This window comes from Bidens hawaiensis, unplaced genomic scaffold (assembly GCF_021521415.1).
Source record: "Bidens hawaiensis isolate Kalapana, Puna unplaced genomic scaffold, B.hawaiensis_p1.1 tig00032852_1, whole genome shotgun sequence".
Taxonomy (NCBI): Eukaryota; Viridiplantae; Streptophyta; class Magnoliopsida; order Asterales; family Asteraceae; genus Bidens; species Bidens hawaiensis.
Window position 1 is genome coordinate 1 of NW_027495629.1, and position 72,089 is coordinate 72,089.

Here is a 72,089-nt window from a genome sequence, read left to right on the forward strand (position 1 = left end):
CTGTTGCAATTTCTCTTTTGGCATAAGAGAAACGTCAGTTAAAGGCCCTTGATTTTCATAATCTTCTTTGTTTAACAATATTGATGAAAATTTACTTTCTAAGGGCTTACACAACCCAAAATCAGATAACTTTAGATGCCCATTTCGGTCTAGTATCAGGTTATCTGGTTTAATATCCCTACAAGTGAAAACAAGTTAAGCACATGCTTCAGTAGTTCAATGTACATAATGTTTTATCAGGAAATATAATATGATATAACACCTGTGTATGTAGTTATGCTGGTGAATAGAATGAATGGCTAGGATACTTTCAGCCATATAAAACCGAGCAACGTCCTCGGAAAGAATATCTTCTCTCATTAGCAAAGTCATGATGTCACCACCAGGTAAATATTCCATTATAAGATACAAATAATCAGCATCTTGAAATGAATAATATAGTTTTACAATGCATCTGCTATCAACCTCCACAAGCAAATTCCTCTCAGATCTAACATGTTCAACCTAAGTACACAAAACATTAAGCCATTTGCAGTACTATCTTGATCTAATATCAAATCAAATACCTTTAAACAAAATCACATAGATCAAGTATGAATTCACATGATTCCAACAATAATACCTGCCCGCGACTAAGCATATCAGATTTCTTCAACTTTTTCATTGCAAAAACTTCTCCAGTAGTTTTAGCACGACATAATCTGACCTGCATAATACAATAAAAACAGGTAAGAAATCAATTCTACCAAAACAACTCAAATCATTGCCGTTTTAATGAAAATTTAGCCTTAAATTTTGCAAACTGAAAAGTAGCGATTACATCGAAATTAATGATTGTAAATTCTAATGATACAATGTTAGATATTTTAGTGTAACTGGATTAACTTGTTGACCAACGTAAATCATAATATTCATCAAACAAGTCACCAGGTGAGGGGTGAGCTTATTTGAGTTAATTATGATCTTCAACATTAGTTACTCATTGATCATCCCGCGTGTTTTTCCAGTTCTCAAAATTCACACAACAAACATACTAAGTTCTCGTATAATTATTATTTCGATCCGAAAGTATTTCACGACTCTCATATTACGAATCCCCAACAAATTACGATCCTAGGGTTTGTAGTTTGTACCTCTCCAAAAGCGCCTTTACCGATCAAAGTCAAAAGCTCAAAATCATCAATCCCAATCTTATGCCTCTGCAACCTCATGTACTCCGTCTCCTTCTTCTCCAAATTCCTTAACATTTGCTCTTCCTCCTCACTCGACACCTTCGCCTCAGCCGCTCGCCTCTGTAAAGCTCGTCTCCTGGATACAAATCAACACCACAATCAAGACACGGCATCGATAAACACTTTGTTAACGCAATAGAAACCAACTTTAAACTACAATTCTGTATTGATCACACATCCAAAGCCTATTAAATAGATCTAACCCTAACTCGGTGACAAACATATTACCATACTTAGGTCCTTTCGTATTCACCGACCCGTGCATAATTCATGAATCAATCATGATGATAAATAAAGGGGAAGGTTATACAAATGAAATTAACGTCCTATTAACATAATTACTCTACTCATATATATAATTACTATACTTGATTCTCACGTTTAGCATGTTAATTTCATTTGTATTTGATCCAAATCCGATAAATAAACCCTAGAAACTAGAGAAACTGAAATTATAACTACCTTTCCTTGCGATCCTGTAATCCTTGGAGATAATTCTTGTAATGATTCTCAATTAACTGTTTCGCTGCGGCAGCTTTTTGTCTGGTGACCGGAGACGAAACGGCGACGTCCGGTGCGAGATTGAATCCGTGATCCGGCCGCGTGACGGATGCATCACCGCCGTCCATTTAGTTACTTCGATTGAATCGAATGGAAGTCGTCCAGATCTAGAATGATAATAATAATAAAGAAGTAGTATGAGTATGAGATTAAAAACCGAAGGTTCGGTGTGATTGGAATCTTATTATTATGAGTGATGAAATCGAGGTGAAACTGACTGACTGACAGTGAGCATATAATAATAATAATAATAATATGGAAGGAAGATGTAGGGTTTGGGTTTGAAGGATGAACTGTCTGTCAATGGTTACAGGGTGGACTCTGGAGTGCAGCTGACGCCAGTAGCATCGCCATCGTGTTATTTGGGATCTCAAACATTGTTAAGCTATACAATATCTATTAATATTAATTTTAATTTTAATTTTAATTTTAATTTTATATACCTGATTCAGGATTAACAGGGGAGCAAGTATGTCGTGATTTTGGATGAAATCTATGATCTTAACTGATTGTGTCCTCATTTTATTAAAGCTATATTGACGTATTGATGTTGTAATAAATAGATATTGAATATTAGGCAAAAACTCATTGGTGTGCGTGTGTTAAGGGTAAGTGTTACGGCAAAGGTTGTGTTCAGCTCAGAAGAGATGGTAAATGCAAGTGTCGTTAGATCCGGCGTGAAAGAGATGGCTGACATATACATAACACGATATGACATGTACACGACACGAAAACTTATCGTGTACACGCATCCCAAACTCGAACGCGAACCTGTAAATACCATGTATAGACGATAACAGATGTGGAGTGGAGAGGTAGACTACCGCTGCAACTATGAGGAGATCGTTCTGACGACACTTGTGGTTGGATTGGAATGATGTACGCCATGATCAATTGTTTGATATAAGTTTAGGGCTAACTATTTATGGTATATAACATATTATATTATTATATACTTTATTTTTTAAAAAATATAATCAGGTACTAACGGAACTTAATAGGTAAATGGGTATTTTACCTGTTTAGACACGAATATTAATAGGTCGATTATGTCTGCATGTTTAGTACATGAAACCTGTTAAGGTCATACCCGACACCTGTTAAAGTCGTGTAGGTTCGTGTCATGTATTCATGTATCGTGTTTAAATTGCCAGCCTTAAATATAGGTTTACCCAATATCGTGACCTTACGAAACACCACTTCACTACCTTTTCTATGTACATATTATAATCACATTTTATCTTTTAAATCCGGTATTTAAGTATCAACAAGCAAAACATGTCCATCCCAATACAAGTATGCAGGTGGATCACGTTAGCCCGAACCAACTTTTTTGTACTAATTCTAGGTAAACCAATATTATTTGAATTTAATCTCATGGCAAACTATTTTGTGTTAGGTCTTAAGTCGTATTCGGTGTCGTCTAAATCCGACCAACAACTATAATCAATATATAATCAAATTTACATTTGATTTCGTTAGGATTTCATATCCAATTATTTTTAATTGTGAGAAAAAAAGACAAAACCATATTTGCAACCCTCTTTATTTTGCTAGTTAACCAAAATGATGTGTTGTCGTTGTTGCTTTATGATACAAGTACAAAACCAACTAATTGGTGTATGATAATGTATATTTCACCGATGAGTGTGACACAAGAGAATTAGGTGGTGGTAATTGAGTTTCTCTCTCATATTTGAAAAAGAAAATGATAGAAATTAAATACTATACTATGTATTAACTTTATATCTTATGTATGCACAATCACAATAATACTGATCTAGGTTAGCAATGCCCTAAGACAAGGGTTAAAAAAATTCAATAGGAAAACTAAAAGACTAGTTACTTAGGTAACCCAATGTTTAAAGTTGACCTCACACGCTCTCAAACGCGGGCAGTGTTGGATAGCCCATGCCACCATCTCTTGTTCCGGGGAAAAGCCACAGCCCGAATGCCTACCGTGTGGTAAACCGTAAAACCCCGATTAAGATTGAATTCGAATTTGAAACCTTACAATCTCCGACTCAAGTCTTCATTTCCTTTCCAATGCCAGTTGAGCTAAAGCTAATTGGTTCTTCCACTTCATACTAGTTATGATGTTGTGATCTATTATTAGGATTCAAATAATAATAACAATAATAATAATAATAATAATAAGATAAATTGATTCCAAAATTGATGAAACCATGAAATCATCATAACATCGTAACCAACATTATTCCGGTTGTTGCCTTTCAACATGCTTAATAATGAATCCACATGGTTCTACTTTCTATTATTCTGAGATTTGAACTTGGTTATAATATGAACTATTTTCACTTAAAAATTATAGATGCTTCGAATAATCATAACTCGAGATCAGTTGTGATCAATTTAAAATTTTGATTAGACTTATAGTAAACCATCAATGGTTGGTTCGTAGGGTATAACTAAGTAGTTTCAGATAAAATTTATCCGTTAGAATTTACTATTTTAGATGAGATCTATTGTAATTTCGCTACATTGAAATTAGGAGTTATGTTTTGAAATTTGAATAGTTTATTAATGCTGTCTCTATGATGTATATTAAAAGTTTGTCTTGTTATTCTACATATAGGATTGATATTAAGGTTAGATGAACCAATTAGGCTCACACACACAAGGATTCAACATTGCACATTTGCACCCGTAACCTGGCCCTTTATGTATGTTTTTGAAACCGGGGTTGTCCAACTAGCTTATGACTTGCACCCCGTTCATAATTAGCTTGGTAACTGCTCGCTCATAAGTCATAACTTAGTTCGAGTTGATCCGGCCGAATCCGATATAATATGATGATAGCTCACTCTGGTTAGTTTCCTTTTTTACATTGTATATTGATTGTTTGTGCTTTGTTATAACCTGTTATTAGAGAGTGATAAAAAAGAAAAAAAACATTAAAGATCATCAAAATTCAAAATAACCTAAAATAACCAAATGAACTCATAGATCCGTTGGATACAAGCTTACTTTCCATCTAAAAATGAAGATTAAGTGCCGGGTTAACTCGATTGTATTTTAACGAGCTTTAGCTGATAATATAATTTGATCAGCTCGTTACACGATCCTATTTGAAGCAAACTTGTATTACTTGAAAATTTTGAAGGTTAACTTAATCGATCAATACCCTAGTACAAATCAAACATTCTTGTTGTTTGTAAACTCAAATGTTATTTTATTAAAAAATATAGTAAAACTTGAACATGGTCTCTTAAGACAAGTGGAAGTAACATATGAGGATATAAATATAAAATAGGTCACGTCATGCGTGTGTATTTACTAAGTGGCCAGATCACATTGTACTTGTAGCACGTCACGTGTGACAAGCTGACAAAAGTGAGGCTGGAATACCCTTAGCCTTTAATATCTAGGTGTATTATGTTATTTTCGTCTTAGATATCCATGTGTTATGATTTAACTAGTGATGATTAGTTAAACCGACTTGTCAGTGTCATATAGACAATGAGTCTTTAACTAGTCACTTATTAATTTAAGTGTTATGAGTTAACTTGGTTTAACTAAATTTAAAAAAAACAAAAACAACAGATGTGATTGGTTGTTAGTGAGATGGACCCACTTATTATTTGTGTTTCACACCGTTATGCACATGGTGCTGAGTCTTTTTTGGGACAGCGCGGTGTTCATGTTGTTGTCTTGCCTATGTGGCAAGGATGACGCATCTTTAACTAGCCACAACACATACTCTTGTGAACCCCAACCAAATACCAAGTTATACCATTGTTAAAATGATTGTACGAGCGATAAAAGTATCTTTACGTTTGAACAAATTTGTTAGTATATTTAGTAATTAGGTTAATAGTCTTAATTTTCTAAAACCAAAGGTTATAAGTATTAATTATAGATCATAAGGGCTTTTTATGCTTTTTACGTCTATTATATTATTCTAATATACATTATATTTGTTTTAGAAAAATTAAGATTGCATTCTTATGATATTTTACAGCTTAACTAGTTGTTACCTGAATCTGACAAACCCTACAAAAAATTCTTGTGACGTAAGTACGTAACCTATCTAATCTCTCTCGCTCTCTCTTCTTATAGACGTAGGTGTGTATGCATGCATGTAAAGATTCGAATGGGTTCGACTGCCATAGTGCCATAACAAATAGTATATGGAACATAAAGAAACTTTTAATCTAAAAGGACGCCTCTAACAATTAGAACATTTTTATGTGAAACCAATATGCAGTAAGCCAAAACCCGACTTGAAATATAAATGAAAGAGTGACTTGTAGCGGATAACAAAGTTATCTTGAGAGTGACCTTGATATTATATACTAGAGGAAAGAAAGTTATGGGTTTATGGCAAAGGTGTAAGGTGTTGGCTGTGTATCATAACTGGACGTTATAAGGCCTTTTCTTTTCAAATGTCTAAGAACACTTCTGCTGTTGCAAAAAATGTATAATTTAATAGCGGATTTAGATAGTGTATGAGTTGTTTAATGGAAAAAAAGTTCCAGAAATGTTAGCTATGGCCTACGGGCTTGCCGCTTGGGTCCAAAAAAATAATTCTATGACTAATCTTAATACCAGAAATGTTAGCCATGGGCCTAGGCTAGGGACAGTCTGATTTTGTTGGATCTGATTCTAAATATTCATATTTAATTTCTGAGCCCAAAAAGTCATTTGTTTTAGCACATATTATAAAGAAAGTTAGTTACACCTATCAACAATAACGCCATCGAATTCGAAACTAAAGTCCATGCTAGAATCAAGCTTGCCGTCTCATTTGGTCGTGTACTTTTTAACATCTTTTTATATTTTTCTTATACATCATGAGTGACCAGCTCCACCAACACACTTCTTTATCAGACGTTGATTCGACTAAGTATCAGACAATAACATCACATCTATTAAGGTTCTAAGAAACAACTTATACGATCACATATGATTATGAACAAGCCAATAAACTAAGACAAAGAACCCGCTTTTCCAATACATGGGATCATCAACATTCACATAAAACCCTTAGCATATATTTCATGCGCAATTTTCTTAAAGAATTGGAATTTGATTTGTAATTGAATTTGCTAGGATTTAAAATTTGAAAGTACTAGAATGATTATAATCTACCACGTAAATTTATATTTATAATAAATTCTAGTGACAAAACAATCAAAAATTTATTCTAATCCTACATCGCCACCCTGCTACTGCTGCAGGAGTCAAAACAGTGTAAGTTTAATTTGAAAATTGTAAACATTGTACTAAAAGTATAACACAACCGATGACGACGTTCAGTGGCAGATGTACTAAAAGTATATACACAACCAGTCAACTTCTCGTCGGTAGTGTAAAAAAAATACTTTAGGTCAGCTTTCGTGTTTTGTTACCCCTGGAAAAAATAATGTTACCCCTATGCGTTTTAAGCCCAACCAATTCAAAAATTTAACCCAACTAAATCCCAAACAAAGGTGTAAAACCGAAACCAATAAAACTCATTAACCATTAAAATAATATATGTTACATTTAAAATAATATATATACACTTGTTGGACGATATTTTAGGCCTCACAAATGTTATATAAAAACCTCTTAAAAAATCAAGACTTGTAAGAAGCGTCTAAACTGATAATCGGGACAAACCGAGCATTAAATAAGATAAAACAGGTTTGACAAGATCTTAGCTAGAGTGAAATCTTTTTGTGAAAATAAAACAAGATTAAGATGTTAGATATGACGGAAAGTTATGGCAATCAACGAAACTGAAACAATATCATTACTAATCGACATCATTTTGAGGTTGAAGTTTTTAATACCGTTTTGGATATGCCAATTCAAGAACTTGAAATTATATTTAGTAAGGTCTCAAGTAGTTTGATAGAAAATATGTCCGGTTTAACTCCTTGTGATTCATTTTCTAAGTTTGACATATAGAAGATATTGACATTTTCTAATATGTATCCGAAAGACTTTAGTAATGGCGAACTAGGGTGTATTTCGAGTGATCTTACGACATTTTATCACACTTTAAATTAAGATGATAAATTTGAAAAATTGGGGGAATGTGTGACCTTGCTCGTGTAATGGTGGAAACCGGAAAACACACCACTTTTCCTTTGGTTTATCGTATATTGAAGCTAGCGTTGATTTTACCAGTTGCAACCGCAACCGTTGAAAAATGTTTTTCTAAAATGAAGCTTATCAAGACGGATTTGCGCAACTGAATCGGTGATGAGTAATTGAACAATGTTTTAATTTATGCGGTTGAAAGAGGAACTCTTGATAAAGTAAAAGGATGTAATGGCTCGATTTCAAGTTTTTAAAAACCAAATGGAGAATATGCAACCCATGTGTTTAAATTTATTTATCATCGTGTTTCTACATTTGTTTAGTTTACATTGTATAAAATATGGTTAAATTTTCCCTTTTCTGTTGAACGTTACCTTTGACATTTGATTCTAGATCCGCCACTAACGACTTTCATAAGTTTTGGTTCAACCACCACCAACCCTTTCAACCCAAATGGTCCAAGTTATCCACACCCAACTACTAAACATGCCATGCGTATTCGGGCTTAACTGTACTTCCAATCGGTCCAGTTTGAAAACCAAAATCATTACCTCATACCCATATTCGATTTACAAAACCACCCGACCCGTATCCAGTACAATCTTACCCGCAATTATCCGGTTGCTGTACACACACTCTCATTCAGCAGCTAACGATCGTACAAACAGTTGCCAGCGCGCCTTTTCAATAACCGAAATTAACAACAACATCCCCAATTCCGTACAAAATAGTTAGGGTTTATGCACAACCAAAACCATGGAATCAATTTCATCACCATCACACATTCATATTCATCTCCACCACACAAACCTTATCTCACCTTCCACTAACCCTTCCCTCATTTCCTTTCCCTACCGGTGGTTTTTCAAACCATTGCTTCCGAACCGGTTTTGTGGCTTGAAAGCTAGTGGTGATGGTGGTGGTGGCAGTGACGGTGATTTGCTGAGGAAACCGGCGGTGGAGGTGAAAGAGGATGCGAGTGAGGAGGATGATGGAGAAAAGAGGAGAGAGGATGGGTGGATTGATTGGGAGGATCAGATATTGGAGGATACCGTGCCGTTGGTTGGTTTTGTTAGGATGATTCTTCATTCCGGCAAGTAAGGGATGTTGTATAGTTAATTATTCATTAATCATTTTGCTTATTTATCACTTAGTATTATCATTGAACCCTATCCATTTAGTATTTAGAGCTTCAGCTTATTATTAGTTAGAATTGTTTCAAGTATATGCTCTTTAGACCACGCGCAGTGGAGGGGAAAACGAGCTCAACATGAGGGGGATTGGTTATCCAATCACATGCTTAGTTACCACTACACCACTTAGTATTTAGCTTAGTAATAGGGCATTTTACCGCTATTTGCAAAACGAGCCATTGCTGACTGGGATGCCACGCTTTGAAACACGACTGGTTGTGCTTAGTTACCACTGCACGTGGTCTTAGAAGTGAATGTTAAAAGTGTGAACATTATAGGTTCATGATTGAGTTATTAAGTTATAGCATGTATGTGTTAACTTTGAACTTTAGGAATTTAAGTTATATGGTCGCAACTTTACCTACTTAGTATCATTATTATTATTATTATTATTATTTTATTTTTATAGTTACTTATCTATTTATTTCTGTGCTCTATTTTTTCCTTTCTTCTTTAATTTTGTTCGTTAGTACTAAATATTACACTTTTTCAAACTGTACTTTATAGTTGACTTGTTAGATTGTTATGTTGTTTGCTATGGAGCCGCCGGGTTGGGGGGGGGGGGGGGAGGGGGGTCGTTGGAAGCAACCTCTCTATCCCCTTGGATAGAGGTAAGGTTTGCTTACATTCCACCCTCCTTAGACCCTACCGAAAGCTTGGCTATTTGTGGGATTTACTGGTTATGGTTGTTGTTGAATTTGTTGTTGGTGCAGATATGCAAGTGGTGAGAGGTTAAGTCCCGAACATGAGAGCACTATTTTGGAGAGGTTGTTGCCATATCATCCCGAAAGTCAGAAGAAAATTGGATGTGGCATTAGTTACATCACGGTTAACTCTCTCTCTCTCTCTCTCTCTTAACACACACACACATGTTTTTAAATGATTTAATGCCCTTAATTGTCTTGTAAGCCTTAAAAGTTTTAAATATGCTGTCTTTCAAATTTATCTGGAAGAATAATGGTAGTCTTCCTTTCTGCTGCGTACTGAATAATGTTTTTTAGGTTTAACTAAATAATAGTTTTATTATGAATTGGATATTTATTGTAAAATTTAGAGTGCAACACCATTTTTAAGGTTCTTAATTAGAATGGTCTTAGTTCTAATTTAAGATTAATGACATAGTCCATGAAACATCAAGTTATTGATTATGACAATTGTGCATGAGATTAGTTACATGTAGTTTGTCATACATTTCTAGGTTTAATGCTATCCTTATTGACAAAAGTTCGATTGGGATCATTGTATTGGATGTTTGTACTTTAGCAATGCCAATCGTGTCGGGTTGTGGATTGATGGGTTAAATTGTTCAACTTGAACACAACCCATATTTCTATTCATGTCTAAAACATCATTGTCAACCCTAGCCCGTACACACTTAAAATCGTGTAACTCATTTATCTGAATAGGTTGACGAGTGATAACCAAGTTGTAAACCTGTTAATCGAGTTGATGGGTTGTAAAAACACGGCTTAAACGAGTTATAAATGGGTAAGTGGGTCGACCTGTTTAACTAAGCAGTTTGGCTGGTTAACCCGTTTAATTAAACAGATTAAACAGGTCAACCCGAACACGACCCATTTAATTAAACAGTCAACCCGAACATGACCTGTTTTTAAAATGGGTTAGATATGCCAATCCAAAACCTGATTATTTTCGGGACGTGTCGGGAATTGCCACTAGCAGTAATAACTCACAGAGTCACGAGGTTTTAATTTTGATATATTTTTAGTTTTTGAGTCTGGATTTTGATTTGAAAAAATCAATATGCATTAAACAAGAAAATAGAGGTTGATGAAGAGGGTGATCTGGTCATTTGACTCCCATCATGGGTGTGCTGTGCACATGATGTCTTTTGAACTTTATTGTGCAACCGAAACTTTAACTAAAGTTCCTCTATATAATAATGCGAAATTTAACTTGTAATAACGCCATACTTTTAATATTTTTCATCAACATTAAACCCAGTAACCCGTTATTAAATATGGATGATGTGGCATCATTTTTCAGTTTTTTGCCATTTCACTGCCACCTCATATTCTAAGTGTATTAAGAGGGTGACGAGGATTTTTTAAAATAAATTGCGCGTTAGAGGTGTGCTAACTAAGATGAATATCATGGAATCAATGAGGGGCATTTTGTGAGATTTGTTTTTTCTTATTACTAGAAAATAGAATGTATGTGATTAATAAAAAAATAGCTGTTTTTTAGTCTTAGTTAAAAGTTAGATGAGTTAAGTAAACACATTAAAACACTCACAAATGCCTACACGTCAGCAGCCAGATGGGCAAAACCATGACACCTCATCGCATGCTATTTACAGGTTGGTTACCATCCAGATTTTGAAAGCTCAAGATGTCTGTTTATAGTGAGGAAAGATGGAGAAATGGAAGATTTTTCATATTGGAAGTGCATAAAAGGTTTGATCAGGAAAAAGTATCCTTTATATGCTGACAATTTTATCCTCAGGCATTTCCGAAGGCGTAGGCATAATGATTAAAGATAAAAACCATTGTTTATGTTGTATTTATTGAGATGTTAGCTTGCATCAAGATTAGTGTCATATGATGCATACATATGATGCCATTTTGAGAAAATGTAAAGATGAACTCTTACCTTCTTTGCAGTTTAAATTTTCTCATTTGTTTCGGGTGTTTTTAAGGATTAAGCGGAACACATTTTAATGTTCAAATTTGTTAATCTTAGCATTTTATGATGTTTATGTAAATGGTTATTAATCTTGTTTCTTGATTTGATGATGATTAAGTAGAAGCAATGATGATTATTATCTTATGTGATGGTAAGTAATTTTACTTCGTAAGTATACCTGGTAATCATGCATTATTTGATGGTTTTATTTGGCTGAAAATAAGTTGTATATGGGTTCATTTGGGTTAACTAAAATTAGTCAACGTATCAACTTGGATCTACTCATATTAGTAACGGGCCAACTATTATAAAACTTACATATGAACTCATTTCAATCAGAATTCAGAATGTAGTTATTTGTGGCAACTGAGGGTTTGTATTAAATCTTGTATGAAAATTTGTAATGGGAAAAGTGTTCTCAAAATATGTTTTTTGAGTTTTGGGAATTGATATCTGAATATTGATTAACATTTGATATAAAAAATCTATTGCATCCAGAAAGCTAATATCCATCCCTCCCATTTCAATTGGTTTTATGAATCCATACAGTAAACAACCAGCATCGGCACCACTGCTGCGATCATGGCAACTGTCACCACCGCCTCCATATGATTGATGCTCTTTTGCTGGGGTTGTCAACCCATTTTGGTCCGAACCAAAATGATAGTCCTTTAAATCAACTCATTTTAACATAAACTCATTTTTACTCAAAGTCATCCCGACACACCTTGCTAGTCTATGTAAATAGTGGGTGAGCAGTGTCAACGTGAAGGAGAGAAAGACGTCCGTGAAGCTTCATTGGAGATACTCTTGATATGAAAGTTTTAAAAGCCGACAACATCGGCTATATTTTTGCCTTCACACGTATCCTTATATATTTTAATCTGATCTTACTTTTTACACTAGTATCTCATAACTAATTTATTTAAACTAAACTATATATATTTCAACTAGTTTTTATCCCTCGTATTACGGGGGTTGTTTTATATTGTTTGTTTTAATATTTATTTATTTTTTGAATTTATATTTTTTTATTGTATCAAAGTTAATAATATACTTATGGTTTGATGATAAATTGTTTCACAAATAAATGAGATGTTATAACACGTTTTAAAAGCTATATGGTTTTGATGAGACTCAAAACCCATCTATTTTTCCTACTATAAAATGGGTTTTTTTTAATTTAAATAATATATATATCTTTTTTAAAATAAGTAAGATATTAATTTTTAGTATGCCCTATTTTATAGGATTTTTACATCAATAATTTGGTGAAAATAATTTTTTATTTAATGAGATGTTATAACCCGTTTAAAGAATATCTGGGTTTGGTAAAATCCATGCCCATGAATTCGGGTCAAATGCATGAGAAGCCTCTATTTAAAAATCAAGCAAATCTGATGACTCCAAAAAAAGGGGGAGCGACCACATCGCGACACCTAGAATTTTTGTATCTTCGTTTATATATATTATTATTATAGATAGATATACCGTAATACAATATAATAAATTATTGGTATACTTTTAATATAATAAAAAAATTATATTTTTTTAAAGTAAGTATAATAAACTATTAACATAATATCATAATAATAACATTTTTAACACATTGATATAATCATTTGTAAGTTATAAATAATATATATATATCTGTAACATCCCGAAATTTCTAAGAATAAATAATTAATACATTATTTATTTAAGATAGAAAAGTTTACTTAAGTTAGTAGAGAAATAAAATAATAAAGATGGAAGAATAAGTAGGCTAATTAGATAGAATTAATTATGGACCAAAAAGGAAAGATGAGCCTAAGGTCCATGGGTTTAACGGAGTATAAATACCCCTTAAAACCCTAATCCTTTCCATTTTCATACATTTCCACACCATGGCCTACACCATCAAAACACACACTTAACCCAATTCTCGTTTTTGAGAAAAACACCCACAAAGACACAAAGATTCCCGGAGATCTAGCCGTCGGATCGGTCTCAAATTTTAAACCGAGTATTCCTGACATATAAATGAAGATTTCCACCGAAAAGATCTTCGATCAGATGTCGGGAAGTCCGGTTTTAATCAGTAAAACCACAGCAGCTCAAAAGTGAAGATTCCGGCGACTGTTCAGCTATTCCGGCGACTTTAGCGGCGTTTTCCGGCGAAGGTGAGCTGATGGGTTTGTAGATCGGGACAAGACGGTTCCGTGGCCGCTTGAATCACTCAAATCGGAGTTCGTTTGATATGGTTTTGAGCATCTCGAGTGATTTCATACAAATACCTCAAATGTACGTTTTTGTTAAAAAGACTTACTTTTCATGAACGGATTTACATGAAAATTGGTAGGATGAATGATCGGGTCTAGATAAATCATAAAGCTTCAAACTTGATGATTAATATGGACGTAAAGGGCTCATGATTAGATACGGCTCATGAATGAAACCCTAGAACTAGCTTAAAGAACGTTTTAGGATTAAAGGTTCAATCTTTATGACTAGAATGAGTTAGATCTTGAAGCCGTGAGGTTAACGGGAGGTAACAAATGAGAAACGGTTAAGGTGGTTGGGCTATAGATGATTTTAAGTTTAACCATGGACCGTTAGCCGTTATAGAATGGGTTTAAAGGTAGAAACCTGAGCTGAACGCATCAGACCAGGGGTCTCGGTGACCTGAGCCTACGTCTGGGGCTCTCGGTCGACACGAGAACTCGGTCAACATGGGTCATCGGCCAAATGGAGTTCTCGGTAAACAAGAATTCTCGGTGACGAGAGTTCTCGGTGATTCAGGGTTCTCGGCCATGGGGTTCTCGGTCAAGACCATAGTTGTCGGCCACGGGCTGGGTTCTTTGCCAAGAGTTCTCGGCTGACTAGTCCTCTGTTGGGTTTTGGGTTGAATCCAGTTGGGCTCAGATAGTGAACAGTTGGGCCTAAAACAACTAAGCCCACATCATGTAAAGCCCATAGTTAAAATCAGATCAGCCCATCAGCATGAACTAAAATAAACAAGCCCAACTTAGAATCATATTGGTTAACTTAAATACCAACTTAATCAAGTTGAAGGTTAATTAACAAAAATATATATTACAGTTAGCCGAGCTCAGTTAAAGAGAGGAATTACGATAAACGGCGAGCGCAACAGGATCCAGGTGAGTTTCTAGCCCCATTTCCTTGTTATGATTTCGGGGCTGTGTGCATACTCGATGTGATAGTTAATACACTTACCTTAAATGGTAAGTGTATGCCTTATATGGTTTATATGTTATGTATGTATATCTTAAATGTGAATGAAAGCTTGTCGGTATGTGAACGATCTTCGGATATTGCACGTGCTAACAAGGGAGGTATGTTTATGATCGATGAATGTGTATGATAGATATATGTACAATATATGAATATGTATGAATGATTAAAGAAAGTATGAATGTTATGGGTATGTGAAGACTGTATGTACGAAGATGAAGAAAGAGGGGCCAGACCCTAATAATATCTGAGATAGAGAAGAAACGGACCAGACCCTAATAATATCTGAGATAGAGAAGTAAAAATGGACCATACCTTAATAATATCTGAGATAGACAAGAAAGGGATCAGACCCTAAAATATATGAGATAGACAAAGGAAAGAGGGAGCAGACCCTAATAATATCTGAGATAAACAAGAAAGGGATCAGACCCTAATAATATCTGAGATAGACAAAGGAAAGAGGGACCATACCCTAATAATATCTGAGATAGAATGGACAGTAATTATATAGTATGAAAGTAATAAAGTATGAATGTATGTATGAAAGTAAGTTAGTAAAGTAATTATTGTGTATCTTCGGATGCATGATTGAAGGTAAGCGTATGTATTATATGATATGCGATTTATTAGAACTCACTTAGCGTAGCTGACTTTTAGTATGCACGCAGGTGAGTAGATGAGACAGCTGGCTTGAGTGGAGACACATGGCAGGAGAATAAGAGTCTGACATCTGAAGACTTATTATATTTTAATTTTAATACTTTAATGTTAAAAGACAAAGGATGTTTTGAGACAAGTTATGAATTATGAAATGTTTTATGAAAGTTTTATATTACGCGTAAAGTTTTAATTAAATCTGATATTTAGAACTGTGTTTATGAGTAAATCCAACATTCAAATGTGAGGTACCGGTAACAGGGCCTTATAATATCTTTTAGGTAAGGGGCTTTAGTGCTTTACTATCAAGATACTTGCTTCCATGATCCATCCTTTAGCAAATATGGGCCCTCATGTGTTTTGTCGATGAGCAATGCGCGTTTTAAACGTCAATACAAGTAATAAAAAAGTTAAAAGAAGGGGATGAGAAAAATCTACAAAGTAATAATAGTTTGATAAAATTGATGAATAGAACAAAAAGTTTTGATGGATGGATGGATGGGCATAATTGCAGTTGTTGGAAGCTTTGGAAGTTGACACCTATTCATTAAATCATTATAATCTTATCATCATACTTTGCTTGACACATCCTATGTCGATCCCATGGTGCGTGGTCCATTTCATGTCCCTTTAATCAAAAGAGTTTTAAGAGTAATCATATCATATTAAGTTAAATCATCATAATTAAATTACCTACCTAACTAAGTATTTTCACATGGTGTGGTGAACTGGGAGTCTTGAATCCGGATATGAACGTGTTATGACTTATGATATGTAAAGCTAACACCGTTGTTAGCCTTGTTACATGAAGAGGGGATTCCTGTAATAATTAACAACATTCGGTGTGAGAATCGTGTGGTAAGGGGTAAGTATAATTAAAGAGTGAGATCGGAAATCCTTTTACCGTGTGATGAAGTTTTCTATATAATAGCCGAAGGTATAGAATATTTATTGGGACACGTGTCGTGGGAGTATCCGGATTTTCTCTTTTACAATCGTCATAGTTGAGATCGTGGATGTCGTTTTACGTGGGGGCCATTACTTTGTACTTTTTCCTCCTTTGTGTGGTTGTCACGGTCTACTACACAGGTGGTGCTACCCTTGTTGTTGTTCACTCCTACATAGCAGGTGTACCTCTATTTAGGTGGCATTTTTGGACTATGCGATCCAGGAGTGCATTTGTGAGCATGCCTTTTTTTTAACAATTTCGCTTTTGATAGTTTGTTTATACCTTCTCACTATGTATGCTCTAAAGAAAATATTTTAATGTGCATATGTGGTTTGAAATTTTAGTAAGCTTTAATGGAACAAAACATAAAGTAGGAGCCTATAACTCACGTGTGTGTGGGGCGAGACATACTACTGGAAAAAAATGACCTTCTAGGAAGTTTCTATCCGGATAACCAGCAACGTAGTGTTGAGTTAGCGTACAAATCAAACAACATTAGTTAGTATGAAGGGTTTGATATTACACTTGTATAAGTAGTCTCGTTCAAAACCCAAAAAGTCCGAGACTTGTTAATGGTGGAAGTTTGGATTACCATCAATGGTCGATCATTTGATTTTTCTGGAATAATTAAGTTTATATTTGAAACAAATTCACCAATTACATTTGACGCATTGAGAGAGTTAGTAACTTAGTATAGTTAACAACCTGATTACCATGCTATTAAAATGTTAAGAACCTTAGTTGCAAGTTTGATTAGACCAAGGGTCTCTTAAGATAATTTATAATTATAGGTGTCTTTGTTATGTGATAGATGAAGCATGCGATATTTTGTAAGTGAAATGGGAAAAGTGGGCGTAGCACGGCTTTGACTTTGACTTTGACTTTGACTTTGACTTTGATGTATTTTGCTGTTTTTGGACGGCAACTTTTTCTTCACTCATAAAAATAAAAATAAAAATAATTAGGTGCATCATAATATCATATGTTGGTCTTCATCCGTTTATTTAGTGCCCACAACTACTTGTCCCCTTCCCATAATCCAATCAAGGATATCATCACTCTCATAATCTTTTTATATTCTTATAATAATTAATAGTAACCCAATGAATAAGTTACGATAATACATGAGATCTTACATGCAGGCTTTGATTAAAAAAAACTAATTATACGCAACATAAGCAAACAACACACACACATTTCACGCGGAAATGAAATAAATGAACACAATAGTATAACTTGGTTCGGCTTTAATGTAAACCCTACGTCCATGGATGCAATTAATGTTTCTCTTTATGTGGATGCTCAAAGATTACAATTACATGTTTGAGTATTTAGAAGTTATAAACTAGGGTTAATTACTTGCTTAACAAGAAACAAATAATGCACCATTTAATCAACACGCTTAAAAGCCCAAAGCCTTCACATATTTAAACTCAACACGCTTAGGACATGCGTAATGAGACATTATGGGGGCGGATAAAGCCCCTACACCACTCTCACGGGGCATTATATGGGCGTGAAAGTCATAAACATTTATACAATAAAGTCCACATGTATCTTGAAGTGGTACTGATTGAAGGAACATTATCCATGACATATGTTTTTGGCTAAAAAAAGTGATGATGTGGTCGAATATGACCTTTAAAGAGCATAACCATTACGTGCAACCTTAGCTTAAAGTTATATCGAAATCCCATTGATTGTTTCATAGCGTGACTGGTTAAGATCATGCCATATGGCACTTGATTACGGGTCATCGACATAGTCAATCATGTTGAGCCATGTGACACTCTCCTATAGATGCCACATGCCCACATGACATCGTTTTGCAAGTTATGTTTTATATACCATCAACAATTTTCTACCAAACAAACATAGAATACAAATAAGTTGACACGTGGAGAACATTATGCATGATACAATGAATGTCGGAACCTGGATCCATACTGCCGTCGTGAGACTAAGACATGTCCTTCAAATTCTTCTAGGGACAATTTTGTACTTCAATAACCTACTTACGGAAATTAAGAATTCGTGGGGGTCAGGATAATATGCATATTAATATGTTATCTTGCTAAATTGGTAATATTAGACAATGACATGATATTTGAAATGATTAATTATAATATCTTATCCATAAATATATCTTGTTAGTAAAAGTTAGTTTATTTGTAATTTTATAATTTTGTATCTAGAAAGTAAAGGTATGGCACTGGCTCCACTATTTCTTGATAAGGAAATTATTTATTTTAAATATTACGTAGTGTATGACTGTATGACAATATAATGATTATATAAATTAACTTATTTAGATGTTTAATTTTCTATTTAGTAATTAAGGAAATTCGTGAGAACACATGTAGTTAACTTGACATAGAGTTTAAAGATGCTATGTAATTTTTTTTGTATAATTATTGAGATTTAGATACTATTACATAATGTGAGATCCAAAACATATTGCTACGATGTGACCTGTGGATATCTCATTTGCAGTTTCTGACATGGTAATCTATGTCTTTATGTGTGAAGTTTGGATATTGTTGATGTGTTTATACAAATGTCTTTTAATTTGTTTTTAATGCTCTATTGTAATTTTCTTTTTCTTTTTTTAAGTCAATAAAAGATTAGTAGTGATGTGTTAAACTTCTCCGTCATGATACAATAATTTCGGTTAGATAGAGGGATTTCATAGTTGGCTATGATGATTGAAGATGCGCTAGTAAAATGTTGTTGCTGAAGCTTTATAAGGTACACAACCGAAAGAGAGAAAGAATTTGGAAATGATGTAGAAGAATATGGGTACAATCATTGCTTATGAGATCAAGCGACTATTTAAACAGGAACATTCTTTCAAGTTAAAGTTGTGAGCATTTACTGGACTTTGAAATGTCAACTGTGTTTTTAGATGGATTTTTGGTCGTTGCGAGTTGAAGACGGTAATCTTCAGAGCTATACTAGTTCTTTTAATCAGTTGGATATATGAAACTTGAGGAACACAAAGTTTGATACTTTGAATGATGCCATCGTTATCAAAATCATACAAGTCGTTACTCGTTTATGTACACTATGTTGACACTGAAGTCTACTAAGACACTTGATGATATGCTTAAAACATTATGAGATAAGAGAATAATAAAAGAAGTGCTACTTTCTTGAGTGATGATAACTTATTACCCCCGAATGCGCTAAAAATATTACAGATTAGAGAAAAACAAAAAGGAGTGCTAGCATCAAGTGAGGATAAATTACTAGTTGCACATTTGGCCGTACCACAAGATAGGAATTGAGGCCACGCCCCGGTAAATCAAATGTGGGATGAAATCAACAACCCATGTCAATAATCAGGATAGAAGACTTGTCCTCAAACAAACAAAGGCGTTGTGTGAGGCCTCGAAAGGTGACATTGTGACAAGCAAGTCATTACTCCTACAAGTTGGCATGTTATAGCCACACTTTTAAAGGTTATGAAATGTCAGCTAAGCAATGATGATAAGAGAAGAACAAACTTTTGAGCCCAATGCGTTGGTTGGTCCGGTGGGATGTAAGTAACCGAAGACCAGGAACGAAAGTGTCCAAGGACTTGCAACTAAGCGCATGATTTGTTTAAAGATGGAGTCGATTTCAACTTAGTTATGATGGGCATGTAAATAATGCTCGAAGACGGAGAATGTGTCTTGAGGATTCGCAAGGAAGCATAATAGAATAATGATTACTTGTTCCCAAGAGTGCCAAAGGTGATGAATCCATAAAAAATGTTCCCACTCATTCGTTCTAATTGCTAGACACAAATATGGAGGAGGACCGTTGAACATGTTATAAATGAAAATTGAGGCTATGAGTAACAAAAAGAGGAAGCCATGAACTTGAATGTTTGAATCGCACGTTGAAGCCTAAAATTTAATAATGGCTTTGTTTTTTGTTGCATTGGTAGAGACTTTCCGAAGATCACCCTATTACTACTTTCACTTGAGCATGCTTAAGTGTGGAGCTCTCCTCTAGTCCACTAGCATTAAGCACAAAACGCGTTGGTGATTTAAAAGGCAGGAAATTTACTTATAAACCATTAATCTCTCATGTCCACAATCGATGTGGGATTCACCTACAAATACCCCCTCTTTTGGACTCATCGCCCTCGATGAAGTTTGCCCCACCATCCAATCCAGAATGTGGGATTCGCCTAAGGTGTGACTAGCAACAACCCTGAGAACTCACCATCCTTGGTGAGGTTTGCACCACCATCCGAATGGATCAGAAGTAGATCTGATACAATTTGTAACATTGTCTGCTCTGCCCCTGATGGATGCCCATCCATAAACTCACAGAAATGTTTTTTGTTGTCCCGGTGGAGAGTTCCCAAGAGGTCATCCATCCTAGTACTACTTCCACCTGAGCACGCTTAACTATGAACCTCTCCTCTCGTCCACTAGCGTTAAGCCCAAAACGCGTGGTGATTTAGGATACATGACATTTACTAATGAACCAAGAATCTCTTCTGTCCATGGCCGATACAGGATTTACCTAAGGTGTTACAATCAATAACAGAGAGATAATAGACTTACCCAAGTGGATAGATTGTGGTGAAACAACCCAATGTGATGAACGGTCGCTACACATTAAGAATGTTTATTGCATCTCTTTAGTCGATAAGCCATATTTACGGGGGTGCTGTCAGAGATGTGCATAAAATGCACAAGGGCATGCATTTTTTGGTGGTGTGAGACTATAAGGTGAGAAGTATTTGATTTATCACTTTAAATCTTTATACTAAAACACTCTGGTTTACTGGCTACTCTTGCAATCCTTAGGAGTGGTCTCAACAGATGGAAAATGTATGTACGGTTGCACCCCACAATCGCTTGCACCTCTGGGTGTATAATATCATTGCTTGCATATACTTTTTTTGGTGATGTGAGACTATGACGTGATACATATTTGATCATCACTTTTAATCTTTATACTAAAACACTCGGGTTTATTGGCTACTCATGCAATCCTAAGGAATGGTCTCAACAAATGGAAAGTATATGTACGATTACACCCCCACAATTGCTTGCACCTCTAGGTGTATCATTGTTTGAGAGTTGGGGCTACTCCTATGATGAATCAGTGATAGAACGAATCCATTAACCCGTATTAACAAGAGGAACCGGACAACTTGTTCTCCAAGTAACCAAGGGTATCCTATGATAACATATAACTATATAAATCTATTTTTTTAAGTAGATTTTATAAAAATAAACATATTAACAAAGTGATGCTTTTATTTATGGGAAAATTCCCAAAATAGGTATTTATGATTAGGTTTTTCGGGTTTTTGTAAGGCCCCGAACCCGGTAGCCCTACTTTAGCGTCGGATTTACTCATAAACACAGTTCTTCAATCAGAGTTTATTAAAACTTTTCGCGGAATATAAAACATCAATCATTTGTTACAAAACGTTAAACTTTTCTTTGATACCATAACACAAAACTTTATATTTAAAACATCTTTACTTCTTTCTTCAGATGCCAGCCGTTCAATCCATGCCGTGTGTCGTCCTCATGCTAACTCTGATATCAGCTCACCTGCGTGCATACTAAAAGTCAGCTACGCTGAGTGAGTTCTAGTTAATCGAACGCCATACAATACATACACATACATACATATCCGTAGATACATATCCATACTTCACTAGTTACCCTCCTGTTCTACATACACACTTACTACCATACCTACACACATAATTATAACCACTAACCTCAGTCTACCGTGAGTACGTTCATAGTCCGCCGTCTATACCTGTACTCAAGGTCGTGAACGCGTAAAAGGTCCGCGGTCCTTACCTATGTTCACCCTTTATGGTACGTGCAAGGTCCGCAGTCCTTCCCTATACCATCCTACATCCACAACACGTACAAGGTCCACAGTCCTCCCCTATGTTGCAACCTAAACCATAGCACGTACGAGGTCCGCAGTCCTCCCCTATGCTACCACAATACAACTACAGCACGTATAAGGTCCACAGTCCTTTCCTATGCTGATGCCTATCTATAATACGTATAAGGTCCGCAGTCCTTAACTACGTTGTCGTCTATTATCTGTAACGCGTATAAGGCCCACCGTCCCTATCTACGTTTACGTCTATCATCTACTTTACGTATAAGGCCCGCAGTCCTTAACTACGTTTACATATATCATCTACTTTACGTATAAGGCCCGCAGTCCTTAACTACGTTTACATCTATCATCTACTTTACGTATAAGGCCCGCAGTCCTCAACTACGCCATCACCAGCCGAGTCTATGTCCGACAAAAGCTAGAGGGATTTGCCATCCTAACTTACTATGTCGATCATAGAACTCACATACCATTCGTGTACCTGCATACACCTACTTCACATATACAATAATTACATCATAGCATAAGAACACCCTAAGCGTTCTTTACATCATTCATTTAACAACCATACCTCTTGTCGATACGTGCAATATCCGAAGATCGTTCACGCCCCGACAAGTATTCATTTGTAATGTTCATAAATCTTCGATATATAATATCCGTACCTTTATTTTTGACCTGACAGTACGCGCAATATCCGAAGATCGTTCGCGTACCGACAGGCAATCATTCATATCCATCACATATATCACATATGGCATACACTTATCACTTAGGATGAATGTATTAACAACACATCGAGTATGCACACAGCCCCGAAAACATAACAAGGAATGGGGATAGAAACTCACCTGAATACTGTTACGCTCTCCGTTAATAGTTATTCTCCTCTTGAGCTGCGCACGGCTAACTGTATAATATTTACACGTATCAATTACTGCTACTACTATTACTACTACTCATTTTCGATAACCGCCTTAACACATTTTCCATTAGGTTTTTAATTTATTTCATAAACGAACTTCACTTCAAGCGAATCTTGGAAACAACTTGGTTCTGGCTTGATTCGATCGAATAGGAACACGTTCGATCGAATACAACACGTTCGATCGAATAGGAACACGTTCGATCAAACAGGAACACGTTCGATCGAATAGGAACACGTTCGATCAAACAGGAACACGTTCGATCGAATAGGAACACGTTCGATCGAATACAACACTCATTCGATCGAATACGAAACTTATTCGATCGAATGAGTTGGAGACCATTCGGTTGCTTCCCTATTCGGTCGACTGGACTTGTTCGATCTACGCATTCGATCGAATGGACTGATTCGATCGACTGGTTCGATCGAATGAGTCTGATTCGACTCCTTCAAGCTGGGCGACGGAGAAACCCACGGGTTTTCCAGATTTTCCAGATTTTTGACCCAAAATCGAAGTTTTTGACATGGAAATGCTCGGGATTGAAAGGGCTATCGATCCCTAGTACTTTTAAACACAAAAGCTTGTATTTTGACACCAAAACAAGGCGGTTTTTGACCCGAAAACTCAAGTTACGAAAATGGGAGTTTTTGCTCGATTTGAGGTCGAAAATGGTTATGAAAACGGATGATTTTCGAGGGGGACTTACCAAAAACGATTAGGAACAAGATTGTGGACTCGGATTTGTGATTTGAGAACTTTCTCTCTCTAGCTTCTCTCTCTAGAAATGAGAGTGTTTGGGTGGGTGTAAGTGAAGGAAGATGGTGAAAATGGTGGAAGTGTCAAGAACTTTCGTTTATATACAACGGGTTTGGTTAGGCTCGGGTTGGCTTCCTACGGGTCGAGACAGGCCGAGTTCATAAAATAACTAAGCCCAAGACCCGTTCCTTACTCGACATTAAATAACTAAAACGTGAAATTACTAAACATAACTTTCTTTATTCAACATTATAAATTTTAGGATGTTACAGTTTTAGGTGCCATTTTCAACATATTCCCAAAATAGGTGTTATAAACTAGTCGTGACGAATAGTTTATGATTATTCACGAGTAGTTTGTATAACCAGTTAAAACTTTCCACGTGTCTATAAACTAACCGTAACAACTTGTTTCCCTAATAATCTACTCGTAAAGATTAAATAAGTTTAAACCCTCGTAATCAGCACCACACGAGTAAATAATATATTCTTTAGTCGCGACGAGCATATTATAAAACCTTAAGAGTCGCGAGTATTTTATCAAACTAACCGCGACGATGAGTTTGATTACCAAATGCATCTAACTGGTTTGTTTTACAAAACACTAACCGGAATGGTTAGTTTGTTTGGTCAACTAGTCTTTACGAGTAGATACAGGTCGACGACTACTTTATATCTATTATACGAGTATTTTGTTGGTAACTAACACGTCTCGATAAGTTTATCTGGTAAACATTACGCTTACGAGTAGTTCATTTGTAGTTAACTCGTCGTGACTAGTTTACCTTTATTTATATTCACAATACGAGTAATTTATTGTTAATCAACTCATTCTGATAAGTTACCAGATTTACATTAACCATACGAGTAATTTATTGGTAATTAACTCGTCTTGTCTATATCTTGCTATAAACTAGTCGTGACTAGAGGTGCACAAATCGGGTTTTTTAAATACCCGGGTTCGGGTATGGAACCGGGTTCGGGTATTGAGAAAACCATAGTAACGAGTTTTTTCGGGTTTTTTCCGAGGTTTTTTCGGGCATAAATTGGATTTTTTAAAAGTTTGCACTTTTTAGGGGTATTTTTAAGGTATTTTTCGGGTATACATCGGGCATTTGAAATACTCGGTTTCGGGTTTTGGAAAAACCCGGTTCCGAGAATGGAACCGGTTCGGGTTTTCCGGTATTACCGGATACAAATCGGGTCCCGTTCGGGTTCGGGTTTTAGTGCCAAAATGCATTCCCTATCAGTACCCTACGGGTAGGGTCGGGTACGGGTTTAGGTATTAAAAACCCGAGTATTAAAAAAACCGGTTCCGGGAACCGGGTTCGGGTTAAACAAATATAGTAATGTAAACAAAGTAAAGTAGACAAGACGAGTTAACTACCAATAAATTACTCGTATGGTTAATGTAAATCTGGTAACTTATCAGAACGAGTTGATTAACAATAAAATACTCGTATTGGGAATATAAACAAGGTAAACTAGTCACGACGAGTTAACTACAAATGAACTACTCGTAAGCGTAATGTTTACCAGATAAACTTATCGAGACGTGTTAGTTACCAACAAAATACTCGTATAATGGATATAAAGTAGTCGTTGAGTTGTATCTACTCGTAAAGACTAGTTGACCAAACAAACTAACCATTCCGGTTAGTGTTTTGTAAAACAAACCAGTTCGATGCATTTGGTAATCAAACTCATCGTCGTGGTTAGTTTGATAAAATACTCGCGACTCTTAAGGTTTTATAATCTGCTCGTCGCGACTAAAGAATATCTTATTTACTCGTGTGACGCTGATTACGAGGGTTTAAACTTATTTAATCTTTACGAGTAGATTATTAGTGAAACAGGTCGCTACAGTTAGTTTATAAACACGTGGCAAGTTTTAATTGGTTATACAAACTACTCGTGAATAGTCATAAACTATTCGTCACGACTAGTTTATAATACATATTTTGTAAATATATTGAAAATGACACCTAAAACCTGAAAAACCTAATCATGAATGTCTATTTTGAGAATTTTCCCTTTATTTATTCACATAAAATAGGGAAAAAGTTGAATGAAACGTCTCATCTGTCTATTTTAAACTTTAGTTACTTTTAGTTATATTAAATAAATAGAATTGTCATTTTGTGACTAAAAGTATTACTAATCTTATACTTTGATTACAAATCTTTTATACACACATATTGTTTTATTCTAAAATATCTAAGTTGAGGTAAAATATATTGTAAACGAGCTAGTTGAGTTCGAGACTAGCTCATTTAACTTATACACTATGTTTTTGCTAATCTATTTGAAAATAGTGTAAAATTAAAATATAAATTAAAACAAAAATGAGAAGTGTAAGAAAGATTTGTGAATATATAAAAAACCCCTTAAAATTAAATTAAAAATAATAATAAAAAATCATAACTACAAATATATATAAAAAACGAAAAATTTAAAAAAAACTAAAATGTTTCCGCCATCATTTTCGTTCAAAAAAAATTATAAAAAAATAAAAAAAAATTGACGAAAAGACACAATGCCGAGATCAAAGACACAATGACGAAAATAAACAAAAGACATAATTATAACTAAAAAAGACACAATAGATCGCAAAATATAACACAATGCCAAACAAAATATAGCACACTGTTGAGTAATATAACACAATTAACACAATATAAAAAAATGACACAATGTCAAGAGAGAAAAAACACAATCAATGACGAAAACAAACCTAAAACACAATGATAAACAAAAAGACACAACAATTTTTTTTATTCACCATTGTGTTTTTTTAGAACGAGAAAGACGGTGGAAACATTTTTATGTTTATATTTTTTTTTATTAAATCTTGAGTTATGAATTTTTTATTAATTTTTTTTTTAAAAAAAATATGAGTTTTTTGTATAGCTAAAAATCATTCACATCTTTCTCATTTTTGTCCTCATTTATGTTCTCATTTGTAGAATAACTGGACTCTTGAAAATAATACATATTTGAAAATGAATTTTTTTTAAGTTTCTTAAATTAACATAGAGAAAATTTAATACTCGCATTTATTATTGTTATTATTTTTCTAATTATATTTTTAATTTTTACGTAATATTGGGGACCATGTTCATTAACATTTAAGGCTGAGGGGTGTGGGGGGCTCTAATGGGGGCTTTAGTGGGGGCTCCAGCCAATAATATTATGACGTGTGACAGAGAGAGAAACTGGATAAGGGGGTGTTGGAGCCCCCGTTGGAGCCCCTGACCCTGGTGTGGAGGGGCTCCAGCAGGGGCTCCAGCGAATTTTTTTTTATTTTTTTATAAATATATTCAAACAACGTATTATTAAAAAAACTCATAAATTATTAAAAAAACACACATTAATAAAAAAAACACATTAATATCTAAAAATAAAATAAAAATAAAAGTACTAAAAAAAACATTATTCTTATTCTTCGGCTTGGTCTTCTTCGATCAACCTCTTTCGGATACGTTCATTTTGCTTTTCCATTAGCATTTGATCGACCGGATTTAGGTTACTGAAGTCTCTAGTAAGGAAGTCCAAATCTCTCATTCGACTTTTTTCCTTTTTGTCATTAGAGACCACCTCCATGGTTTTGTTGAATTTATTGAGGGATTCAACAAGATTGGCGATGTTTACGGCTTCCCCTTCAGCCGGTTTTTTCCCCTTGGCGTCCCTTCCCAATGGCCGCCTCCTCGGCGGTGAAGACGTTTCCTCCTCCGCAATGTTTAGGTCGAATCCAACGCGGCAATCCGACCCGATTGAAGTGCTATACGCTCCTGACGAACTAGTTTTAGTCCGTTTCGGCCGTACTTCCGCATCAACGTCCGGCGCCACCAGCTCAACCCACTTGGAACACCTTTTCAACCTCTCCCACAACTTTAAATCGTCCCACGTCTTCACCGTCCCATACCTCCGCAAACACTCCTGCTTCCACTCTTCGACCGTGAAATTGTAAACCGCCAAATCATCACTGCCACTTGGTCTCATACGACCGCTGTTCCTGTTGAAAAGATTAGTAAACAAGCCGACAAATTTTCTGATTTCGGACCACCGACCCGAAATCATATCGGCGTTCCGCTCTGTACTCCCAACGAGCGTATAGAACGTCTCCCTAACCTTTGTCCAAAAAATCTTGCTCTTTTGGTAGTCGGCTGCAAAATGAATAAATAAATTAGATTTCCATTTAACTTTTTTATTTAACTTTTTTATTAAAAATCATTTTTAAAAACGTTAAAACAATTACCGCAACGCCGATCCTCAGAAATGACTATCCAAGCCCGACACAAGGCTTCCTTCTCATCCGATGACCACGGAGTGGTTTTCCGTTTCGTCCTCGGAGTCGAAGCCGGTCCCGACCCGTCCGTTGCAACTTGTTTTTTCCGGTGGACGCGTCTTCTTGGTCCCGTAGCTTCACCGTGTGATTCTTGTGTCTCCGGAACAACAAAGTTAGGAGACGGTTGTATGTTGGATGGTTGAAAGCCGGATGATTCTTGCGGCCCCGAATAAAACATCGATTGGTGCGGTGACGACCATAAATCGTCGTCAATATAATCTGAATCTAGGTTTGGGTACCAATTTCCAGCCATTTTTTTTTAAAAAAAGTTGGGAAGATGGGTTGATTTTGGGTTTTATTTTGAAGTTGTGGTGATTGATATGGGTGAAATGGGGTATTTTATAGATGAAAAAAAGTTTTTTTTTAATTAAATAAGAGCCAATGGCTCTTTTAAACACCACCAACGGGTCTTTGCACACTCCCCTATGCCACTTTATGCCCTCCTCTGCCGCTAACCCCATCACGCCTGCTTGGATTTTCGTGCTCACGCCCCGTTCACGCCCTGGATAGCGCCTGGTGGTGTTGTGGTCGCGCCTGGGGGCGCGAGCGGAGGGGCTCTAGCGCCCCCGTTGAAGCCCCACAACCCTCTTATTAAGTCATAAGAAAGTCCATTCCACTACTAGACAACCATCGTCAATCACAAACCACCAATTCATCCACCTACAGTGGACGGTCCAGATCAACCCACTTGACAAACTCTAGTAGCTTCCTCTCATCAGCCGTCCACGTCTCTCCAACTGCGGGACCCAGCCAACAATAAAAACCACTCTTGTCAAGATATTAACCAATCAAACCTCACACTTAAAAAATATGTCATTTCACTCCCTTATAAAAATACTACTACAGACTCCTACTTCTTGTCATGACTCACACACCACTTTATATCATTGTTCAAATAATTTAAATTTAAACATCTCATCACAACCTTAATTACACAACACCTGTTCTGTTTTTGTTCCTGTGAATGTTTTATTAGGTTCACACATTTAAGGAAGCTTTTTTGTTCAGTCAAGTGTCAACAGTTGATTCAGGTAACTTATGTCTTCATGTTCTAGCTTATTTTTGATTTATTAATTTTAAACAACACAATGATTGTTATAAATTATAATTTCACTTTTAGTTAAAATTTTAAGTATGTGTAAATAAATGTTTGTTTGTATTGATACTAGTAATTAATGTTTAACAGGATAGATAGTTATATACTTTACCAATATATTTACATAATGTTACTGAAGAAACACTAACTGACCCTGGCAGATTACGGATAATCTTAGGGTCAAGTAGATGTTTCCCACGAGGGTTAGGTCCGGCAAAGATGGTTATTCTTCTGATGACCTGCAAAACAGACACCGTGAGCTCGTCACTGAGAAGGGGTACCTCCTTGTGACCACCATCCGGCGTGAGAATCAGACTAGATTGCTCTGAATATAAATGTATATTAAGAGAAATAGCTAGAGCAGATAAGATATGTGATGGTATAAGATAAGATATGATAAGATGTGATATCCATACCGTTCCAAGGTGTTGGAGTATTTATAGCCGAAGGTAGGTTTCCAAGCAGGTACAGCCAGCTGTATAATATTCCTTTTCTACCAACTGTGGGCTACGCACGTGCCATGCTGGTGGTTGGTGGGTAGGCAGCAGCTGATAGTGACATGGCCGGCTGTGTACTATTCCTTTTCCACCAACTGCAGGCTATGTACGTGCCACGACAAGGGTTGGTGAGTAGGCAGCGGCTGATAGTGACATTAAGTACTAGAGCGTGCTGCTCGTCGTACTGTTGTCAGTGAGCTGTCACCCTGTGATTGGTTCATGGGCTGCTTTGGTCAGATCTTGTCTATACCTTGGCAGGTATAGTACAAAAGATCCTCCAGAAGCGTACGGACTGGCTCATTTGGGCGGGAGTATTCCCGCCTTGCTCATTCCTTCTTCAGGTGACATTACTGAATTATTGAGAGTTAGTGCCTTGTGCGTGTAGCCTTACTATTAGTGCGGGTAGCCTCCGCTGATGGCTTGTATCCGCAGCTGCGGGAACAGGCGAGGTACTTCACCATTGGGAGGCTTTTCCTGCGGGAACAGCTGGCCTATGCGCGTAAGGTCTTCATCTCTCTGAGCATGGTGGGTCCTGCGGAACCAGTTGGTCTTTGCGCAGACGTCCCTCTTCAAGGTGAGTCTTGCGGGTCCAACTGGGCTCTGCTGGGACCTACCTCTTCAGTTATCTATAATATTTATTAGATACATTGTGTCTAATATTCCCTTGCAAGCTAAGGCCGGGAAACGACGTGTAGCTTGTCGCCTAAAAACATAAAATCTATGTGTCGGTAGCGGTTTTGTAAAGATGTTTGCAATTTGATCTTCTGTAGATATGAATTGTACCGTATTAAGTTTAAGTCAAATTTGAATATTGGTTACGAAGTTTATATGATTTGGAAGTGTGTGATAACTGATATGAATTTAATTTTGTATGTGTATTAGGAAATTGAATTTGATAATAATAATCTATTATGAACTACAAGAATTTTGGAACCCAGCCACCGGGTAGTGGCCGGCCGCCGAACTTCCCGTTGACTCGACAAGGATCGATCTACTCGTTGACTTTCGACGAGCTGCAAAACACCATGGGCAGTATAGGCAAAGACTTCGGGTCGATGAACATGGACGAGTTGTTAAAGAACATATGGAATGCAGAGGAAATGCAAACAATGGGAAACAACACCGCCACCACGGCTGCAGGCGGTGTTCAAGGCGCCACCAGCAATTTACAAAGACAAGGGTCGTTAACGTTGCCTAGAACATTGAGGCAAAAGACGGTTGATGAAGTTTGGAAAGATTTATCGAAGGAGTATAATAGCGGTTTTGGTCAACCGGATTTGCCCCAAAGGCAGCAGACTTTAGGGGAAATGACACTTGAAGAGTTTCTGGTTAAAGCCGGTGTTGTTAGAGAAGACACACAGTTAGTTAATAAACTGAATGATAACGAGTTGTTCATGAATAACCATAATCATAACCATAACCGGCCCGGGTTTGGTGGTAATAATAATATTAATAATAATAATAATGGTCAGATATCATTCCAGTCAGCACAAAGTCAACCACCACCGTTGTATCCAAAGCAGACTAATATGCCTTATGGTGGTCCTCCAATGGCGATACCGACTAATACTCAATCTGTGATGAATAGTTTGGTTCCTGGTGGTGGTTTACCAGGTGGTATGGGGTTAATGGGTGGGTTGGGTGGGACCGGGGGGGTCTCGTCGGACGGGTTAGCCAAGAGTAATGGTGGTGACACGTTGTCTGTGTCGCCTGTTCCTTATGTTTTTAATGGGGTGTTTAGGGGGAGGAAAAATGGGTCGATTGAGAAAGTTGTTGAGAGGAGGCAGAGGCGGATGATTAAGAACCGAGAGTCGGCTGCTAGATCGCGTGCTAGGAAACAGGTTAATATTGTTAATTGGTTTTAATGATTTTTTTAGCAGTTTAAACTGTTGTATTCAACTATTCATGGTTAAAGTTAGTTGGTTATAATGTAGGCGTATAGTATGGAATTGGAAGCCGAAGTGTCGGAATTGAAACAGAAGAATCAAGAACTGAAAAGGAAGCAGGTGAAGTTATTGTTTTGTCACAATTTTTATAAATAAAGATTATGGATTGACATAAGTTTAATCTTGCAGGAAGAGATGTTGAAGATGCAGAAGAATCAGGTACAAAATATAGTAACTTATATGCAAAATTGTTTTGTTTTTTTAATAAATACTGATTATTATTTTGATTGAAGTTAACATGTTTTTTGGTGTTTTATGAATACCCTTTATTTTTTTGGTTGAAAGTTCAAAGCTTTATTTATTTATTTTTATTGAAATTTTGACCATTTTTTTATTAATGTCAGGTTATGGAGATGATGAATATGCAACCTGGAGCAAAACGAAACTGTCTGAAAAAGACGATTTCAGGTCCATGGTGAAGGTGGTATAGATGTAGTGTTTGTATGTGGATCGGATGCGATAGTCCATTAGCGTATGTAAATATGTATTAGGAATGATGGGTTCATGCATACATGTTTATGTAAGTTAAAGGTGAGGTTATTTATATACGTACTCCTTCGGGACCTGGAGATACATGACATAGAGAAAGTATAAGTTTAGGTACTATAGAAGCATGAGGGTGTGTTAAGTTATTTGTTCTTTAGGATGATAGATTTGCTCTGTAAATAAAATGTTTCTTGTTTTTGGATGCTAAAAATAGGTAGGAAGACTATAGATAATATGTGTTATGTTATTGTTAGTTAAACTTAATGATGCATTCTATCTAAATATACTCTTTTTTGTTTATTTAACAGCAAGATTTTATAAAAATTGCATCTAGCAAACAGCTAGAAAAGAAATCAAAATAGAAATAATATTACAATTTAAGATTAAACATGAGTGCATTATAAATCATCATCACTTATTTTTATTCGCACCAAACGGAAAGTGTTCATATTGATATCTTCCAATGCATGAAGTGCCTATCTTGACCATTTCGAAATAGTTTGTCATATCTTGCAACACTTTTTCATGGGACCAATTTTTTTGAATATGTTAAGGACCCTCTAGAGCCTGAACTAGCGAGTCGTATTCGTTATTAAAGGAATTTGGCAGTAGTCACATTGACCAAACTCTTTTCGCAAAGAAGCAGTATGTTCAGCATGAGATGGTTCGTGGACTCGATTAACTAACTTCATTAAGGGGCTTTAGATAGTGTATTTTGTCACCTTGCTTTTGAACTCAATCAATGATCTTGCAAGCTTTCTCATTTTCAAGACGTTACCTAATTTTCTTTTATAAAAACCTCATGTCCTCAAGTTTGAAATTCGTTTTTAAGTCATGAAATATTTTGGGTCGCGATTGATTATAATAACAAGGTGTTAAATGAATGTAAGTTATATGTTTAATGATGGATCGCTACTCAAAAACTGTTTGATTAATTTGCATCACCTATGTGTCAGCGATCAAAGACAAAATTAACTAGGGAGCACTATGCACGATCATGCGGTGTAGTATAAATGAGGTAGAGTCAACAAAACACACCGCTAAAACGATTATAAATTACATCCATAATATTTACACTCGGTCACTTGTTTAAACTCAATGTTTAATGCTAACTTTTGATGCGGTTTATATATTAGATCTGGATTGATTGATAGATTGACAACTTTAACTACAAATTATATACAATTCTTACACATTATTAGATATCTGGAATGACTCATAAATTTTCTTAAAAACTAGGTAGCTAAATAGCCAGCTTTGTCTAGAATATTCATTTCTTTTCACCTACTTTCAAAATTCAACACATTATAATAAGGAAAATTGGATTTTTTTGGTCCCAACTATTTTATTTTTGCCGGCGCTGGTCCCAACTATCATTTTGGCCGGCAGCGATCCAAACTTTCACATACGTTGATTCCACCGGTCAGCGACTACGTTAGGTAAAAGCTGACGTGTCGTCCTACCGCTTTAAAGAGGTTTTAGTTGCACACAACCTTTACCTAGGTAAAAGCTGACGGTCCGCGACTAACAAAGAATTAAAAAAACTTGTAAGCTGCAACGGTTAGAGCTGGCTAGGGTTTAAAGAGGTTTTAGTTGCATACAACCTGAACCTACCGCTTTCAATTCGGTGCCCTAGTTCACTTCATTTCATCCGGTTATGGAAGATGACGATGATAAAGTTGAACTTGAAAACTCTCCTGCAATCAAAGCACTTGGATCTCTTTTCAAGCTCACTCATGTCCACTTTTGGTATGATTTGTTGTTTACCTATAGAATTTGATGAACGTGAAAGTATAACTTGTGATGCCTAATTGTTGTTTTGGTTGTTACAGGGTCGATCTTTATACCGGAATGCCCTACGGTTCGTCTTCTCTGGAGTCGGCGGTAAGGTTTTCTCTACTTGTTCTTTTAGGTCAAATCAAATACAGTTGTTATTGAAATTGATTAGCATTGTTAGTCACAAATTACTAGGGATAAGTAGACAATAATGATAAAGTAGTTGATTACTCACATTATAACTAGTACGAATGATGGTTCTTTATTACTTCGGCGGACGTATTTGAACTTATTAGTTATTATTAATCAATCTATCACCATTTGATACCATTTAACACTATACCTTTTTGTCAACCTTTGCGATCGTGAGTGTGGAATGATCTAGTATCCGCAATGATATGATGCTCTTATGTATATTTAGGAACATAATCACAAACAAATTATTGTTTGGAATAGTGAAAGTGTTAAGCTCAAAGTGGATTGAATAGCAAATTACCTTCTTGATACTTTATGAATAGTATACAATGGTCATCAATCAAGTTTCAGACAAAAGTCTTGCACATATGAGAATTTCAATATTGTACACGCATGTGTTATGATGGTACCAAGAAAAGCCAGGCATGCTACTCAAACCTAAACATGCATTATTGATTTCTAATGGACTATGAAGTTCATAACACCAATGTTTGTCACAGTCACGAACTCACTGTCTCACTATCATAAATGCTTCTACTAAAACTTCAAGATCAAAACGTCTTGTAAAAGTGGAGGTATTAAAGTTCTAGAAGTTGGATTCATTCAATCTTATCACATGATTGGTTGAGAATCATGTGTTAAACTTATTAAAGATACTTAGTCATGGGGCACAGGGGCAGTGCTATCATGTTACATTCCATGATTTCTTATTTATCTTTGTAGCATATTGTACTATATCACTTGTACTACTATGAAGTCAAATCCTGAAACCATGGTGCATAATTTGTTAGACACTCAACGCTTACTATAAAAAACTCAAAAGAATCTTTCGTAAAACGTCTTGTCATATCTTCAATCAAAGTTTTTTCTTTTATCATATGCCATAAATTATTTTTCTTCTTGTTAAATAGTTGATTTATGTTCAATTTGGTCCTTACTACCTTTGTTTGGACTGATTACCAATCGTGTCAATTTGCTATTTACATTTCTAATTTTCTATGAACTTCTCCTAAACAATGATTCGTGAACTTATTATCATACTTAGTTGGCCATCAAAGTTTTATGCTGATACATATTTATAGATATTATTAAGTTATGATGTAAAATTAATAAGATATCCATAACTTAAAATACAATTTGTTTGATGCAGAAAACAGGGAAGGATAATGGCAATTCGTGTGTTTCAGAAAGTAATTCTTTACATGTTGATACTGAATTATCTAAGCAGATGAATGAACTTGGACTTCCTCTTTCTTTCTGCACAAACAAGGAGGTAAATTATATCTTTTGTTTTTTGGTTTCTTATTTTTTGGTATCCCATCATTCAATTCATTCATTTTTAGAATGATGCGTTCCCTTGTTGGACTTTCTAGGAGACATTGCAATCACATATTCTTAACTTGGAGGCATTCATAACCATATTGAAACCAGAAAGGTGAAAAGATTAATTAGATTTTGAATTTTTTAAAAATGATGGTGTTAATTATTAGCTTTTATTAAAAGGGATGGTTATAGCATCTGTAGAAAGGGGAATCATATCAGATTTCAATGTTCTTTCTTTGTGAACACTAAATATTGTTTGTTTTCCTTGTGCAATGATATTCAAATTGGTTTTCCAGAAAAGAAAAGGAAAAGTCAAAGGAAAGAGAAAGGACGCACACACGAAAGTTTTGCATACCTATGAAGAAACAACATACGATGTCTCTGATTCTGTCGATGCAGTTGATGATATACATATTGATGACAATAAGGATAATTCAAACAATGGATGTTTAGAAGAGAGATTAGAAGATCCTTTGGTTGCTAATCAAATGTCTGAAGTTGACCAGATTTACAATAACTCTAGTGTTGAATTAAATTCTCTCGTACCTGATAATTGTGACTCGATTCACAACGGAAGCAACGAAGAATTTAGAGATTGGATATTAGAAGATCCTTTGGTTGCTAATCAAATGTCTGAAGTTGACCAGATATACAATAACGCTAGTGTTGAGTTAAACTCTCTCTTACCTGATAATTGTGACTCGATTCACAATGGAAGCAACGAAGAATTTGGAGATTGGATGACATATTGGGATGAATTTTATGAAAGAAACTACTATTACAATCATAAAACAGAGGAGTCAACATGGGACCCACCTCCAGGAATGGAATGTATAGCCTCTGTTTATGTGCCAAGTGAATCAAAAGAAACGGCTCTAACTTCATCTACAAGAAAAAAGAAAGTAAAACAAAGGAGGGCATGCAGGAGATCATCAGCAAACAGTAAAGGTTGTTACATGTGTATTCCTGCTCAGTTTATTATTCAACTCTTATAACCGTCGTTTTTACTTTTTACAGAGCTTGAATACGAGATGTTAATGGAAGAAATTTCTCCAGTTATCAGCAAATATTGGTGTCAACGATATGTACTTTTCTCTAAATATGACGATGGTATAAAAATGGATGAAGAAGGTTGGTTTTCAGCAACTCCCGAATGCATTGCAAATCATCATGCTTATCGTTGTGGCAATGGCATTATTGTTGATTGTTTCACTGGAGTTGGTGGAAATGCCATTCGTTTTGCACCAAAGTAAGCTAAATTTAAAAGAAAATTAAAAAGTTTAATTTTTTTTCTATATTCTAGAAATTTGACATTTGTATCTATTACAGAAGCACACATATTATTGCTATAGATATTGATCCAAAGAAGATTGAGTATGCAAAACATAATGCAGCCATATATGGAGTCACCGATCTTATAGAGTTTATAACAGGCAACAGTTTTATTCTAGCACAAAAGTTAAAGGTATCAAAGTTTTTATTTTTTAAGTGTGTTCTTTTAAATTTTAATTAGAAGATGATTCTTATTTAGTGTTTTATTATGTTCCAGGCGGATGTTGTATTCTTGTCTCCACCTTGGGGAGGACCGGAATATGCTAAAGCAAGAAACTTTGATATCAATACTATGCTCAAGCCACATGATGGGTTTGTTTGTTTATTTAACCTGCATATGATATTAATCCAACCATCGTTAGGTGTTTATATATTTATTCTTTCTAAATTTGGGTGCAGGCGGTTTCTCTTTAATGTGGCTAAAGAAGTAGCTCCGAGAATTGTTATGTTTCTTCCTAGAAATGTTAACGTGGACCAACTAGCTGAGCTGTCTCTGTCTACTAATCCTCCATGGACACTTGAGGTACTTTGCTAGCTTTTATTTGTAGTACTAATAAATGTTTTGCAAATTGGTATAATGATTTCTTTGGGTGCATATGGTTTTAGGTTGAGAAGAATTTTGTAAATGGCAAATTGAAGGCTATCACTGCATACTTCACCCATCCATCACTGTGTATATTGTGATTGATAATAGATTAATAGTAGACTTGTATTATTAAAGATTGCATGTTATGCCTGCTTATATGAATGTATACATATAGGTGTCTTGATTGGCAAGTTTTTTTTTTTGGGAAAAAGTACTTTTTGAATTAGCAAACATAAAACATTTCTATAAAGCAATAATACTGTGAAAAAGATATAAAGTAAATGGTAGAAATTCGATGTTGTTGAAAGTAGAGGTAATAAAAGTGTCAGTCTGGCACCTTCTTTAAGAAAACTTGTGTACAGTTTTCTTCAATTTTAGTGGATGCCACGTCACCCAGCCGAGAGTGATGTTACAGGATGAGTTGGTTACCTTGAGTTAAAATGGATGCAATTCAATACCATTTAATGGGTTGGGTATGTTATAATAATTTGTACTTATGTTACATTTATTGAGTTGGGTAATGATGTATAAATAACAAGTACTTATGGCCAAACAAGCAGAAATTTTAGAACAAGTGCATGTTCACATTTTCCTTTATGAAAACTGTTGGATTTTATGGAAGAAACTCATTTGTAATTTAGTATGAACCTTGAAAACTGACCAGTTTGGCCGACCTAACCAATCTGACTGTGATTCTTTTCCCCAACATAATACTCAAAGATTTAGTCTAAAATGTCCATTAAACCTGACCAAACCTGACCGTAAGCATCCCTGATGTTTTGGTCGTTTAGTCAAAATGACCACCGTTACTAAAAAAATTCTCATTTTTTCAATTAAAAGCATCCCTTTATTTTTAATATTTTATAAAATGTTAAATATTATGAGTTATTAAACAAAAATCAAATTATATGTAAAATTAATTGTTTGAAAAGAATAAAAAGAAAATTGTTTAATATAACAACCAATGCTAACTTGTCATGTGTCAACCACTACACTTAAAAAAATACTCACGACCTGGGTTGTTTGGGCGACTAGGTTGCTCAATTTAAGTGAATTAATATTTTTTACGTTTTGGACAATCGACCCATGTGTTGAATTGCTAATAAAGGGAGTCTTATAGACACTATACATTTCCTCTCTCATATCCAAATTGTAAGGAAAATGTAAGCTTTTATATATTTTCATTTATATTGTAAGGAAAATGTAAGCTTTTATATATTTTCATTTATATATTGAAGTCTACATCCACCTACTTTAGATTACAGGAAATACTAAACTAAACCCTTATTTTTATGTCAACTATTCATCCTTTGTTGTATATTTTTAGGTAGTTGGGAGTGGATAAATGATTTTATAAACTGAGAGTATGTTTATGATTGAGTTTAAAAAATGTTTATCGATTTATTAATTTTTTTAAAAAGTCAGGATTTTGGATTTTTGAAAACTGTTTTTTAACTCTTTGAAAAAGCTAAAATAAAAAGGTTTTTATGATTGCCAGACATTTTTTTAACTTATTGACTTTTTAAAAATATCAATAAGCCAATAAACATTTTTCAAACTCATGCTAACATATTCTGATTAAGAATCCTTATCCATGTATTTTAGTTATATTACACAAGGATAAAGATTTCTTTATAATAATAGATGCTATAAAATATTAAGGTAAAAAACTAAAAATATAATATTCCTATCTTATAAAACCTTTTATAACTTTTGGGATGCTGCGGTTTTTGACTTCCTCGGTGTTTACTTTAGAAAATAATTATACAGTTTAGTAAAAATTAAATGAACGTCGGCATGACAAATTGACAATATAAACAAGAAAAAAAAAAAGGTTGAAGACTTGAAGTCATCTTTTATGGAGCACAAAGCGGCGATCATGGCGCGAAGAGAAACTTGACTGACATGACAAATTCTAGAAGAAGTTGTTGGTCCTCGCTGGATCGTCGGAGTTAATTGGATCGAGCAAAACAAATAACACATATATTTTGTGATAACTTACCACGACTCTTAAATATTATTAAAAACGAAAACCACAAAATATACAATAACACTAAACCATCTATTTATACTAAAACTATAACGTGCTCAACAAAATTCTTAACTAGACTCAAACTAGGAAACCAAATAAATAATTAAAATAAATAATTAAAATAATTAAAATATATTCTGTAAAGCACGTAAAGAGGAAAAACCTAACTCTTAAAACACAACTTATATCGACCATTGTTCTTTTCCTTGGTCAACAAAGGGTATATACTATATATATTTTTTTACCGGCAAAAACAAACATTCTTTAAATTAAAGGATGTATGTTATAAGGTTAATATTGTATATTAAAACTTTATAAGTTAATATTATAAAACGTGTTTGTAGTACGTAGTTAATATATAATGTTTACTCGAATACTCATAAATTATCATGTACCACATCAAGCTTGTATAAATTTAACTTAGTATGAGTTTTTAAACACCAATTGTTTTAAACAACTAAATTTTAATAATTCAAACTAGTAATGTGCTCAATTACACTCATAACTTCCAATTCTATTTTCAATGCCAAGTTGCCAACTCCATTCTTACATAGAATTAACTTTGTGTGTCTCTAATGAAAATTGACAAATTTTTATCTTCATCAAAATATTGTAAATTGTTTCATAACAACATAATTAAAGTTACGAGCATGCAAAGTCATTTCCTTGTTGGGTTAAGATTGTAATGGTCATGATTAAAAAAATTCAAACCCAAACTTTCAAGGCAAAATCGCTCAGTTATATTATGTTGAGCTAATTTTAGCTAAAACCAAATTCACGAAATCATGGTTAACAAACGCATAACCAAACCGCTATAACCTTCAAAACAAATTAACTAAACCCACCATACCAGACCTGTTATGATTATCCATTAACTAACATCTCGATTACGCGTATAGTTTTGAAACAAATCCGACCCATACACAGTTACACACCCCTATATTTAGCCATATCGTAAGTGTGCAATATTATCGGAACAATAAATTATAGTTTGAAATAATAAAAAATGTTTTGTTTTTATTAAGGGGGTGTTTGGCCTAGCTTTTTTAACCAAGCTTATAGCTTTTTTAGTTTTTTTTTACAAAATAAGCTTAACTTGGTGTTTGGCTTAGCTTTTTAAGCTTATGCTTATTAGCTTATATAAGTTCATTTGAAAAAGCTTATTTGAAGATGGTTTTTTAGCTTATCTGATATAAGCTTATTTGTTTAAGGGTGTAAATTACTCATTTGTCCTCAAATGATGGTGGATTAGTAATTATTACTCTAACAAATTAAAGAATGTTGGATAACAACTTATTAAGACATATAATTAACTTGCAAAATATAAGCTAATCCAAACACTTAAAAAAGCTTATCAAATTATAGAAAAAAAACTATAAGCTAATTTTATATATAAACATAAGTTTAAAAGTAGGCCAAACACCCCCAAAGTTGAAGTGTAAAATTAAAATATTTATGTATGACATTCAGTGATGATATATATAAAAAAAACAAAAAAAGGATAGAGTTTGATAGAATCCAATCCAAGTGTCTTTATGAGTCAACAAAACAAATATAAATACAAATACAAATACAAAACAAAGATCATCATCATCATCTATTCATCCACTACACTCTGTCACTCCCACAAAACAAACACCATCATCTCTCTCTCTAATTTCATAATCTCCAATATGCCCGCCATAATCAATTTCCTCTAATCACACCATTAACATTAACAAACAAACAATGCAGGACCTAATGTTTCAACATCACACTAACACTAGATCCAGCTATAATGCTGCTGCTGGTAGAGATGCTAGTCCTGACTCTGTAATATTCTCCAATTTCAGTCTCTTTTCTTCTTCAGCTTCTGTTAGCGTTGAACGTTGTTCCTCTGCTTCTGACGTCATCGATCGCGATTCATTCGTTTCCGAAATGTCTCAGGTAATGTACAAATTGAATATATAAATGTGATAACGGAATTTGAATTTGGAATTCGTTTAAAATGTGTGATGATTTTAGGAACGTGATGTTCGTAATTTGACTACGGCTAGGGTTTTGAATCCAGATCTGGATCTAGATCCGAGTAGTAATGGTAGTATAGTGCTTAGGCGTGGAGGTCAACAGCACCTAATTAGCACAAAAGTGGAAAAGGCAAAAGGTATATTAATAATATTAATTATTATTATTATTATTATTATTATTATTATTTTTATTATTGTTTAGGCATTTGGTTTAAATAAATTGAAATCATAGATATGAAAGTTGTTTTCTGTTGTACATGCAGTTACATTAATATACACTGATGCAGAAACTGACTGTGACAAGAATCAAACCCTAGATTCAGCTAGAAGCTCCTTCTCTCAAGCTCTTAAAGGTATTATCGGCGTATCGAGTAGCGGTTAATAAGGATTAATCGGATTGGAATTTTATATGTATATTTTTTCAAATTTTTATACACACAGAATTTTTCAAAATTTATATTATAATTTTTCGAACTTGTTAAATGTTAATCAGATTGTATTTGTAAGTGTAAATTTTCAAATACTTCTACGGTTTTGATTGATTTTGACCTAAATTTGACCGATTTGGATCAGATTTGTTGGTCCGATTAGATGAAATTGAATCGGTAGAATACAATTAATCGGTGACTAATCGAGTTTTTAATTTTTTACAACACTGATAATCAATTATTATCTTAATATAACATGCTAAAACGATGCATTTATTCTTAACATAACTTTAGAGCTGTCACTGGTTGCTAGTAGGTAAATTAGTCTGTAAATGTAGATCAGAATCTGATGCCTAAAAAGCTAACAACTACTGTTGGTTTCTGATTAATACTTTATTAATTAGTTAGATATATTCATGTTGTTGTTATATAGATTGTCAAAACCGAAAGTCAAGATCTGAAATACTTCTAAGGAAGTCTGACAGAAGAAGGCCTACGTCATTGGATCTGAACAATCAAGTGATTAACATGATAAGTTCATCTCCAAGACTTGCTATGAAAACATCGGTTTCAACTTCATGCAGGCAAACGAGTATGTTCCCGAGTCCAGTAACACCAAACTACCGTCACGCAAACGGGATACAAAAAGGTTGGAGTTCAGAACGTGTGCCTTTACACGCGAACAATAACCGAAGGCATGTGAGTTCTGGATTGATCTCTTATAATAGTGGAAAGACATTGCCTTCCAAATGGGAAGATGCTGAGAGGTGGATATGTAGTCCGGTTGCAGGAGATGATGGTTTAGGTTTGAGGCCTTCGCGTCAACAAGCCCAAAGACGGCCCAAATCAAAGAGTGGGCCACTTGGGCCGGCTGGATCTGCTTACAACCCAATGTATTCGCCTGCAGTGCATATGTTTGATGGAAGACATGTAACTAGTTTACTCACTGGATCACCATTTTCAAGTAGAATAAACGCTAATGACGGTTTGTCAATTCGGTATGATCAGCATGATACAGGTGAGAATTTTCCTTCACTGAATGAGCCTTGTATGGCTCGATCAGTCAGTGTACATGGCTGCTCTGAGTCACTGAGTCAGTCATTGCTGCGCATAACTCAAGGTATGTACTGTGTGGTAACTAGTATTCTAGTAAACCTCTTTGTATGTCTTATTAGATTTTATAAACAATTTCTAACTGTGACGACTTTGTAACCATTGACAGATGGTAAAGCGAGCGGTGTAACCGATGCTGCTACCAACATATCTCGTGATGTTTCTAGAAGAGACATGGCTACCCAAATGAGCCCTGAGGGTAGTCCCGACTCATCTCCTACAAGGAGAATCTCAAACTCTATCTCCATGTTATCTTCTACGATACCTGCTGAGGAGACGCGCTTGTCTAAAGCAGACGTGAGGGATGTACAGGTAGATGACCAGGTCAGTTTGTCCAGATGGTCCAAGAAAACCAGAACTCGAATGCCAGGTAGGCGGTCTGACTCAGCAATGGCTGATGACTGGAAACGAAAAGCCCTCGATGTCCGTTCTTCTAATTGGGAAGTGTCAGAGATCACTACAAATCTCTCAAAGTATGTCCACTTTTCAATTATCAGTTTCTGTATATTATTGTTATTATTATTATAAATATTATGATAACAATAGTTAACTTATGTTCGTTTGTTTACTGTTTTAAGGGTGAAACGCGAGGAAGCTAAAATAACAGCTTGGGAGAATTTGCAGAAAGCTAAAGCAGAAGCAGCTATACGAAAACTCGAGGTTCACTTTCACTTTTATTGAATTTCTACAGCATTATTTAAACTTATAAGTAAAATTAAATTATATAACTTTTTAGATGAAATTGGAGAAAAAGAGATCATCATCAATGGATAAGATTATGAACAAACTTAGATCAGCTCAAAAGAAGGCTCAAGAAATGAGAGGCGCGGTTTTATCTAACCAGACACATCATCATCATCATCAAGGTGCTGCTAGATCTCCGTCACACAAGGCCATCTCATTGATCAGGACTCCGCATATAGGTTCTATAAGTGGTTGCTTTACCTGCCATGCATTTTAAGTTTTTAACAAGCTAGTTTTCATCAAGGCAGGTAATTTTTTTATTACTTTGTTTGTGCTAAATCTTCATCATCAGATGTCTAATTGATGATGACTGATGTTGTTTGTCTATAGATTAAATATTATTTGAGTATGTTGTTAAGGCGGTTCTTGGAATATATTAATTTGATGTTGTCATTCATTTGTAGTTTTTTAAGGTTTGATGTGGTAAAATATATTAATTCTACTCAGTGTTGCTTATTTTACTTACAATTTTCTTCAACTTATTTTTTTATATATACACAATTTAATTGTTTAAAAGATTAACTTAAGTATAAAATATTTAATCATAGTGACAAGCCACTGATTTAGACGTGCACAAAAAAACCGGTTCCGGAACCTAACTGGTGGAACCGAACCGGAACCGGTTCCAGTTCCAACCCGGTTGGTACAATACCCGGTTTGGTTATTTTTGTACCCGAAAATCGTACCCGGTTCTCCTATTTGTATGTCAGTATCAGTTCCAACCTGGTTCCTACCCGGTTCTTAATTGGAACCGGTTCGGTTCGTACCTGGAAAAACCGGTTCCGACGGTTTTTTTTGAAGGGTCAAACAAAAGTCAAACTAGCCGTTGGAACCGGTTCCAACGGTAATATAGCCGTTGGAACCGGTTTTTTTAGACACCAATTACCGTTGGAACCGGTTCCAACGGTAATATAGCCGTTGGAACCGGTTTTTGAGACAATAGATCCGTTGGAACCGGTTCCAACGGTAATATAGCCGTTGGAACCGGTTTTTGATGCCCAAACCTATATATAACTTGTTTCCACCACTTGTTTCACCACCAAACTCAAAAACAAACTAAAATACTACTCATTTAGCAAACCCGTTCCTTTACCCGACCATCCAACTAAATATTATTATGGCACCCATCAAAAAAACTAACAAGAAGGCTAAGAAGAGTGCTTTTGTTGCCCCCGTTCCTGTTACGGAGGACCCAAGGGTTGTTACGGTAGTCAACCATAACCGCAACCAAGACATATGGAAGAATTGAGATTTGATTGTGGATGACGAAGGTTATCAAAAGGCTCGTTGCAAACTATGTGGTTCAATATTAAAGCACGATTCCAACTCTATTTTGAGAAAGCACATCGAGAAGCCATATTGCAAGGCGTTGAAAGGGATTGGCACGACCGATCAAATTGACTTGGGTAAAGATGGTACACTATTTCGTTACAACACGACTCAAGTTCAAGATAGAATGGCAAAGTTCGTTATTCAACGAGGTTTGCCGTTTAACCACTTTGATGACCCGGAGTTGACGTCGTTGATTCGCGAAACTCTACAACCGAGATACACACATGTAAGTCGTACTACCTTAAGACGTCATTGTATCAGGTTGTGGGAGTGTGCTAAAAAAGAGTTAATCGAGTCTTTTCATTCTTTAGAAGCCATGGTTAGTTTAACTACCGATGTTTGGTCGGCACCACACGGGTTGCCCGAATCATACATATGTGTCACCGCTCATTGGGTTGATCCGGTGACATGGCAATTGATGAAGCGCACCATCGCTTTTGAAAACTTCCCGTTCCCACATACCGCCGAAAAATTGTTTGAATTATTTGATGAAGTTATAACGACTTACAACTTGAGAAATAAAATATTTTCGATTTCGTTTGACAACGCTTCAAACAATACTAAGGCGGCTGAAAAATTTATCATTAAATATTCACCACCTTGTTTCGGGGATTTTTTTCATGTCCGATGTGTTGCACATATCATCAACTTGGTTGTTCAAATAGGTCTTGACAATGAAAACATTTGTGATGATTTGAAATACTTTAGACTTATGTTACAAGATGTCTTCAAAAGTGGTAAAAGAAGACATCTTGAATATAAGAACTATTGCAAGTCGGTTGAAAGAAAGTATTTGGGGCCGAATTGGGACGTTCCAACCCGTTGGAACTCAACTTGTCATATGTTAAAGTGTGCTTTTGCCCAACGCCAAACTTTACAAGCTTTTCATAACAATCTTGTTTAAGAACGCGAGGCCGATATGTTTCCGGAAAGTGTTTGGGTCCAAGTCGGTTATTTGTTGGAGTATCTTGACGTGTTCAAAAAGTCAACAACAAAATTATCGGGAGTCTATTACCCTACTAGTTGTTGGGTTTTGCAAGAATTGTACTATATGTCTTGTGTTTTTAAAAGCTTTGCGGAGAAGAACAAACTCTTCGAAAATATTGTTGCGGTGATGAAAGAAAAGTTCATAAAATATTTTGAAAACATATCGCCGGTCTTTACTTGTGCCGCCGCATTAAACCCCTATTGGAATGTTAATGGGGTTGAAACAACAATTGAGGAAATATTCGACAACTTAGGTATGCACGAGATTGACCCGAAGTTGTCGACGGAAGCGAATGACAAGTTCAACAAAAACCTTCAAGACCTTTATGACCATTATTTTCAAATGTATGGTCCAAGCACGAGATCGTCTTTTGTGAAAAAAACAACTAGTAGGCCGTGCAATGACCCACTTATAAACTTGATGAATGGGTTTCGTGAATCGGCATCTAAGAGGCAAAGAGGAAACACACCAAGTAGCGAACTTGGTCGATATAGTGGAGCAAACTATGTTGAGGGCGCAACGGTCGACGAAATTCGCAATATTGATTTGTTGGCTTAGTGAAAAGGTAAACAAAACGAATTTCCCATTCTATCCGCCATGGCTCGTGATTTGCTTGCCGTACAAGCCTCAACGGTTGCTTCCGAATCGGTTTTTTCTCTTAGTGGGAGGGTGTTATCTATGCGAAGAACAAAACTAACTCCCGAGTCTCTAGAGGTTTGTATTTGCCTAAAGGACCATTTGGATGCGGTGGATCGTGTACAACACAAGGCGAACTTTGAAGACGAAATACCAATAGAGCGTCATATTCATGATGAAGAGGCGGAGGACGGGGTTTCTTCCGATAACGAAGACGAGGGTGAAGACGAGAATGAAGACGAAGAAGAGTTGTAATTATTTGTTTTGGTAAAATTATTTGTAACTTGTTCAACTAATATTTAGTTTTGATTTGTTTTATTATAATTACTTTTGTTACTCATGATTAATTTTTGTTACTTTTTTATTAACGACGAACATTTTATTTATTTAAAAAATAACTATTACAAACATTATTAAAACATAAACGATACTAAACATAACAACTAAAACATAAAAAACAAAGTCCGTCGTTTTAATCCGGGAATACTTATTTTTGGGTTGTAGAGCCGGACGACTCTCCCACTTCCGTTTTTTAGCTTCCAACCTTCTTTTCTCTCGACAATACTTATTCGTATGTTTTCGTAATGTCGAGTTGGACCCTGCTTTAAGAAACTTCGAGCAATATTTGCAACGTGCCAACTCATGTGAGTCGGTCATGAGACACAAATCGTAATGAACCCAAACATCGGGGCATCTTGTTGTTTCGATCACCATAACAACGTCATCATTAGTTGCCATTTGTTGTCGGTTTAAGGTTAATTGTGGTTTGGAGTGTGTTTTATAGTTTTGGAAGTGGTTTAACAAGCACACAAACAAACCTTGCTATTTATAGTAAGAAAATAACCTATTTGTAGTTAAAAAACCGGTTCCAACGGTCAAAAACGGCTATATAGCCGTTGGAACCGGTTCCTAACGGCTATAATATTTAAATTTCAAAAAAAACCGGTGGAACCCGTTTTTACGTAAAAACCGGTTCCGGTTCATACCCTACCCGGTTCTTAAAAGTTAGCATATCTGGGCATCGGTTCGGGTCGGGAACCGAACCGGTTCTTGATTGGAACCGGTTCCATTTTACAACCCGGTGTGAAAAAACCGGTTTCGAACCGGTTCGGGTTTTCCAGTTGAACCCGATTTGTGCACCTCTACACTGATTCATCTGATCATTTACATTCCACCCTTGGGAGAAAACCTGTCATAGATGAGAAAACTCAATTGCCCGACTTGGAATTAATTAATAAAATCTAAGACTTGAGAGTATAAAAGTAATGAATCAAAATTGCTAACACAGTAGTATTAAACGGGACCCATACTGAGCGAAAATTAACTCCGCTGGGTTGTCTTGACTCTTGATGGTCAAAATGACATTTTTACAAGGGATTTTATGTTTTGAAGGCATTGAAGAGTGGAGAGGCTATAATAAAACATTCCCGCACGAACAAATCAATGTGTTTGGTACAAAAATAAAGAAGCCCCAACTACTCATTATTATTATCAATAAAACCAGCAAAATACAGCCACAATCACCACCACACGTAGACATAGTATTCATATGCAATGTATAATAAGAGATTTATTTTTGGGTTGGTCACTGAGTTTTTCACTGAATTGAGTCAGTCACTAAAATGCTTTGGGATTTTGAGTGTAGGTTTAAGGTATTTAATTCGGTTCGTGACTTTATAGAGTTTTTTTTATATGGTTCATAACATTATTTTGTTATGAGGGATATGCACTCTCAATTCATCAATCAATATTGAAGGTTAAATTACATGTTTCACATATAGCATTCTGCAAATATGCTGGTTATGAGATGTCCCTACCTAGAGGTGTACAAAAAATCGTTGGAACCGGTTCAATGCAAACCGAACCGAACTGGTTTGATAGTAAAATTGGTTCCCAAACAGCCGGTTCTGGGACCGTTCCCCTTATCTACCAAACCGGTTTTTAAAATTGGATCGGTTTGGTTAAAACCGGTTCTAAACCGTACCAAACCGAGCAGGACCAGGTCGACCTTTCTTGCTCATAAACGTGTTTATAAACCGAACCGGTTTGACCCAATCCGGTTTTGACCAGGCTTTGACCAAACCAGTCCGGTTTAGAAACCAGTTTTGTTTGGGAAAAAAACCGGTTTTGTTCACCTCTATATCCAAGTGTGTTTTACCTAAGTAGAACATGCAATATGAAAATACATTCTCCTTAGATCACCCAACTGTCTATACTTTTTTGAGATCCATCCATGAATTATGAAGCAATAGACAATTCGACACGAATATCACCCAATTGTGTTCAATATCATCCAAATTTAACTAAACTTGCAACAAATCATCAAATCTCAAATAGGAGCGATTTAATGTCTCAAGCTGGACGGAATGGAGCTTTTGATTCCGCTCTCTAGCTCACGCCATGACTCCCGATAGAGGGGGATGGTGTTCCTGGGTTCTCGCAGCCTCCCGATATAGTTTCAATGACTGCACATAATATGCAATTTGAAACACAAACACATAAATCATTATATTTTTTTTGAACGAATAAATGCACTCAATAGGGTTTGAACTCATGACCACCTATTTCACACATTAACCAGCTTACCACTATACCAAAATGGGAATGGAATGGCAGAATCATTATCTTACGACCATGTCTCTTTAAAGTTTAACAAAACAATAGTTCCTTTTAAACAAATCTTTAATTAGTTTTCGAGCTTGTCATTAGGGCTGTTTACGAGCCGAGCCGAACCGAGCGAAGGCTTGCTCGTTGCTTGGCTCGTTTACAACCGAACCGAACGGCTGATATTCGAACCGAGCAAAAACCGAAACGAGCCAAAATCAAATCGAACATTTTTCGATCGAACATCGAGCGATTTCGAGCGTTATTTATTTCCTTTTCACTTTAAAATTTTCAATAACAAACAAGTTTGAAGGTTAAATTATATATTTTATAAATAAATTAGTAGTTTTTAGACAAACGTGTAATAGATTGTAAATTTTTATTAAAAATAAGTTTGAAGTGAGATATAATAATCATGTAAATGAATTTCTAGTATTTTAAAAACATGAAGCGAATAAATAAAATTATAAAATTGACGGAATAGGAAAAATTTAAAGGGGTTAAAAAAATTGTAAGCTTATATTTATGTGTTTTGTCTATATATTTATGTATTTGTTCATATATAATTATATATAAAATAAATTAAAAATATTCGAGCCGAACCGAACCGAGCAGACCTTTGCTCGTTGCTTGGCTCGTTTACAAACCGAACCGAGCAGAGCCCTCGTTTACAATCAAGCGAAAAAACGAGCGAGCAATTTCCGAGTGAGCGGCGAGCGAGTTCGAGCAATGAGCGGTTTGGACGGCCCTACTTGTCATAATAAAGCTCATTTTGCCTAAATAGTCTAATAAGTGGGCTTTAGGCCCAAACCAATAACTCCAGGCCCTAACTCGGTTTTGTAAAATAATTGTGACCACTGACACTGACCAGTGGTTTCTAATCAAGCATATAGCAGCTCCTATTGGGCCCATTGTAACTCTAGTAGTGACTTAAACCTTTAAATCAGAGTCTTAATACTAGCTAAAAGATCAAATACAATAATTACTTACAATAATTGCATACACAACGTACAACACTACTAACACCCTTCGATTTAAAAAAAACATGCACGCCCAAAACTCGAGAGAACTTCTTCGTCTCCTCACCTAGGGTTGACATTCATCATCGTGGTTCAAGCTTTGAATTAAATTAAACCTCCAGGTAATCGATTCGTTTCCATATCAATTTTTGTTTTTGTCATGATTGATTTATGCCTCAATCATCATAAGGTAAACGTCATGTTAACCTTTGGAATTTGAAATTGATCCATGAAATCATATCACATGGTCTCGAAATCAAAAATTATATTCAATTAACCATCAATTTATCCAAACATACATATATGGATCTTCAATCGAATTAATTTTTGACTTGAGCATAATTGGTTTTAACCTTGAACTTATTAGGTTTTAACCTTGAGAGTATTATTTTTTAACTTTGAAAGTATTAGGTTTTAACCTTGAATGTATTAGGTTTTTGGAATTTGATTTAAGATTATTTGTATTTTTTAACCTTGAGAGTGATTCGCATACTTATATAACAAGTTATTATTGTAAAGTAACCATTCCCCATAATTTTATTTTATTGTTTAGAACAATCGTGCATACCCAATAATATTGTCATATTGACACTGAATATATGGGCCTTGGGCCTTTTCTAGATTTCAGTACGAGCCTTGTTTTATAGGTTCAACCAAACTCCTAACACAGTAACATGAACATACATACTATACAATATACATGCAATAAATCACAAGTTCACAACTATAATTTGCGGTAACTCAAAAAAAAATATATTCACCCTGTATATAAAGTATCCGTTCACACAATATAATGTTTATTTCGACATGCACCTTTTATTGAAAAAGGCATATTTGTTTTAATGTATTAAATTTATTATTAAATAAAAAATTAAATCTTATTTCTTGATCGCTTAACATGTATAATTAAAAGTTAAAAGGGTCAGAATAAGACATGCAGGATCTAGACTTAAGATTTTATATATTGGTTCGAGTTTTATACATGGACCATGCCAAATTAATGGAAACATCAAATAAACAATTGAAATTTTGAATACATTGCACCTACAAAAAAAAGACGAACGTATTACTTTAAGAAATTAGACCCAACATAAATAGGTCGTGTCATCTTCTTAAGCGATATATGACCCATCAACTTTGTGAATTCCACTACTTCAATCTATTTAAACTTCATCCATCTTTGTCTGTCCATCAAACACACACAAACACATTTTTATATAGGGGAGGGTTCCAACAAAAATCAGATTTAAGTTAAAAAAACTCGTGAAAACCACTTTTAAATAATGATTTTTGATCTTACAATTTTACCATTCTTTTATATAATATTATAAAAATTTGTAGCTTGCAGAAGTACATATATGTATGTTGCGAATATACGTATATGTATTTCATAAAAGATAGATACATGTAGATTACGGGTTAAACAAATATGTATTTTCACGAGGTACATGCTTTGGCAAAAAAATAATGACATATAAATAGAATGCAAAAGAAAAATTAAAAAATTAGTGTTTACAAATGGTTTTCACAAGTTTTCAATTATTTTATTGGTTTTTATACATTTATGTTTCCTACAAGTTCTAACCTGCCCTTAAATATATTTCCCCTAATAACTCAACTAAGTTTTTAATTAGTCCGGATGAATGCATATATGTCGGTTTTCATGATGTTTATAACCTACGTATATATTTAAGTAATTTGTTAACATTTTATAAAACTTATATGAGATAAATTAGACAATATATATTGTAGTTAGTCAAGACAGAAATGAAGCAAAACCAAATAATCATTTTTCTTATATATTTGAAAAAAAATAAGTTAGCAAAAAAGAAAAGAAAAACGGATAAAGGAACAAGAACTAGTGTTCAATATATATATAAAAGATGCAATGAACTTGGAGGATAGAAAGGACATTAGGAGAACCCATTGTGTTGGCAAATAAGCTAGTCAAATTTATAAAATTGTTGGGGTACCTATCACATGGAGTGTGCCCCCTTTTGAACCCTTGTTCGTAGCATTTAAATTAAAATACCCAAAGTTTGTTCAATGTTACTCCTAGATTTTATTGTTTCATTGGCTTTTGATTTGAAATGGGATTAAATATTTATGGCATTTAGTGATGTACGTACAATTCCTACTACAATGTGGGAGGCAACCTACCCTTATTTTTGTGATAATATATATTCTTAAGTTTACCTAGAAGTAGACGTTATTTTAAGAGTATCTCAACAGACAACTACCACTTCATCTCCACGTTAGGCATATGGATGTTCAACGAATCATATCTCGAGTTAATTTAATCGAGTTATTTGAATTTGAAAATTTGAGTTAAATTCGATTCAAGTTTGAAAATTGATTCGAAATTCAAACCAAGTTGATGTGATTTGAATTTATATAAAAAATTAGAATTCAATTTAAAAATCATATTATTAAAGTTATACATAAAATAAAAATTATTTCTTTAACATTTTGAATTGAATAAAAAAGTCATAAATTTGAATTCAATTACAATTCTAAAATTAAACTAGAATCAAATATAAACAATAAAAACTTGATTCAAAATGCTAATATTTAAAATATTAATAATAAAATATTTAAAAGATAAAATATCTATGAATATACTAATACTAGTATGGAAGAAAAAGAAAGTGCCTTAAAAGAGGAATAACGTTTTGAAAGAAACAACAATATCGGTCAAATACTGAGATCTATGTAAATTATGTATAAAGTTTACAATATGAAACCAGAATAAAATATGCGCTAATTATGAAATATTTACATATGCTATAACAACATATGTGATCGATGAAAATAAAAGTATACATAAAACTTTGTAAGATCGGTGCTTACACATAAATAACTAGCGAAAATGACAAAGTGCTTTAAAGTCTAGCTAGATTCAATTCACTCGACAAGCAAAACGTTTTCAAACGTGTAGTCCGAACACCCTTAAATGTCAAATAAGTAGGTTATAAATGTTTGTCTTCAAATTAAAAAGAAATGAATAGGATTGTGTGATATAAACAAAGGGTATTTAATTAAGTGGACCTAGTTACAACTTCCTCTATTTTCACATGATATAAAAGCCTCATGTTACTCTTGAACAACATCCTTCCCTTCACATATATCTCAAAAGATTTTTACTTCACTTTTTCAACCAATATGATATATTGTTATATATAATACACACATCCATGCAACATTAACAACTGCATTGACATGTGCATTTGTAAGTATACCTTACTTACATGACTTCCCTTTAATTTGCCTACTCGTTATCTCGAGTGTAACTCATATGGATTTTTGTACGTTACATTATCATTCCTTGTCACCGCTGAGCTTTAGTAATTAAGTTGATAATAGTTCAGTTTTATACAACATCTCTTCCGATGAGGCGATGATGTATAATCTTTTTATCTAGTCATTTTTTTTTTGCATTTCTACATAAAATTTTCTGTGTTTCATAGAATGACAATGAAGCAGTCTAGAATTTGATATCTAAGCTAAACAATCAAACCAAATGACATTAAATGTTTAAGAAACAAAACTCATAGTCATGCATTAACAACAATCATGGTAAAAATGAAGTCATTACTAGTTTACTACTATGCAATTCTATATAGTGAATGAAATGGAGTTGGAAAGCTAACTAAGCCACGTAGGATAGCATGAATGCACAGGTAGATTACGATCACGTGCCAGCCAAATGACGTAGGGACACCTCATCACTGTTGCAGAATATTAAAGAGAGTAAACATGTTTGTGCAGATTTTCGATACTAGTTAATTGAAATACTACGTAATATATATATATAGATGTCAGTAGTACACGTGATTTCCTCATGTTTGCTTTGCTTGCACTGTTTCAATTGGGCGTTGAGGAGACTTGGAAATTACAACTCTTCTACTGATCTGTAGGTACCAGAATTCCCGTGCACCCCTGCTCACATTTATCATGGTTCCTCCGGTCATATACATATATTATTTATTATTAGACCTCTACCCTGGATCTATTTGATTGGGTTGAAGCAAGTTGCAAGCAAAGCGGAGATTGGTGTTGTTACTCTAGTGGCGCTCCAAGAGGCAATTGGTGAAGCTTGAGATTAGTGACAGCGGTGACCGAAGTCACGAACCCAATACCTCAAGGATGACAACAATCAATACCTATAAGGGCGTGTTTTTACATAATGAAATGGAATTGGAATTAGAATTTGCATAGCATTGGAATCTAAAGGAATTGAATTTTGAATATGAACATTCCAAAATAAATTGGAATTGAGGGGAATTGAAATTCAAATACATTCTTAATGTGTTCGTTTGACAAATGAATAAGAATCAAATAAGTTTTTTTTAACAATGATAACGGCGAAAACATTTCAGTTTTTTTAGATTTTTTTGTTTTTTATATATATTTTACATTATGATTTTTTTTTTATTATTTTTTTTGAATTTTTTATGAGTTTTCCATTAAAATAAAAAACCCCTCAAAAAAATATTCAAAAATAATAATAAAAAAATTCATAACTTAAAATATAAATTAGAAACAAAAAAAATCTACAAAAACTAAAAATATTTTATTCGTTGTCCTCATTAAAAAAAGAACCTCGAGATAAGATTCTAATGAATTTCCTTGAATTCCTTCATATTTTGAAAGGATTTGAAATTCCTCTATTTAAAGGCATTTGAAGGAATTGAATTCCAATTCCAATTCTTTGAACCGAACACACCAAAATGGAATTAAAATTCTAATTCTAACGAAACGAACACGCCATGTCATGGGATTTTGATTTTATTCCAATTCCTTGGAATTCCCACGAATTCTGTGAAACGAACACACCCACAAAATTGCGTAATTTACGTTACTGAGTGAAAAACGACAGTGACCAGGGCCACTCCGTCCCCGTTATACTTCGCCATTGATGGGATGAGCTGGCCGTGGGTGGCGCTTCATTTATTAATCACAACACACGGTTATAGGGTATTAGGGGCACCTTTGGATTAGTTCGATAGCCCCATCATCATTCACGTCATAAGAAAATAGTATTTGTTAGAAAAAAGCTTGGTGGAAAGAAAAATAGGTTGGAAGTTATGACTATTATCATTCATTTCTTTAGTTAGGATTATAACTCAAAATTTGGATTATTAAAATTTAATTTTCTTTTTTTAACTAGATATATTATTATTTTAGATAAATGCTTGTACTTTGTGATGATATATATTAAATCAATTCATTATTTTATTCATATCATTTGACATAACAAAACATCTATCATGTCTTCGATCTCTTTGAAACATATTATGCGTTTTAGACCTCATCTACTACTATCAATATTGTATTTTTCTCTGTAATATTTGTTATACACACATGTATTGTTATAATTCTCTATAAAATATAATGTGAGTAAGAATAAAAAACATTAATGTGCCATGTTTCAAAATCGAACCAAAGTGGTTATGTTTTTCTTTTTCAACCTTTGACCTTGAAATTAAATCATCAAATTGACAACCCCATACCGTCTCCAAATTAATTGTCCCTATCCTATTTTTACATGTCTATATCTTCCTTGTTTTGGTATCCAGACATTTAGGATAAAAAATTATTATACACATTATAAATAATTTATGACTATCAATATTTGCTTTTACATACGATACAAAGCGCCAATGAGGTGGTGGTCTATATTGGTAGAGAAACCTTTTAACACATTGGATAAAAATATGAAGTTTTGGGTTCAAGACTAACATACGGAAAATATTTAAAATAAAAAGAAATACATCATTTAAAAAAGAAGAACGATATAAATCATTATGCTGAATAATTATGTTGAATTGAAATTTGCAGGTAAGGACATCAACCAGCACAAAACTAGCTTTATTGATGCTGTATAATTGTAATGTTTTAGAATATTAAAGATTATATGTAGTTAGATGATATTAAAAAAAATAAAAGAATAATTCTCTATTTTGATTACTAGTGTTTTTTATGCTTTTATACACACACATACACATAGTAGATCTTTCTTGAGACGAGAGCCATGGTGGGGGGAGTGAGGAAGAAATATTGTTCTACAGTAAACAATAAACAAACATTGTATATATGACACATATATATTGTGCAATTATTTAATTGGATGTCTTTTTCTAGCTTATCGAATAATTGAGTTTCCACCATTTTATCTTATCACGAGAAAGTGACCCTTTTAGAAATAATTAAATTGTATGACTTGCAAGTTGCAAGTCCGGATGAAACGAATTATAAAATTAGAGCTCTTTAGGTTTTTTTTGTTTTGATATCTTTAACACATGAAAATTTAGTAGCATATTATGATTCCTGAAAAAACCATGTAACATCTACTAGAGTCGAAATGACTTTTAATAAATAAAAGAAAACCTTTCCAAATGTAATGTTTTTCCCACGAACCGAAATTGATCAAAACCCGAACCAAAACTAATCGTAATATGGTAAGAAACCGGTTTCAACCCGAACCGAAACCAATCATAAACTGGTTTTGACTTTTGTTGGCCAAATCAAACCGGTTTTAATCTGAACCGGTTTTGAGTTTTAAACCGGTTTATGCACCTCTACTTGTAAATTACTGAAATTAATCCTAAATCACCTATTCATATGAAATTTGTGGGAAAAAAAAGAATAAATAAAAAAATATCCCTTTAAAAAATCCGGGAATTAAGTGTGTTGTGATAGAATAAAAGAATCAAACATAATCAAAACTTAGAAAAAATTGGGGTGCCTATAAACATACCCAATACTATTTTACATAGGCGAACAGTTCCTCTAACACTTATACTTCAGTCGAAAAAAACTCATTGCGATATATAAACTTTGAATTAGTTTAATACCGGTTATTGCTATATGTACTATTTTGTTAATCCGAATTCGAAAATAACATTTAAATATCAGATGCTATTTTAGCTTTTTCATAGCAATAATATTATCCATTGAAACCATCAAATAACTAAAAGTAACATTTAAAAATCAGATGCTATTTTCCAAAAAAGGAAATGATTATTTTATAACGATAGTACAATTTGCATTGATTCCAAATCCTAAGATTTGATGTCGCTATAATTGTTCTTAAGGTTCATAAAACAACCTTCTACTTTCAATCAAAGCCTCTTTGATAAGCTTGATTTCCATTTTGTACCCAGACAATATTCTTTTTAACTTTTTTTTTTCTTTTTCTTTTTCTTAACGGCAAATTACTACACCATTATTTTAACTAAGCACCTAAATAGTGCTGAACATTTTGCGCCAATTGTTGATAAGCCTTTGAAGGCGTCCCCATCGGAATGTAACTCCCACTCGACATAGGCACCGGAAAACCAATACCGGCCACCGTTGACGGCCGATTCTCTCCAGCTTTTTCCAGTGTCTGAACCTGATTCTTTAAAAACTTAACATAATGAATCGCTTCATCGAGCATGGAAGCCGTATCCATCTTCGTACCACCCGGTACAAGTCTTTGAAGTATCCTAATCTTCTCACTAATCCTCTCTCGTCGATGTCTAGCCGCCACACTTTGGGGGTCTTTCGAAATCTTCACATTCCTCCGCTTTGGCGGCTTAACCGATTCAGGGTCAATGTGAATCGGTTGCATTGCTGCTATTCGGAATATCATCTCCCTCATCGCAGCCATCGAATGCCGCTTCTGCTCAACCTCTCCTTCCTCACCTTTCCTCCACCTCGGGCTCGACAGAAACTGCATCTCAGTTTCTGTTGGCGAGGTGAAGGAAATGGTGGTGGAAGGGTTGACTGCGTTCAACCCTTCCACTGAATACTGCATATTAGGATTACTTAGGTTGGTGCAACTACTGCTGCCTTGATCTAAGAACTCGGTTGACGAGTTCTTGTCGTCTCCATAAACGTTACAAAAATCGGGTAGCTTGTCGAGTTGCATCAACATCATCATGTCTGTTTGGTCCTCGGAAATGGACCGAAGAAACTCAATGTCCATTGTTGAATAACAAGTCTTTCCTTTTATAGTAACCCTTGTGGAAAAGATGATAAAAATGGTCTTAAAAAGTTATATGGGCAGGGGAATGGGTGACTAAAGTGAAGAGCGAGATAGACTGGAAGTTGTATCAGAATGTATCAGAAATAGATAGATAGATAGAGAATGAGTTTGGTTTTGTTGTGAGAACATCTTATCAATTCAACAGGACTATATCTATATATATAACATGTAGATATTATATAAATTAATATATATAAAAAATATATTTTTATATATAACAGAAAAAATAAATATTCTATTCCAATGTCACAAAGTTGGTGAGCTTATCCTTTTTTTTTTGTTTAATTTCTCGATAGCTCTCGATCCATTATATGTGTAGTTTGTATAAATAACAAATTATTTATTAATATCGTATACTAGAATCAATGCTATCATTGATTGTTTGATTTGTTGGACAATGATGATTGACACTAATAATAGATATATCAAAACATGAAATACATTAATTTGCTCACTGCAAGTTAATATAAAATATTAGTTGTATATGATATATCATTAACAATTTATTGTACATATATAAAAGTTATGTTTTATCGAATTTGATCTGTAAGCTTGCTAATTAAAATCATATAGTTTCTAAGGCGTGCTACTTACTTATGATGAAAATCAATATTAAAACGAATCAGTAATGGCTATTTTTGCTACAATCATTTTCTACAATTTTCACACAACTCAAATTTTCTGACAAAATTGCAGCAAAATTGACAGAAACTAGATTTGCTACGGCTTTTTTTTTCTATCAAACCTGTTTTGTCGAAAAATTGTGGCTATGAGCTATTTGCCACAATTTTGCTACAAAAACTGCTGTAGCAAATTAACATGTTTTCTAGTAGTGTACGTCTTGACTTCTTTACTTATATTAACTTGCAATTAAACTAGGGTAAATAGTTGAAATCGTAAATGAATAAACCAAACAAATGGTAGCTGGCTATATGTCAAATGAGACCGTACATGTTTTATTCTATTTGGGAAGCGGTATAAACCTATAATGTTTGTTCTTGTGAAATGATGTATAATACAAAAAAATTTTTGGATAGTTTCTCAGAAAATAGCGTACGTCTTTCTTTGAATGAAGAATAAGGGAATTGGATTATTGTGATAAAGTTAATTAATAGAACCACAAATACCGAAATACTAATTATAACCTTTATAGTATACATGAACACAGCCAACAATTCCACTAAAGTAAACGTATGTACTATTTCTTTCTTAGATATATCTAAATAAAATTCCTACTATTTGTAACGGTACCCACAAATGAACATTTAATAGCTAGACGAGAGAAATTATATTCATATTAGATATAATTATATGCCATTAATTGTTGATAAAAATGTCACTTGTAAGTATGTGACATATAGTTAATACGTTTAGATATATAAACAGATTGAACAATATGGTAATAATAATAATAATAATAATAACTATTATTTATATTTATATTAATTATATTTATATTTTTTAAAATAGTTTTTAATATATACACCTTTATATTGACTACAAAACTTGAACCTCACTAAAGATGTCATTACCCGACACAGGGTTACTTAACCGAATACCTTTGTATAAAAAATACGGCAACGTACATAAATTGTGCCAAAACATCATATTGTTTGCAACCAAATAAAAGTATAAAATCAATTCGTTGAACAATCTCCTCCCACAAGTTAGGGGAACAAAACCATATGACTTTACTACATTTAAGTGAACTAATTTTATATTTTAACATCTTAAGATGCTTATAATAACCATTTTATTTCACAAATACAACCATTAAAAGCTTTAAATATTTTCACACCTTCTTTCGTTTTTACAAACATTTAATGACGCGTTGAAGATATATAGAGTACTGCAATGTAATATTTGTTCTACATGAAAATGTTTTCTTTCTAGGTTCAGTACTTACAAATATTATACTTGTTCTACATGAAAACCAATCATGTAATGGCGAAAATGGCTAAATATGTCATATTCTACCGAAAAAGGCATCACAAGATTGCTCACCTGTCAAACCCAAGGTTGGGTCAGCGAGAGTGTTGGCCTGCCACTGCGACTCTAAAATACTTTGGAAATATCAACTCTGGTATTTAATGTATCAAGGAAAAACAAATGTGTTTTCCTTTTTCTTTTTTTTTACTAGCAAAACGAACTTTTATTAATCACAAACTACCTGAGTATAACGTTTCAATCTTATTATATATATTAATATTATAAATGTTTCAATCTTATTAGATATTTTCGTATAAACTTCATCTACCTTTTTCATCAATATATATGTAAGTATGAAGATTGAAGAACAAATGTTTTAATAAATAAAGTATATTTAATTAGAAAACTACTTTGAATAAGATTACCCTCTCCGTTAGTGCAGAGAAGATTGCACAGATATAGAAAGCAACAAATTCCATGCATATTAAAACTCCAAATAATTCAAAGCAGATGTCAGAAGATCAGATGGAGGCAGCCCCACAATTGAATGGTTAATTTAGATCTACGACCGGTGCTCTTGATGGCTCATGAACAAATTACTATTTTATTCCAAGCATATAGTTTTATTAATTGTTTTATACGCTGATCAAGTTACACTATACAACCTAATATTGTAGTTTTTTATTTGATGAAATAATTTTATCTCCATAAATAATTTAAAACAGAGACAATTACAGACTAACGGCAGATAGACGGGCAACAAGCTGCGCCGTTACCCTCTTCTGAACAAACCCCCTTCTGAATAGCAAACAGAGACAAATACAACCTAATCACAATATATAAAGTTAAAAAAGTAAACCATCTTGAAGGGAAGAGCCCACTCACATGAGGGTAGTCAGAGGTGTGTAATTGTAAATTAAGTTATTAATAATTGTGCTGTATACGAGCCGAACCGAAACAAATCGAGTAAGTGCTTGTTTGTGTTTGGCTCATTTACAAACAGAACAGAGCCGATTGGCTCAATTACAAATCGAGCCAAAATCGAACTGATTACTTTCCGGGCATTTTTCAATGGAGCATCAAACTAGTTTCGAGCATTCCATTTTTTTTAAACTTAAAAACTTCTATAAGAAACTAATTTGAAGTTAGATATAATGTTATTGAAAACAAATTAGTAATTTTAGATAAACTTGTAGTAGTTTGCAAATTTCTATAAGAAAAAGAATTTATATACACGAAAACAAACTTTCAGGAGTCTGAAAACGTGAAGTGAGCAAAATAAAACTATGTAATTGACGTAGTGAGAGAAATTTAAAAAGGCTTTAAAAAGCTGTGTGCATGTGGGTGTATATGTATATAAAATTAATTAGAGCCAACTGAACTATACCGTCTGAACCAAGCATACCTTTACTCGTGCTTGGCTCGTTTACAAACCAAACCATGCCGATCATTTACAAATCGATCAAACGAGCATTTTCTAAACGAGCAAGTGACGAGCGACAAACAATTTAGACAGCCCTGATTATGGTAGCATTCCGCGGTGACTGAATCCGGTGCTGGAATATCATTGATGGTTTTAACACGTGGAGATAACCCACTTGATCCAAAGTGGGGACATACACTATCTTGATTAAAATATTGTAATAAATAAACAAATAAGAATAAAAAATATATTATCCTGGAGGGTCTTATTATAATCATGATTGGGAACGCTCTTCAAGGCGGATGAGTTTAAATACCTACAGCCAAAGGCAAGCAAACAATGACAGTAGCATTAGCATTGGCAATGAACCACTGCTTCATGTGCTGCCTACAATTACTGCCGTCTTCTTCCAAATGTACCCCACACCACTTGTATTTCATTCTTGGTTTTGTAAAACTTTCATATACAACTAATCCGAAGGAGTGCAATATGTAGATATATATGGAATACACAAGTGTATAATATGTGATTTAAGCAAAATGATAGAGCTTATTCAACAACCAAATTCTTGAAGTTTAGGTTTTCTTCTTCTACCTACTCCATCTTTTAAAACCAAAACTGAATGTGTAATATACAATAAGCCTAAACTATCACTAAAAAGCAACAATTAGAGGAAAGATGAAGACCTAATTAAGAATAATGAACACGTACGCATACCAAATCGAAATTCAGTAAAGAGGAAAGATAGAATTCGCATCCGATATATATTCTCGTATATGTATTCAAGCAACATCAGTCTCAATAGTCAATGTATTAAGCTAATGGTATTAATGAAATTCGTTGAAAAATAAATCTCATCCACATTGTCACAGTAGATGAGATTTACTGAGTACGATGATGATGATGATTGTCTACATCTTACACTCCTCAGACCATACCATAGCTTTGCTATTGGTGGAATTTACTGAGTACGATGATGATGATGATGATTGTCACAATAGAACAACTAAATTCTTGCTAGTGGAAAATTCAATCCAAGTAGTAAATCCATAGCCATCATGCTTTGTTTACAACATTCAACGTGCCACAATAATAGGCCATAGTATGTTAGCGAGGGTAATTAAACAATAACCCGAGTAATGATCAACTACTAGAAAGTTATAAGATTCAAAGTTGAGCGAATCATTTTCAAACCCTAATCCATTATCACCTAAAAATATTAATAAAAACTATTAGATTTCTTGAAAACGATGTTGATCCTAGCAATAAGAAGATTTAGACCCTAGCAATAGAAGAAAACATGCCTCAAGTATTGAATTTACCAATTCATAACGTCAAAAAGCCCAAATTACTGGTTCATTGAAAACTTAATTTGCCTTCCAAGATTCAACCGAATCAAGTTACACTTTTAAAAAGCAATATGTTTATAGGGTTATCCTCAAATTATCTCGGATTCAGACCAATCTTGTTGATCAGGGCCTCGTACAAAGTGGTCGCTAAATTACAATCCCTACGGCTGAAGACTGTTGTCATGTTTTTTGTTTCATCCATTCAATGGGCCTTCGTCGAAGGATGCTATATTTGTACTGGCACCTGGTTGTGAATTTGCTAATTTCATGGGCAAAAACGACATTTGGAAAATGGATGATTTTTTTTAAAGTTGACTTGGAATAAGTAGTGAAGAATTTGTGGTTTCGGATAGGTGGTGTAGTTGGAGAGAAGCATTTTTATGCCAAGCCGCAATTCGGTTCTTGTGAACGACTCCTCTCCCGTGGAACTTCAATTGGAGACAAGAACAAGACAGTGTGCCCTGTCGCGTCATTCTTTTTCTTTATAGCTATGAAGGCTTTGGAGGTTATGATGGATAGGGTAAAAGATTGTGTGCTAATAGTGGCGGTTAGACCGTCAAATGTGACATCCCATATCGGTTGAGGAGAAGAACAAAGCCTTCCTTATAATGAGGTGGATACATTCCCCATCATAACGCGTTTTAGGTGCTTAATGGTAGTGGATGAGAGGAGAACTCTATAGTTAGACATGCTTAGGTGGGGGTATATCAGGATGGGTGACCTCTTGGTAAGTCTACAACTGGGCAATCAAAAGCAAATTCGTTAAGAGATGGCGGTACATCTCGGCCAAAGCCGACTATATTATGGTTCGGCGGTAGTTGGGTTGCTACAAATGACATGTCAAGGGCTGGAACAGTGGTTTTAGGTCCCATGAGGACGTTGGACCCCTTAATGGGGTGGATTGTGACATCCCACATTTCTAAGGAAGAGAACAGAGCCTTCTTTATAATGAAGTGGATACTTTCCCCATCATAATGTGTTTTGGACGCTTAACGGTAGTGGATAAGAGGAGAACTCCACAGTTAAGTGTGCTTAGGTGAGAGTAGTATCAAGATGGATGATCTCTTGGAAAGTCTCCATCTAGGCAACCAAAAGAAAATTCGTGTGATGATGGTGGTATGTCTCGGCCAAAGCAGGCAATATCATGATGCAGTGGTAGCCGGGCTACCTATGATATGCAGACGATGTCATGATTATATTGGAATTAGGAATGAGATCGTTAAAATTGTCATACCTGTAACAATATCCAGTTGTACTTGTACAAAAAATCAATAAAAATGAGTACTAATACACATACTGAATTTATTCGTACGACACATTTGTCACACCCCAACTTAATGGTAGAATATGTCGGGGCGCGACATAATGTATACCATAGCTCAAAATACAATAAATAAATATAAAGAAAATAGCTAATTATTTTATTAATATCAAAGTACACATGTCTTAACAAAGAAAAGAAAACCACAAATATATGATCTCAAAACCAAACATTGTTTCTTTTATTAAAATCTAAGGTTCAGATAAGTCTTCATACTTTCACTTCATTCATTCATGTAGATACCTGCGAATGCGTAAAAAATAGATATATTGTCAACATAATGTTGAGCAAGTAATCACAAGTTTGAGATGTATATATAATAATAAATTTACAATTTCTTGCGATAATGTGCATTACATTAACTAGCATGACATAAAATAAAAGTTGTCTTTTCTCCAGGCCCAAACATGGTGTCAAGCTACTCCAAAGGCGTATGATCATACTATGAGGTAAGGATACGATACTAACCAACCATAAAACTATAAACACATAGTCATGTAACATTTAACAACTAATCAGCAATATTACAAACACGCAAATAATGGAATTGAGTTTGATAATATACTTGAGTAAATAAATAAACTTGCGTTTTGTGTACGCATAAAGCCCCCAAAACAAAACTAGAAATAAAGGGGAGTGTGATTGCTCACTTTAGTATAGTATGTGAGTTAGATAAGATGAGGATTGCGAAAATAAGCGCACCACAATTTTCAAATGAAATACCCTTAAAATACAATATGATGAAATATATTAATAACAAAGAATATACAAACTGAAATTAAATTACAGTTCCTTCTATAACTTGTTATAAGAAAACAAGAAATAAACGAGCTGTCTGCTTGTATAAAGAGAAATATCCTTTTAAAATCAAACTCACCGAATAAGAACTATTAATTAATTCCTCCCCTAACTCTAGTTATTAGGAAAACTAGAAATAAACGAGTGCTGGTTCGTCATTGACGCGAATGTCGGTATGAGACCGGATTCAGGTCGGTCAAGTTCAAACATATGAAATATGTCTAAAACATAAAAGGGTCAGGAGCTTGTTTTGAACGGCTCACGGTGAAATTGAAAAGTTCAAAACTAAATTTATTATCAACCCTAACGGGCCGGAATGAAATTGACCCCCCGTAATCCCAACAATCTTTGAAATTGATTGAGGGATTTCATTTAAAACATAAATATGAACATCTTTGATGTTCAACACTTACCCGGAAAGTGGATGGAATGAGCAAAACCTGAGAAGTGAAAGTCTTGGAGTTTAGAAAGTCAAATTGTCATGAACACAATCAAAGAACACTAATAACATGACTTGGAGGTAAATGGAGTTGGGGTAACCATTTAGTAGAAGCCAAGGGTCTTTTATATATCCTTAATTGGCTTAGAGAATACGAAATCGTTATAATTGGTTATTAATTGTGCGATAATCATTTTAGGCACAAAATCAAGGAAATTGACGAATTTAACTCAGCTTAGAGGAAAGTTAATGTTATAACAAGTATTAGCCGTCTAGATTAATGATTATCAAGATTAGGAAGATATAATGGCGAAATTGGAATCAAAATGGCATAAACCAAGTGTTCTAAAACATTTCAGGTAACAGTGGCCCGCAGCGGCCCAGCCGTAGGTCCGTCGTGTAGTGCTACGTACCCTGTTTGTAGGTCTGTTATTCCTCCGTCGCGCTACACGACAGAAAAGGTATCCACGCGTCACGTAGAGGTGCACATAGAAACACAAAACTGTTATTTTATTTTAATTTTGCACTTGGACTTTTGGTTAAACGCAATATTAGGCCAAAATATGAGGATTTGAGGTTTGATAATTGATCACACACAACATATAAACATAATTTAATAAAACACATGTGGATACTCAATAAATGTGAGGGCTTTATTAGTGAGAACAACTCGAATTACAAACCCGGGTCGGGTATATGATATAAATTCAAATACGGAAAACCCGATATGTTACAACAGGTACAAGTAATTCAATATGGTTTTCCTTTTGTACCACTTTGTTTGTCTTGTTTTGTTTTTTTATATCTTTAACGATCTTGATATCGATACCGGCACGAGTAACAAATAAACTTAATCCGTCTAGGTACCGCATGATATTTTTAATCCTTCAGTGTTATAGTTAATGCAAAAATAGGTTCAATACTTCATAAATTGTAATATGTACAATGACGCTACGGTTGTAGGATTTATTTTAGATTATAAATACTGAGAATCCCAATAAAATCTCTACACTCTCTAAACTGGTACAAAATACCGAATGTACCAGGTAATGATTTTAATTGTCACGCCCTAACTTAAGGTTTAGAAGTGTGATCACAAGTTGTTACATGTTTTGTAAATATATTAGAGTTTATGGGTTAATTTCAGCGGAAGACTTTAGGTTAATTAAAATATTAATTTGCATTGAAAATTTATTTGGGAATTAAATACCCAAGTATTCATTTACAAAACAATTGTTTATATTACAAGGATTTCATTATCAAAAACTGAGCCATCTTTGTCACGCGAACTTCTATCTTCATGATTAATCCAATCCTTCTTATTGCTTACTAATACTTAGTTACCTGCAATGGGTGGGAAAAATACATCAGCTATGTGCTGGTGAACACGTATGACTTTAAAAATATTTAAAGTACAGTTACAATACAAATATAGTTTTCTGTACAAGCTCAGCAGAAAATATTTCATTCATAGGATTTGTACCACTACCTTACACACACAAAAGTGTTCCCTAAGCCACGTAGCACCTAATGGAGAACTAATTATAACTGTTAGCCCGTGGTTACGTAGCCTTTGACTGTTTAGGCTAGACAATTATGTATGGATCCAGACAAATTTGTAATCGGTCTGAGTTGCTTTTATTTTCTATCTTGTATTATAACGTTTTAGAGATCATGTAATCTCACATAAACGATTGACTAACTCTTTAAGATAAATAACTCGTTCATCTTATGGAGTATAAATATGTTTTGGCTGTTTGTAAAGGTTTAACGTATTCATCTCTACCGTTGGTTTGCGTTTGAAAACCTTATTTATTGTAAATGAGAATGGTATTAACCTATACATAAATAGGTCCTTATAAATATTGGATTGTGTTTCTTGATTAAGCTATTGCCCTTAAGCTTAACCTTGATAGAGTTTTCAACTTTGTCTTTGAATGAAAATACTTGTTTTAATGTGAAGTTTGATATAACATACTTTGGCTTAATAGGTTCTAACATGTTGGTGAGTTTTTCAAGGTAAGTAAACGGGTCCTGTGGTTGATTGGTATTTATACGAATTACTTTCCTTTGGCAATAAAATTACTATTAGTAATATCTCCCTTACAATTATTACATGCCCGTCTAAATATAACATTGTTAACATTACTTCGTCAAAAAGTAATGTTTATGAAAACCCTTTGTGAACGTTATAAAATATTATGGACATAGCCTCGTCTAATGTCTAAGCTATAACTTGAATAACTTAAACATAATTCCTACCCTAAATGAGTACTCGGAATACTAATAACAAGAAAAGAGTGACGACTTGACACGTAGGATCTTGATATAAACACACTTAAATGATTGATAACACGTTTGGGACTTCGATACTTGCACGTATTTCGAGAAAACTGAATGTCGGTTTTCCGTAGCAATCGAGCACGATTCACTAAACTAAGTGTGTGTATAATGAAGGTGTTTTTGGGTTGAATGGGGTTCAATCTCGTAACCTCCTATTTATAGGCAGATTTTGCACTCAATCGTGATACTCGATAGAGTCTTTATATGGCCGTCGTGTATCGCGACGCAACAATTTCTACGAGAATGCCACATGTTGACACGTAGCCTGTCAAAACATGCCACGTGTTGACACGTGGTTGGACACGTGTATCCGGTTGCTTAATAGGGTCATCGCGTAACGCGATGATCCTATGAGTTTGGCCATCGCGTATCACGAAGCCGCCCAAGTACCGATTTGTGCGAAGATCCATCGCGTATCTCGGTGGATTTTTAATATGGTCCCGCGATGGGTCCAAATTTTCAGAAATTTCATTTTAAGTCCCTATGTTATAAGACTTGACATTTTTAGCTTAATTCTATAATGAGTATTTACGTGGTGTTACAGTAATCATGCTAAAAATCATTAAAAACGAGTCACGACAAATGTACCGAATAGGCTAAAACCGGTACAAGTATAGATACGTGAAGAAACACTAATTGACCCCGGGCAGATTACGGATAATCTGGGGGTTAAATAGATGTTTCCCACGAGGGGTTAGATCCGGCAAAGATGGTTCTTCAGATGACCTGCAAAACAGACACCGTGAGCTCGTCACTGAGAAGGGGGGGGTACCTCCTTGTGACCACCCTCCGGCGTGAGAATCAGACTAGATTGCTCTTGAATATGTGTATATTAAGAGAAATGACTAGAGCAGATATGATGGTGTGACACCCGGTAAATTCCCAACCCCTTAAACTAAGTAATCAACCTAATAATTAGGTGATTGTAAATATTATGCGCGCCATGTTAGTCAACGCGTGCATTTGTTATGTGCGCCCTGCGCGAGCGCGCTATGTTAAGAACCTGCGTGAGCATATGTTATATGCGCCATGCGTGAATGATTTGGCTTTATGTTTTCATGTAACTTAAAACGTTATGTTGTCTATGGGTTGACCATCCCGCATGATGCTAAGGCGGGTGCATCCTACATCGTTTATGCGCGTGCGGAAGGGAACTAACCTACCCGCATGGCGGGAACGTTGAGAGCTAGTTTGTCTGAAGCTCCAGGATGGAATTGACTTCAACATGACTGATCACTATGTTGAAATACCAAGACCACCTGGAGAATCTACAAATGAAACTCAAATGTCCCTAACTGCGAGAAGGTTACGCACCTACCCGCAGCAAAGAAATGTTCTACACGCAGGAAGCTATGCGCACCAAGTTATACGCGCAGAACACTTAGTCAAAATGATCAGATTTAAGGAAATTGTCCCCGCCCAAAAGAGGGCGGTTGCGTGTTTCAGAAAACTTCTACTTTTTACTGTACACTGTCTAAAGCACTGAAAAAGCAAACTGTAAAAGTCAACTGCCAGCCACCCACTCTCACCAGCCACAGCCCTGCATGTCCTGTCCATATCAAATCAGAATCTTTAATCTACTTTTCTACTCTTTTTAATAAATAATAATAATTTCCATACTTTATCATCATTTCAAAAGATTACAATTCCCTAAAGCAAGGGATTGTGTTCCCTTGAGTTTGCCTATAAATTTGTAGCCTAAATTATCACCCAAAACACACTTCAAAGAACTACGAACTTGCACTAATCCTTTCCCAAGCATCCGTTGTTTCCAGCTCCGATCTTGTTACTAGGTAAGCCGAGATTATAACCTTGAGATCTACTTTCCAACCCTTATATCTTGATCTTAATATATATATTTGTTATTTAATCGTATTCTAGACCTTCGATTCCGAGGCCAACACCAAGAAAACCCGAATCTCGATTAATCCCTTAACAAGAACCACAGGTGAGTCTCACAGCCCCATTTTCACTGTTTTCACTATTTTAAACTGTTTTCGGGGCGAGGGACACGTACTTAAATAATGTTTTATCATGGTATACTTACAAGCTAAGCAAACGATTACGTGTTTAAGTTATGTTTCCTAATGAGCAATGCGAACAGTTATCTATGGTTTTTCGATGATAGTGCACCAGATTCGAGTAAGTGATCACTTTACCATTGGAACTCTAAGGGTAGGGACTGCTGGTTTGATCCGCCCACTCGTAGGGGTCGCACCTCTTACACAGACGAGTGCCTAGTATGGTCATGGGGCAGTACTATGGGTTTGAGCCCGCTCGTAGAGGTCGCTCCTCTTACGCAGACGAGCGCCTTGTTTTCCGGCACAACGTCCGCGCGTAACCCGCGGGACGGTATTACAGCATATATTCGCTCGTAGTGGCAGCGCCACTTACACAGACGAGCACAGTTTTCCAGAAGTGTCCGCGCGTAACCCGCGGGACGGTATTACGTTATTTTAGCTCGTAGTGGCAGCGCCACTTACACAGACGAGCACAGTTCCCAGAAATGTTCGCGCGTAACCCGCGGAACGATTTTATCAGAATATGTTGATAGAACTATGTTTTACCAAGCATGTGTTTTAATGATGCTAACAGAATTATGTTTCAGAATGATTATGATGCAATACGATTTATCAAGTTACTAAAACTTGTGAACTCACTCAGTTTATACTGATTCAAATGTTTTTACGTGTCTTTCAGGAGATAACTAGGTAGCGCATGGAGTCACACTTAGAGCACCACACGCTGAACATCTAAAACAAGCTTTTTGGAAGATTTTGGTTTTATCCCCTCGATGCGCACGGTTATCCGCCGCGCAAGGGGATATGGCGAGGAAATCTTCAGTTTTATACTTGGATGTTTTTTTTTTGTAATCTTTGAACAATGTAATGTGTTTGTACTAAACTTCTCATGCGCAATAAAAATCTTTGAATGTTTTGCAATGGCCCGTGCTTAATTATCAATCCCCACTCGTGCGCGCCCGGCTGTTTCCGCCGCTCAGGGCCGGGTGTGACAGATTGGTATCAGAGCACTGGTTATAGCGAACTAGGAAAAGAAGTTTTTAACCTAGACTATAACCTTTGGGGAATCGCATGAAATATTTTCAAAGAATATTTTCAAAGGAATATTTTCAAAAGAAAAATCACACACGCACTTAGGAACACGGGTCACAGTGTCTAGAGATAAGAACATTATGTGCTCTGAGTACATGCGCTAAGTTTGTTGTATTTTCTTTTTATGAAAAGAATGCCTCCAACCAGAGCCAAGGGAATTACCATGACACCCGAGGAGCTCGCAGAAATAATCGCGCAGGCGATTGCAACGCATGAGGCCAGCAAGGCCGAATCTAGTCAGGGTCGCCAAGAGAACGAGACCCCAGAACCCGAATCAGGAGCCTTGGACAAAGGTTGCTCCTATAAAACATTCATGGCCTGTAGGCCTTGGCCGTTCAAAGGCACCGAAGGAGCCATTGGGCTCTACAATTGGATTGACAAGATGGAGACCGTTCTCTCCATCAGCGGATGTAGTGAAAACCAGAAGGTCCTTTACGCGACCTGCATGTTCCAAGAAGCAGCTTCGTCTTGGTGGAAGCTCCAAGTAAAGACTTTGGGGCGAGAAGTTGCTCTTCACAAGACCTGGGAAGAATTGAAAGAAATGTTGATGAGAAAGTTCTGCTCTCGCGCAGAAATTCAGAGCTTGCAACAAGAATTCTGGAACCACACCATGGTAGGAACGGATATCGATGCCTACACCAATCGTTTCAACGAGCTTTGCCAGCTGGTGCCAGACATGGCAAACACAGAAGAAAAGAAAATCGAGAGGTACATCTTTGGGTTACCTCCTGTCGTTAGAGTCCCGCTCAACGCCGCCGCACCTCCGAC

At 35.0% G+C, this 72,089-nt stretch overlaps 5 protein-coding genes and 1 pseudogene across 7 annotated transcripts; 4 read left to right on the forward strand and 2 right to left on the reverse strand.

Annotated features, from left to right (window-relative positions):
- Positions 1-7: 7 nt before the first annotated feature.
- Positions 8-2,102, reverse strand: LOC143584229 (uncharacterized; the record flags this gene model as incomplete). The annotated part of the gene is made up of 6 exons (XM_077066321.1): positions 2,088-2,102; positions 1,695-1,900; positions 1,134-1,308; positions 623-706; positions 263-504; positions 8-178 (listed from the first exon to the last, which is right to left on the reverse strand). Coding segments are annotated over exons 2-6 (839 nt in total), but the record flags the coding sequence as incomplete, so codon positions are not given.
- A 6,245-nt stretch (positions 2,103-8,347) lies between these two features.
- Positions 8,348-11,777, forward strand: LOC143584230 (protein DCL, chloroplastic-like). Its single transcript, XM_077066323.1, has 3 exons — positions 8,348-8,941; positions 9,751-9,865; positions 11,358-11,777. The coding sequence occupies exons 1-3, from the start codon at positions 8,601-8,603 to the stop codon at positions 11,532-11,534; spliced, it is 633 nt and encodes a 210-aa protein (XP_076922438.1). The 5' UTR covers positions 8,348-8,600; the 3' UTR covers positions 11,535-11,777.
- A 17,246-nt stretch (positions 11,778-29,023) lies between these two features.
- On the forward strand, positions 29,024-32,773 carry LOC143584228 (bZIP transcription factor 46-like). 3 transcript variants are annotated; one of them, XR_013144323.1, is made up of 6 exons: positions 29,024-29,475; positions 30,911-31,869; positions 31,963-32,034; positions 32,104-32,145; positions 32,328-32,510; positions 32,587-32,773. XR_013144323.1 is itself a non-coding variant. In XM_077066319.1 (5 exons), exons 2-5 carry the CDS (start codon positions 30,940-30,942, stop codon positions 32,391-32,393), a joined length of 1,110 nt encoding a protein of 369 aa, XP_076922434.1. In that variant the 5' UTR covers positions 29,024-29,475; positions 30,911-30,939; the 3' UTR covers positions 32,394-32,518. The 3 variants fall into 3 exon arrangements, 2 of the variants coding, with proteins under 2 accessions (XP_076922434.1, XP_076922435.1); XM_077066319.1 differs by lacking the exon at positions 32,587-32,773 and having other exon boundaries at positions 32,328-32,518; XM_077066320.1 differs by lacking the exon at positions 32,587-32,773 and having other exon boundaries at positions 32,104-32,133; positions 32,319-32,518.
- Positions 32,774-34,012: 1,239 nt separating this feature from the next.
- Positions 34,013-37,821, forward strand: LOC143584231 (uncharacterized). The gene is made up of 9 exons (XM_077066324.1): positions 34,013-34,209; positions 34,293-34,344; positions 35,582-35,704; positions 36,051-36,702; positions 36,772-37,003; positions 37,084-37,219; positions 37,304-37,398; positions 37,486-37,609; positions 37,693-37,821. The coding sequence occupies exons 1-9, from the start codon at positions 34,118-34,120 to the stop codon at positions 37,768-37,770; spliced, it is 1,584 nt and encodes a 527-aa protein (XP_076922439.1). The 5' UTR covers positions 34,013-34,117; the 3' UTR covers positions 37,771-37,821.
- Positions 37,822-41,430: 3,609 nt separating this feature from the next.
- On the forward strand, positions 41,431-44,397 carry LOC143584232 (uncharacterized). Its single transcript, XM_077066325.1, has 7 exons — positions 41,431-41,630; positions 41,709-41,847; positions 41,974-42,063; positions 42,572-43,258; positions 43,361-43,724; positions 43,830-43,911; positions 43,988-44,397. The coding sequence occupies exons 1-7, from the start codon at positions 41,433-41,435 to the stop codon at positions 44,210-44,212; spliced, it is 1,785 nt and encodes a 594-aa protein (XP_076922440.1). The 5' UTR covers positions 41,431-41,432; the 3' UTR covers positions 44,213-44,397.
- Positions 44,398-57,489: 13,092 nt separating this feature from the next.
- LOC143584233 (transcription factor HEC1 pseudogene) lies at positions 57,490-58,878 on the reverse strand (annotated as a pseudogene).
- Between the last annotated feature and the right edge of the window lie 13,211 nt (positions 58,879-72,089).

Bases quoted from the DNA above. Each gene is read 5' to 3' on its own strand.
- LOC143584228 (XM_077066319.1), top strand. From the start codon at position 30,940: ATGAACTACAAGAATTTTGGAACCCAGCCACCGGGTAGTGGCCGGCCG. The intron at 31,870-31,962 runs GTTAATATTGTT...GTTATAATGTAG, and splicing joins GATCGCGTGCTAGGAAACAG to GCGTATAGTATGGAATTGGA. The intron at 32,035-32,103 runs GTGAAGTTATTG...TTAATCTTGCAG, and splicing joins AAGAACTGAAAAGGAAGCAG to GAAGAGATGTTGAAGATGCA.
- LOC143584232 (XM_077066325.1), top strand. From the start codon at position 41,433: ATGCAGGACCTAATGTTTCAACATCACACTAACACTAGATCCAGCTAT. The intron at 41,848-41,973 runs GTATATTAATAA...TTGTACATGCAG, and splicing joins AAAAGTGGAAAAGGCAAAAG to TTACATTAATATACACTGAT. The intron at 43,912-43,987 runs GTTCACTTTCAC...ATAACTTTTTAG, and splicing joins CAGCTATACGAAAACTCGAG to ATGAAATTGGAGAAAAAGAG.
- LOC143584230 (XM_077066323.1), top strand. From the start codon at position 8,601: ATGGAATCAATTTCATCACCATCACACATTCATATTCATCTCCACCAC. The intron at 8,942-9,750 runs GTAAGGGATGTT...TTGTTGGTGCAG, and splicing joins ATGATTCTTCATTCCGGCAA to ATATGCAAGTGGTGAGAGGT. The intron at 9,866-11,357 runs GTTAACTCTCTC...TGCTATTTACAG, and splicing joins GTGGCATTAGTTACATCACG to GTTGGTTACCATCCAGATTT.
- LOC143584231 (XM_077066324.1), top strand. From the start codon at position 34,118: ATGGAAGATGACGATGATAAAGTTGAACTTGAAAACTCTCCTGCAATC. The intron at 36,703-36,771 runs GTTGTTACATGT...TACTTTTTACAG, and splicing joins ATCATCAGCAAACAGTAAAG to AGCTTGAATACGAGATGTTA. The intron at 37,220-37,303 runs GTATCAAAGTTT...ATTATGTTCCAG, and splicing joins TTCTAGCACAAAAGTTAAAG to GCGGATGTTGTATTCTTGTC.